Source organism: Eptesicus fuscus, chromosome 4 (genome assembly GCF_027574615.1).
Source record: "Eptesicus fuscus isolate TK198812 chromosome 4, DD_ASM_mEF_20220401, whole genome shotgun sequence".
Taxonomy (NCBI): Eukaryota; Metazoa; Chordata; class Mammalia; order Chiroptera; family Vespertilionidae; genus Eptesicus; species Eptesicus fuscus.
The window spans coordinates 8,429,444-8,490,472 of record NC_072476.1 but is presented as its reverse complement, the minus strand read 5'-3'; the positions used below and the strand labels follow the sequence as shown (position 1 = coordinate 8,490,472).

Here is a 61,029-nt window from a genome sequence, read left to right as displayed (position 1 = left end):
CCCATTCCCATCCCACACCCCTCCCCACGGATGCCCCAACCCCCTGTTGAACTTAACCGTTGGATAGCCTCATATGCATGCACACAAGTCCTTTGGTTGAACTCTCCCCCCTCCCCCCAACCTCCCCTATCCTCCCTCTGAGGCCCGATAGTCCGATCGATGCCTCCTTGTTTCTGGTTCTGTTCTTGTTCATCAGTCTATGTTGTTCATCATTTCCCCTAGATGAGCGAGATCATATGTCACTAGATATATACTTATAAGAACTGAATGTGAGACGAGCAATAATAGTTATGTTGACAGGCAAATGAATCAGTCTGTAGTGAGTTTCTTTCTGGACCAACAGTTCTTTTGAGACCCAATTTCCATGTCCACCAGTTCCTTATGTGTACATGTCGGCACTGACCCCTCAGCTCTGGATGGTGGACAAATGGTGGTAACGGAGGTCCGACTCCCTCTAGTTTGGTCTCGGCCGGATCCAGGGGCACGGCTTCACCCGGACTAAGGGGCACGTGGCCTCACCCAGACCCAAGGGGCGCGTGGCCTCACCTGGGCCTGGGACCCAGCCTCACCCGGATGGATCCAGGGGCACACGGCCTCACCCGGACCCAGGATTCGGCTCTCTTTACTCTTGTTAGTCTCTCTGCCCCACAACTCCAATCTATATTTTCCCAATAGGTTTTATAATTTTTGAATCGGTTTTCCTGTTGTTGTTTCTATTTGTGACACTTAACAGAAACCACACCAAATCGTTTTTGAAAGGAGACAGAGTAAGAATTTGTTTAAATCAGAGAATGAAAGAATCATTTGAAGAGAATTTCCCGAGAGAACCCACGCCTGACCTTTGACCCTGAGGATGTCATTTATGCCTCATTTTGTTCTTGGGGTATCTACTGACAGCCAAACAGAAGTCTGGGTGGACCCTTGACTCCTAAGCGATCTGGAGGCCCCAGGATGTCAATGGCCCAGCTCCTCATCACAAATAGTGTCCAACATCGGGTGTGCCTTGCAAGCAAAATGAGCCCATTCCCACTGCTTTGTTGCTCCAGGTCAGGCCGTTTGCAGGTTTTATTTAATGGCTGCCCTACCAAGTTCCACAGGAAAAACTCTTGTTTATTCTTCAAACTCCTCATAGATAATAGTCCCAAACTGGCAATAACCCTAATGCCCACCAACAATAGGATGGAAAAACAAATTGTGATTGATACACAGAATGGAATATTATACAGCAGGTGAAAAGAACAAACTTCTCATCCATGCAACAAGAAGGAGAGCATTCACAGAGAATATGTTGAGTGAAAGAAGCCAGACACAAAGTATTACATGTTGTATGATTCCACTTATATGAAGATCAAAAAGAGGCAAAATTAACCTATGGAGATGGAGGGCAGAAGAATGATTGTTAACTTATGGAGTGTGGACAAGGGCATGAGGTGGCATGAGCACTTCTGGAGTTATGTCTTGATAAAGTGGTGGCTGCATGGGTGTCTGTCATAGATTGAATGCTGTGTCTTTCCCAATTCATGTGTTGAAGCCCTAACCTCCATGTGATGGTATTTGGAGGTGGGCCCTACGATGGGATTAGTGCCCTTATAAGAAGAGAAAGAGGCTTCAGAGCTCACTCTCTCCACCACAGGAGGACACAGCAAGGAGGCAGCTGTCTGTAAATCAGAAAGAGACACATCCTGATCACGCTCCTCGCCTCCAGACCTGTGAGACCTGTTGTGTAAGCATCCCAATCCATGGTATTTTGTTATAGCAGTCCAAACTGGGTAATACAGGGTCTAACATAGGTAAATTATTTGCAAGCTGTAGACTTAATAGTACTCTATGCACTTTACTTTTAATCTGTGCTATACTTCAAATAAAAAAAGAAGGCCTGGCCAGTGTGGCTCAGTGGTTGAGCATCAACCCATGAACCAGGAGGTCATAGTTCAATTCCTGGTCAGGGCACAAGCCCAGGTTGGCTCGATCCCTAGTAGGGGACATGCAGGAGGCAGCTGATCGATATTTTTCTCTCTCTGGATAAATATGTACACTCCTAATGGCCAGGGTTCCAGAAATGAGCTCAAGGTGTTCAATATCCAAGCTGTGTCTGACATGTTCCATATTAGGTCTGAGGCTTGCAGGCCTGTCCACAGGCTGAGAAAAGAGAGGAAACACACGTACATCTACAACAGTGCACGTCGGGGTGAACGGAGCATGAGTGTGTATGCATGTGAAGGTAGGGGCAGGTATGCGTGCTCAGGTGAGTGTGTTTGCATACTTTGTCGGAGTGTGTTTAAGGAGAAGCTGGCAGAGGAAAGAGCGTTCTAGTCCCATATTCTGTTTCAAGAAGGGCAGGGTATTCAGAAGGTGTGACCCCAGCTGACATGACTAAGCCGATAATCGGGTTTCATTCTCAGAATGTAGTATAGTTTTTGACATGTGGTAACCACCCAGGAAATTTTAGTCACAAAAGACATCTAAGTGGTTATTCTAACAAGTAGCCTTGCTAAGTTCAAGTTCAGCTGAGTAGACTTTTGGTTCTCTTTTCTCGAAGCATCACAATGGCCCAAGCTAGTTTCCTTTCTCTTTTTGGGCCAGAATAAAAGGTATTAGGCCCATCTTAAAGTAACCATGCTTTAGGCTAGACGTGAAGAACGTCCTCGTGGAGGAAATCACCGTAATACGTGTCCCTTCCTAAAGGTGATTTATACTTTCAGTGCAGTAAGGAAACTAGGTCATAGCCTATTAGGAACAAGTTTGGGGGGTGGGGTGAGAATTAATATCTTAGTTACATTTAAGTGATTTATCTTCCATAGTTTCAAAACTGCATTTTACTATAGCTCTCCTACTAAATTATTTCTATTAATAAAAGGAACCTGGTAAGCAGCATGATGGGGCTGATGGAAGCAGATGTGCTCCTAGGAGGGAGAGCAGGCACTGGGACCATCGCTTTGAGGAGTTTTAGCTGGGAGTTGGGGCGGGGGTGGGGGGGTTGGGGGGGTGGAGGAAAGGTGTCTTAGGGAGATTCTCAATAGAATATTCATTAGCTCTATGCTGATGTGCCAAAATGAGATTTATTTCCTTAACTTCATCTGTCCTTGGGTGTGGTTGGCAAATGGCACTAATCGTTTTGTTTTTAAATATATTTTTATTGATTTCAGAGAGGAAGTGAGAAGGAGATAGAAACATCAATGGTGAGAGAGTCATTGACCAGCTGCCTCCTGGACGCCCCCTACTGGGGATCGAGTCTGGAACCCGGGCATGTGTCCTTGGTCAGAATCAAACCCAGGACCCTTCAGTCCACAGGCTGCCGCTGGGAGCCAAACCGGCTAGGACACAAATGGCACTCCCTGGATTTCTGCTCCCTATCTCCCTGAGTTGGGGGGACTTAAGCTACTTACCCTCTGGCTGGGGAGAAGTGGAAGTTAAGTGTCCTTGCTCACAGAAGACGAGGTTTGCGAGATGGCTGTGAACTGCTTGGCAGTTCAACTATCCGCCCCAGCGTCCCAGTTGAGCGACGGCACCGCCCTCTCTTCCATCTGGAGGCGATGGCTCTTCTCCATCCTTCTCTTTTCTTAAGAGGATTGTTTTCCGAGTTCTCTTTTCAGTTCCTTACTTTACCTGCTCCGTGCGTGCTAGATTCCAGCCCCGTAGGGGGCTCGCTGGGAGCCCTGTTCGGGTCCCTGGGATCACCGCTCAGCAGAGGTTCTGTGCAGGAGAGAAGCTGGGGGTGGGGGCTGAGGGGAGGGGGTGGGGGTGGAGAAAGGCATTGTAGCTTTCCCCTGGCGTGTCACCTTTGCCCCTCCTTCTCCTAAGCTCCAGGGGACCCCCTTTCTTTGCGTCTGTAACTTATTTCCCCAGCCTAGGCAGCCCAACCAGCTCATTTCTACCACCCCTGTAACTTTCTAAATAAACTTTCTCTTATAATTTGAGTTCTTGGCTCTGAAATCTTTCTTTGCCAGCTCCGCGGGTAGCACTCGGTGCAGTCCGGCGGGCTGGCCACCCGGGTCAGGTTTTGTTTGTAAAGAGACGAAGACCCGTCTGGTGACCGCACAGCCCAGATTAAAGCCTCCGCGCACCCTCCGCGGGTCCCGGGCAGCGGCCAGGGGTTGCGGGCGGGGGGTTTCGCTGCAGGAGGGAAAGGGCAGGGCGTGGATGTAGAGGCGGGAGGTCTATGCTGACTCGGGCTTGAAGCATCCGCTCGTGATCGCAGGAGGCGGTCGCAGGTGAATTCCGCGTGGTCGCCGCTGGGTGTGGCACCGGGAACCAGTCACGGAACCGGCTGCGGCCCGGGGCGCCCTGGTGCTCGCGATCTCCGTGGGGCCGGGCTAGACAGCGGGCGCTCTGGACACCGGCGGAGCGTGCCCCCTGCACGACGTGTGGAGCGGCAGGACCGAGGGTGCTGGGACCGAATAGGTCGCGGGGTCTGAGACGTGGTCAGTCCGCTGCCCTCGCCAGGAGCATGGGCGCGGCCGGTGGTCTTTCCAAATTCCGGGCCTACTTACCGCCTGCGTGTCCTATCGCCCGGCCGCCTCCCCGCCTCCCGCCTCGACAGGCCGCGGGAGAGCCTTCGCGTCGCCTCATTTCTTGACTGAACGTGGCTTCTGCGCGTCTAGAGGAACGGGCACAGCTGCGCTTGTGGAAACGTTCCCGCGCCCGGAGGCTCTGACTCACCGAGCCGCGTCGCTGAACCACGTCCGCCGCCGGGCGTCTGACTTCTGTGCTTTGATGTCCCCCGCCCAGCACCACCGGTTTTCACCGTCCGTGGGAACCGGAGTCACCTGCCAGCGGGAGACCTGGGGGGACGGTGGGCGGGCCGTGGGCACACCCGCAGGGAGCCCCCTCGGTCAGGTGTCCCGCCGAGGCGGAGAGGTGGCGCGGGCGCTCGGCCGTCGGGGAGGGGACGCGGCGCCGCAGCCCCCGCCTCTGCAACAGGAGGGCGCGCGCCTCGCCAGAAGCGACTGGTGCCCGACGAGGGTGGACCGCCACCTGCCGCCACGCCGCTGCCCCTCGGCTCCGGGCTGAGCGCGTCCTCTCCGGGGCCTGGGGCTGTGCGGCGCGGCAGAGAGGCCCGGTGACCCGCGCGCGGGGAGGCCTGTGGGATGTCAGAGGCGGAGGTCAGCCTCAGGGCATCACCCTTCACCGCGTGACACACATCCAGCAACTGCAAAACGCGACCCAGGGACAGTCTGACCCTGGCCCTCGCGCAGCGGCTGATGCCCTCAAGCACCCGCACACCCGGCGGCCGGGTTTCCTGGGACCAGGAGGGTAAACCCCTTGGATCAAGGCTTTTTTCATCTTAGAAATTCCCAACTCGGAGACACCTAGCCTGGCGGAAGCCCCCTCATTCCATAAAGGGGTGGGGGTGGGCTCCAAAGCAGCTGGCAGCTCCATTCCGCAGCCTCGGCCTGTATTCGTTTCGCCTCCTCTCCCACCCGTCAGCCCTCTCCTGCCCCGACCCCTCCGACCCCTCCGTAGTGCTGGGGTGCCACCCTCCGGCGCGCGCACAGCAAGTGAACTGGTGGAAGGTGGGGCCAGGTGAACTGCGGAGACCCGGCTGGTTCTCCCCAGCAGGCCTTCCCCCTCTAATCCCCCCAAACTGGCAGCAGGCCTACGCGCCCTAAACGCCAAGCAGAGGGGCGGCTGCTGGGGTGGGGTGGGGTGGGGAAGGCATTGGCACCTTTGTGCACCTTCCACCTGAAGGTGGAACCCACCACCTTCATTCAGTTAACAGCAAGGGACCCCAGTGCCCCCCTCCCCAGGTGTATTCTGACAAACACTGGAAGGCAGCAAGCAGAAGGAAGGGAAGATGCAGGCCAGTGATTTTGGGGGCGCTGCATTGGGTGTGTTTTATTTCATTTCCCACGTTTAGATGTCAGTGAAATTTTTATTTCCAGAAAAAAACAAAAACAACAACTACCAAAAATAATAGGTTGTTCTAAAATCAACAAGGATCAACAGAGGGACTGGTCTCCCATAACCAGCTACACACTATGCTCCTCCATTAAAAAAAAAAGTATTTTTATTGATTTCAGAGAGGAAGGGAGAGAGAGAAAAAAAGAGAGATCAATAATGAAAGAGAATCATTGATTGGCTGCTTCCTGCATCCCCTCCCCACCCTCCACTGGATATTGAGCTCACTACCTGGGCATGTGCCCCAACTGGGAATTGAGTCATGACCTCCTGGTTCATAGGTTGACGCTCAAACACTGAGCCACGCTGGCCGAGCATCTTCCATTTTTAACGTCTTCAGTCAGCCATAAATTTCTTTCACTCACCCAATTACAGTTCCCCCAAGTTTTCATGTTTTACGTTCATGGTTTTAAACACATCAATCACTTAACCAGCCGCACCTTTGCCCTCATGGGAGTGGTCATCCCTGGGCTACACGAAGGCCGTGAAGAACAGTTCCTTTGCAGCAGCCAAAATTCCATTTCAGGTGTTCAGTGGGGAGGTGGCGTGGGGGAAGATTGTAAATTTTAATAATAGTCCGACATTCCTCTTCCTTTCGGATGCGCTCTATTACACCCGTAATTTCTAATGAAAACCCCCATCCTTTACGCACTGTGGTTAAGCACCATCAAAGCAGTACTGAAAAGACTGATCATATTTGCAAGAGGCACTGTGATGAACTTTCACCGTCCAAGATTTCAAAGTCTGTAATTAATACTCTTGACCAATCCCTGGCTAATCTGTCACCTCTCAAAGTCTTTAACCACGAAGTTCAAGACCATCAGTCACCTTTCCTTCCATCACTGTTTATTTCCCCTTAACCCTCTTCTACCTCCCCCCACACCCTTTGCCTCTGGTAATCACCACTCTGTTGTGTGCCTGAGTTTCTTTTCTTTTCTTTTTTTTTAAACCCTTCACATTTTTCTCCCAGTTCCCCTTTGGCAGCTAGCTGTCAGTCTGTTCTCTGTATAGATGAGTCATTTTATTTTGTTTGTTAGTTTATTTGTTCATTAGAATCTACATATATGTGAGATCATATGGTGTTTGTCTTTCTCTGACTGGCTTATTTCACTTAGCACAATACTCTCCAGGTCCAACCATGCTGTCACAAAAGGTAAGATTTTCTTCTTTTTTACTGCCCAGTAGTATGCCCTTGTGTAAATGTACCACAGCTTTTTTATCCACTCATCTACTGGTGGCACTTGGGCTGCTTCCAAATTCTGGTGAACATAGGGTGCATATATTCTTTCAAATCAGTGTTTCAGGCTTCTTCAGGTATATTCCCTGAAGTGGAATCGCTGGGTCATACGGCAGTTATATTTTTAATTTTTTTAGAAAACTCCATACTGTTTTCCACAGTGGCTGCTCCAGTCTGCATTCCCACCAGCAGTGCACAAGGGTTCCATTTCATCCACATCCTAGCCAGCACTTGTTGTATGTTGATTTATTGATGACAGCCATTCTGACAGGTGTGAGGTGCTATCTCATTGTGGTTTTAATATGCATTTCTCTGATGATTAGTGATGTTGAGCATCTTTTCATATGACTTAACTATATGTCTTTGGAGAAATGTCTGTTTAGGTCCTTTGACTATTTTTAAATTAGATTGGTTGTTTTGGGGGGTGTTGAATTGAATTAGTTCTTTATAAATTTTGGATACTAACCTGTTATCAGATGTATCATTGGTGAATATCTTCTCCCATTCAGTGGGTTGTCTTTTCATTCTGTTGATAGTTTCCTCTGAGATGCAAACACTTCTTAGTTTGACATGGTCCCATTTGTTTATTGTTTTTTTGTTTCCCTTGCCTGAGGTAACATATCAAAAGAATATTGTGCCCTGGCTGGGCAGCATGGGTGGTTGGAGCATCATCTCATGCACCAAGATGGTTGTGGGTTCCATTCCTGGTCAGGTTACATACTAGTTTGAGAGTTTGATCCCTGTTCAGGGTATATACAAGAGGCAATGTTTCACTCTCACAATGATGTTTTATTCTCTTTCTCCCTTTCACTTCCCCTCTCTCTAAAATCAGTAAAAACATATCCTCAGGTGAAGATATGTATAATATATATTATACTAGAGGCCCAGTGCATGAGATTCGTCCCTTAGCTCGGCCTGCGCCTTTTCGCAGTCTGAGACATCTCGGGGGATGTCCGCCTGATAGATCCTCCCTTCCCCCAACTGGTGGGCGGAGTATGATGTAACCTGCACCTGTGGCCTGGACGTACCTGAGTACCTAACCAGGCACCTTATATGGACTATACATTGAACCACCAATCAACACCTGCCAAATACCCTAAGCCCTTGTCCCTATATGACCATACATTAAGCCACCAATCAGCGCGTGCCAAGTACACTAAGCCCCCATTCCTTCCCATTCCTCCCCTCAAAAGGTGTGTTCACCTCTGCACGTGTTGCTGCCCTCCCCTTGCGAGACAGCTCGGCAGGTCCTTCTCCTCTAATAAAGCCTGTAGTCCTGGTTTTCTGCCTCTGTCTGATCTTTCATTTGGTGCCAAAACCCGGGAGAGGTGCACAGGAGCGTGGACAACCCTCAAACCTAGCCCCGAGCTCTGACTCCTGCTCTGGCTCTGCTCGTTGGTATGGTTCTGAGTTGATTAGCCCACTCCGGACACCTCTCAAACTCTGCTGTACCAGGACACGTGGGGATCTCATCGCTTTCTCACCGGTAGGCTTCAGGGACTCCCCCACGCCCCCCCCCCAACCCCCTGCCCCATCATTCCCTTGACCTGGAAGGGCCTCAGAGTTTTCCCATCTACTCGGCTACACGTTCTACGTTCTACGAAAGCCCAGGTACCTGGCTGGGAAACTCTGCTCTACTCCACGGGAAAGGTCTCGGGTGACGACCTTGGAACCTTTTCTCGTCTCTCTCTCTCTACAGGTTGGCTGAGGGAAAAGGAGGATGCTCCTTGTTCCTTCCCCAACTTTTCGGTGGCCCTTCCCTCCAGTCATGGGGTCCTCTCAGTCCAAACCCCCTCGAAACACACCCTTAGGGTGTATCCTCATCAATCTCTCGACCCTTGGTCTTTCTGGCTACATCAAACCAAAGAAGCTCTACCTGGCCACAGTAAACTCGACAATGGCTCTCAGTGGCCCGAAAATGGCACTTTCAATTCCAATATCCTTCAAGACCTAGATAATTTTTGCAACCAGACAGGGAGGCCTCAGAGATCCCTATGAAGAGGCTTTCTTCCCTCCCCCCACCCTGCTCATGCCCCTCGCTTTGCTCCTCATGTTCCATTCATCAGATCCTCCTTCCAAAGTCCTCTTCACCCCCTCAAACCGGTCCTCAGCCCCTTTCTCTGTCTTCTGACTCTTTCGACCCAGCCGATCATTCATCTCCACCTCTCCTGCTCCTGCCGCCCCCTTACAACCCTACCGCAGAATCCGCTTCTCATGCTCTACCCTCTGAGAATTCTAACCGCCTGCCTTCCCCTGCTCTCCACCAAATCTCCGCCCCGTGACCGCCAGCAACCGAATTCACAGGTGGCTGGCCATTCCCTTCTCACTCTCTGATCTTTCTCAAATTGAAAAACGCCTAGGCTCTTTCTCTTCAGACCCTCTTAACCAGCAGCCGCCTTCTCCCCAGTCCCTGAGAGCCCAAATCCTGAGAACGTGTGTTCCAAAACAGCCTTTCCCATCTAACACTCATTCTCAGGCCACCCAGAGACTGCCTTCCTCAACAGCCTCTTCTATTCCCGCGTCCATTCTACCCCTGAGGGAGGCAGCAGGAACTGAGGGCATAGTCTGAGTCCATGTCCCATTCTCTATGTCCAGCCTCACAGATTGAGAGGCATCTCAGGTTTCTTTTTCCACTGACCTGACCACCTTTACTCCCCTGACATATGCCACAAACTTCAAAAAATAGATGCAGGTCCACAAACCCCTCAAAAGGACCTCGTTAACCTGACCTTTAAGGTCTTTAATAATAGAGACGAGGAGACCCAAATCCAAAATCAAAAGTGAGATGGGGCCAGGGCTGAGGCCCAGAAGGAGGCCTTCCAGCTCCTAGCCACGGCTTTCATGAACCCCAAACGAAGTGCCGGTCCTCCAACCGCGGGTAAGTCAGGGGCTAAGCCTCCTCCGGGCCCATGCCTCAACTGCAGCAAGGAAAGACACTGAGCCAAGTCCTGCTCAAACCCGAGACCCCCACCTGGGCCCTGCCCAAGGTGCGGAAGGGAAGGCCACTGGAAATCAGACTGTAGTCTGGCTCCTCCGGTCTGGCCTCAGCCAGTCCAGCATGGCCACCCTCTGGATCCGGTTTGGAGCTCCCAGACCTCCTGGGACTGGCCACTGAAGAAGCTGCCCAGGCCCTGACAGGGCCCCACAGACTTACATCACCAGGACAGAGCCTCGGGTAATGACTGTGGTGGCAGGTAAGCCAATCTCCTTTTAATTGACACTGGGGACACTTATTCTGCCCTCTGAATTCGCTGGGACCCTTGTCCACTCCTCAGTCTCTATTATGGGGGTTGACAGATCAGTCTCACAGCCATTAGCCATCTCACCTCTACACTGCATCTTACTAAATTCCCCCATTCACTCTTTTCTCATTCTACCTCGGTGCCCGGCCAGGGCTACCATGCATCCCCACATAAAACCCAGTTGTCCCAAACCACAGTCACCTACCTCAGTTTCACTCTCTCACCCCACAAGGCCGAGCCATTCCTTGGACTGTAAACACCTTATCTCCTCTATGACTGTCCCCTCCTCTGAACAAGAAATTTTCTCCTTTCTCAGGCTCACTGGGTACTCTCGCCTCCAGGTTCACAACTTTAGTCTTCTTGCAAAGCTCCCCTATGACATGACATGGTGAAGGGACCCCCTCACTGAGCCTTTAGATCCCAAGACCAACATTCTCACCCCTTTAATGCTTTGAAAACTGCTTTGACCTCAGCGCCTTCTCCCCCCTCCCTCCTCCCCCACTCCACCCTTCCCAAAGAACTACTTCCTTGACTGCACAGGCTTACTTAACAGTCCGGCTATTATCAGAAACTGAGATCATTATCTCTAGGAAAAATGTGGCAGTTTTAAAATCCAAGCCGCTAGAGGCCTGGGAACAGGCTGCAGGGCCTACTCCCTCCTCCCCCTGCCTTTTCTCCAGCCTCATCTTCCACTGCTCCTTTCCTTTCCCCTTTCTCTTTTCCCTACGGTAACAGCCCATTCTCACATTCCCTCCCACTTTCACTGCAATACAATCTCAATCACTCATCTGTCACCCCTTATTGGTAGCGCCATGGTGACTACCCTCTCAGCTTGGAGCATGGAACTGGGAAAGGGAATCTCATACCCTTTAGTCCACCTCTTCTCCTTACACCTTTCAGCTTGTCTCCATGATCAGGGATTCTTCTTCCTCTGTGGGGAAAACACATACATTTGTCTCTCCATCAGCTGGACAGGAACCTGTACTCTCATCTATCTCTCACCCAAGGTAGATGCAGCCCCAATAATCAGTCTTTACCTGTCCCGTAACCCATCATATCTGACACAAAAGGGCAGTCCAGATCATCCCTCTCCTCCTAACCCTCAGCATCACAGCAGGGGTTGGAACTGCCATAGGGAGCTTAACCACTGCTCTACCTATTTTGAAACCCTGAATCAGGACGTACAAGAAAAATGTGGATGCCCAGCAAGGGGCAAAACTGGGAAAACAAGAACCTCACCCCAGGGTAACCTATTCTCCCCTTTCATATCACTAGTGAGGCAACTGAGACCCCTACTCTTTCCCCCTCTAAAAATAACATCTAGGTCTCAGTTGTCTTTCAGCTCCAGGCCCAGAAAAGCAGCAAAACCAGACAAGTGACACTGTAGCAGCCTCAGGACCAGCTTTTACCTCCCGAGTCACTCAACTGGATCGCCTCTGAGACTTCACCAACCAGTATCTTGGGGAAATAATGCTGCTGCGCCCCTCGTCCAGCACGGAAAACACTACCTGTTTAACAAATACCTCTCAAACCACTACCTCAACTACTCCTACACCTTACTACTATGCACAATCTATGAATTTACCCCCTCCCTTAGCCTGCCCTCCACCGGGTATTTTTCTCCTCTGTGGGACTACAGCCTACACCTGTGTCCCCCAGGACCTGTCACACTCACTCTGTCTTTATGTCTTCCTAACCCCCAATCTTTCTATCAGAACAGAGGGAGAACTCGAATCTTCTCTTGTTCTTCTCAGGCCTTGCCACAAAAGGGCAGCCCTTGTTCCCCTCTTAGTGGGTATGGGAGTCCTCACTGCAGTAGGGACAGGAGTAGGAGGCATTTCCTCCTCTGTTCATTTCTACCACAAATTGTCTGCTGAATTTTCAGAAGATATCTCCATCATTAGCAATTCCCTTGAATCCCTTCAAAGGCAGGTAGCCCTATAGAACCTGGCGCACTTTAGATCTCTTGACAGCAGAAAAAGGGGGTACCTGTGTCTTTCTTGGGGAAGAATGCTGCTACTTTGTAAATGAATCAGGAATTGTCAAAGATCACATTAAATCCCTCTGGGACAGGATTGACCAAAGACGACGTAACCAGCTAGAAGTGAGGTATGCCATTTTGGCTCACTTACCCTAGGCTTCTCCCACTATTAGGTGCTCTGGTATTTATTCTTTTAATTTTGGTCTTTGGCCCCTGTCTCATGTGTTGTTTCGCTAGTTTTTTTGCAGAACAGAATGCAGGCGTTTGCCAACCAGAAGTTGGGAGAGATCTATCTGGCCTTGAATTCAGAGCCTAGAGACACCTATGTCACCAGAATCCTTGAGACCCCTCGTAGATGCCCCTGACGACATCCCCTCTCAGCAGGAAGTAGCTACGGAAGATGGCCCTTTGCCCCCTGACCTTGCCCCGACTCTCAATTTTTTTTTAACTATTACCAAAAGCCTGAAATGATAGATCCTCCCTTCCCCCAACTGGTGGGCGGAGTATAACGTAACCTGCACCTGTGGCCTGGACGTACCTGAGTACCTAACCAGGCACCTTATATGGACTATACATTGAACCACCAATCAACACCTGCCAAATACCCTAAGCCCTGTCCCTATATGACCATACAATAAGCCACCAATCAGCACGTGCCGAGTCCACTAAGCCCCCATTCCTTCCCATTCCTCCCCTCAAAAGGCGTGTTCCCCTCTGCACGTGTTGCTGTTCTCCCCTTGAGAGACAGCCCGGCAGGTCCTTCTCCTCTAATAAAGCCTGTAGTCCTGGTTTTCGGCCTCCATCTGATCTTTCACCACCTAAGCCGGCAGTCAGACATTCCTCTTGCTGTCTGGGGCTCTCCTTGCAGTCTGGGACCCCTCGCTCCTTACAGCCCACCTGCAGCGGAGGCGGAAGAGGCTCCCGCCACCGACACTGCGCTTGCCAGCTGTGATCCCGGCTTCTAGCTGAGCAGAGCTCCCCCTGTGGGAGCGCACTGACCACCAGGGGGCAGCTCCTGTGTTTAGCATCTGCCCCCTGGTGGTCAATGCATGTCATAGCAACCAGTCATTCCACTGTTCAGTTGATTTGCATATTACACCTTTATTATATAGGATTTTATATATATTATAAACATATATATATTTTATACATGTTATATATAGACATTTCATATATATACATTTATACTGCCTATGTTTTCATCTAGGATTTTTTTCTTCTAGAATTTTTATGGTTTTGAGTCTTACACTTAAGTCTTTAATCTATTATTAATTTATTCTTGTGCGTGGTATAAGAAGGTGGTCTAATTTCATTTTTTTTGCAAGTTATCTATCCAGTTTTTCTTACACTACTTATTAAATAGACTATCTTTACCCCATTGTATATTCTTGCCTCCTTTGTCAAATATTAATTGAACATAAAGGCATGGATTTATTTCTGAGCTCTCATTCTGTTCCATTGATCTATATGTCTGTTTTTACGCCACTATCATGCTGTATCACTATGGCCTTGTGGTATAGTTTGATATCAGGGAGTGTGATTCCTCCAACTTTTTCTTCTTTCTCAAGATTGCTGTGGTCTTTGGGGGTATTTTGTGGTTCCATATAAATTTTTGGAGTATTTGTTCTAGTTCTGTGACATATGCCGTTGGTAGCTTGGTAGGAATTGTGTTGAATATATAGATTGCATTAGGTAATATGGATATTTTAATGATAATTCTTCCTATCCATGAACATGGTATATGCTTCTACTTTTTAAAAATCTTCTTCAGTTTCTTTATTCATTGTTTCATAATTTTTCAAGTACAAGTCTTTTACATCCTTGGTTAAACTTATTCCTAGGTTTTTGGGTGTTTTTTTTTTTTTTAAATGACATTGTAAATGGGGTTGTTTTCTTAGTTTCCTTTCTGATAGTTCATTAATGGTGTATATAAATCCATCTGACTTCTGGATATTCATTTTGTATCCTGCTACTTTACTGAATTCTTTTATCAGTTCCAGTAGTCTCTTGGTGGAATCTTTAGGCTTCTTTATATACAGTATCACGTCATCTGCACATACTAGTATTGACAGTTTACTTCTTGCTTTCCAATTTGGATGCTTTTATTTCTTCTTATTATCTAATTGCTGTGGCTAGGATTTCCTGTACTATGTTGAATAAGAGTGGTGAAAGTGAACATCCCTGACTTGTTCCTGATCTTAAGGTAAACACTTTTAGTTTTTGCCCACTGAGTATGATGTTGGCTGTGGGTTTGTCATAATTGGTCTTCACATTGAGGTATGTTCTCTCTATTCCCACTTTGCTGAGGGTTTTTAAAAATCACAAATGGGCCCTAACCGGTTTGGCTCAGTGGATAGAGCATTGGCCTGTGGACTGAAGGGTCCCAGGTTCGATTCCGGTCAAGGGCATGTACCTTGGTTGTGGGCACATCCCCAGTAGGAGGTGTACAGGAGGCAGCTGATCGATGTTTCTAACTCTCTATCCCTCTCCCTTCCTCTCTGTAAAAATTCAATAAAATATATTTAAAAAAATAAATAAAAATCATAAATGGGTGTTGGATTTTATCAAATGTTTTTTTCTGCACCTATTGATATGATTATATGACTTTTACCCTTTATTTTGCTTATGTGGTATATCACATTTATTGATTTGTGAATATTGTCCCAGGCTTAGACCGCCCAGAATAAATCTTAGTTGATCATAGTGCATTATATTTTTAATGTATTGCTTTATCTGGTTTGCTAACATTTTGTTGAGGATTTTAGCATCTATGTTTATCTGGGATATTGGCCTACAATGTTCATTTCTTGTAGTGTCTTTATCTGGTTTTGCAATTAGGATAATGCTAGCCTCATAACATGAGGTTGGGAGTCTTCTCTCTTCTTGAATTTTTTGGAATAGTTTGAGAAGGATAGATGTTAGTTTTTTGAATGTTTGGTAAAATTCACCTGTGAAGCCATCCAGTCCAGGACTTGTTTCTTGGGAGGCTTTTTTTACCTCTTCAATTTCTTTAAAAAAAATATATGTTTTTATTAATTTCAAAGAGGAAGGGAGAGGGAGAGGGGGAGAGAGAGAGAGAGAGAGAGATCAATTAGGAAAGAGAATCATTGATCGGCTGCCTCCTGCTCGACCCTCCTCCCCATGGCCCATTGGGGATCGAGCCAGCATACACCCTGACCAAGAATCGAACCATGACCTCCTAGTTCATAGGTTAATGCTCAACCACTGAGCCACACCAGCCGGGCTTCTGATTCATTTTCATTAGTTGTAATCTGTCTATTCAGATTTTCTGATTATCCCTTGACAGTTTTGGAAGATTGTATGTTTCTGAGAATTTATCCATTTTTTCCAGATTGTCCAATTTGTTAGCATATAGCAGATTCAGAGGAGCTCTACATTCCCTCACAAAAGGTCAGATTTCACCTGGGATAAGGTGAGGTCTTGGTCCCGGCAGGAGAGAGAAATGCACACGTGGGAGCTGGAGGACCAGGGGAAGTCTGCAGCTAGAAAAGTTCATCGCTGTTGGGGCTGGCGTGATCCGTGAATGTGGAAGGGGGTCTGCAGAGCTGCTAACAGAAGGGAACTCTAAAAAGCAACCCATTTTGATCTGGGCGCAAAAGAACAGCCTAAAAATTTTAAAAGTGTGCCAGCTGCTTAGACTCAAGGGGAAAAGAGATTGCATAGACTTGCGCACAGCCCTGGAGTTCGCACACTTACTCTGGCTCTTTTTTTATTTTTATTTTTTTCCTCTTTAAATCATTGCTTCTGATTACTAAGCCCAATACATAGGATCACCCAATTGGGGACACTCTAAGAGACTGTAGGGGAAAGTTGTTTTTCGGGAACCTGCGGATCAGAGCGGTGAATAACCATCAGAGAACCAGCTCTGAGGCAACCCACTCCCCCAAACGGGTATTAAGTGCTACAGGGAAAAGGAAACCTAAACACTAGCTAGAGAGGACCTATAGACCTGGAGGTCAATCCAGAAACACTGCCACCCAGGGGTTGAATCACAAATTGACTCTTGTGTAAACACAAATAAAGGAATAGAAGAAATAAGGACGTACTGCCTGCTTAAAAATCAGGACTGGCTTACAACACTGAGGAGCAGTGGAATGCAGGGAACTTCAATACTGTCCTGACTAGGAAACAGGTGTGCCAAACAAAACGGAAGAGGAAGTGAATGACCTTCACTACTGCACATTTTTATTTTTATTTTCATCTTTTACTTAAGAAACTAATTTTTTTCTTTTTTCCTCACTTGATTTTACCTTTTTAATTATAACATTTTTATTTTCAATCAGTATTATTACTACTACTATTTAACCTTTTTTTTTTAAAGTGTTATTTTATTTTCTCTTTATTTTACTTTGGGATTAGTGTTCTACATTCTATTTTCATCTTTCCTTTAGCATCATTTTACTCTATCTCAACTTTATCTTTATGCCATCACTTTCTTCATCACTTTTCCCCTTTTGTTGCCTTGTTTCTCTTACCCTATTCCTGCTTTAGATTTTCCCTATTCCTTCTTTTTACCCTGTTAAAATTTCACCCTACTGATATTTCTAATTTCCAATCCCCTGCTCCAAGTCCACACACACCTCTCTTTTCTCTTTCTTCACTATCCAAAATTTTTCTCTCTGTCCTTTTGTTGTTGTTTGCTTGATTGTTGATTATATAAATTTTTTATGCTTGTTTGTGACATTGTTTTGCTTTTTCTTTTTGTTTTGTTTTGTTTTTGTTTGTTTTTTTGCTTTTGTTTTCCCTAGCCTCACTCGATATTAGTTGTTGTTTGTAGTTTGCATTCATCTCCAGGTACTTGTTGCTGGCATGTGTTGGGATTAGTGGCTGTTCTATTGGAGTTTTCTCCCCATATATATAGTTTTTTCCCCTCTTCTTTCTTATTCTCTCTCTTTTCTCTATTACTTTTTTTTTCCTCTACCCAATTTCATTTTTACACTCCTTTTTTTTCTTTTGCTCTTCTCCTTTCTCTTCTATCCTCTAAATCGCCTTTCTCTGGTGGTCACCTTTATTTGGGGTTATTAATATCGTGAATACATTTGTGTTCAGTGTCTTGTGCATTGTAACTTGTTGTGTTGTATTTTGTGCCTTTAAATCAATGCAGGAGAGAGAAAACTACATAACCAGACACACAGAGAAGAGAGATCATGGGGAGACAAAGAAACAGCCCGTATATGAAAGACAAGCAGGCATCAGGAAGTAAACGAAATGGAGGCAAGCAACCTGTCAGAGAAAGAATTCAGAGAAATAGCCATAATGTGGATGCAAAGAATGGAAGACAAATTCAACAATATGTGTAAGAACCAAGAGGAAATGAAGAAGAACCAAGAAGAAATGAAAAATGACATCGCTGCTGTAAAGAACTCAATAGAAAGCATCAAGACTAGACTAGAAGAAGCAGAGGACCACATCAGTGAGCTAGAAGACAAGGTAGGAAAAAATACCCAAGTAGAGCAGCTTCTAGGAAAAAAAAATTAAAAAGCAGGGGCAGAGCCTAAGGCAGTGATGGTGAACCTATGACACATGTGTCAGCACTGACATGTGTAGCCATTTCTGATGACATGCGGCCACTGAGGCGGCCGCATGCCGAGGATGAAACATTTGTGAAATAATGTTTTTTCCTCAAAGTGACACACTACCCGAGTTATGCTCAGTTTTTTGGCGAAGTTTGACACACCAAGCTCAAAAGGTTGCCCATCACTGGCCTAAGGGAACTTTGGGACAACATGAAACAAAACAACATCCGCATAATAGGGGTACCAGAAGGAGAGGAAACTGAGCAAGGAATAGAAAACCTGTTTGAAGAAATAATGACAAAATCTTCCCTGATATAGGGAAGAAAAAACCCACACAAATCCAAGAAGCTCACAGAGTCCCAAGCAAAATGAACCCCAAAAGACCGATGCCAAGGCACATTATAATTAAATTGGCAAACACAAATGACAAAGTAAGAATCTTAAAAGTGGCCAGAGAGAGACAGAAAGTTACCTACAAAGGATCCCCTATCAGACTAGCGACTGATTTCTCAACAGAAAGACATCAGGCCAGAAGGGAATAGAATGAAATATACAAAGTCATGCAAAGGAAGGGTCTGAATCCAAGAATACTGTACCCAGCAAGACTATCAATCAAAATTGAAGGTGAAATCAGGAGCTTCACAGACAAAAAAGGAATAAGGGAGTTTATTACCACCAAACCAGCAATGCAAGATGCTAAAGGGTCTGCTGTAAAAAAAAGAAATAGGAAGTGAAGAAGGAACACAGGGGTAAAGAATAAAAATGGTGACAAACAAGTACCTATCAATAATAACTTTAAATGTAAATGGATTAAATGTCCCAATCAAAAGACATAAGGTAACGGATTGGATAAGAAAACATGACCCATATATGTGCTGTCTACAAGAAACCCACCTCAGAAAAAAAGACACACACAGACTGAGGGTGAAGGGATGGAAAAAACTTTCAGGTGAATGGAAATGAAAAAAAAGCTGAGGTAGCAATACTTATATCTGACAAATTAGATCTTGAAGTGAAGGACATAAAAAGAGATAAGGAACGCAACTTCATACTAAAGGGAGCAATCCAACAAGAAGAAATAACTCTGTTAAACATTTACGCACCCAATACAGGAGCACCCAAATACATAAAAAAACTCCTGGAGGATATCAAGGGAGAGATTGACAGCAATACAATCATAGTAGGAGACTTTAATACCCCACTATCACCATTGGACAAATCCTCTAAACAAAAAATCAGCAAAGAAACATCAACCCTAAATGACTCACTAGACCAGATGTCATCTTCAGAACATTTCACCTCAAAGCCACAGAATATACATTCTTCTCAAGTGCACATGGGTCATTTTCAAAGATAGACCATATACTAGGTCACAGGCAAAGTCTCTTCAAATTCAAGAAGATAGAAATCCTATCAAGCATCTTCTCAGATCACAGTGGCATAAAACTGGAAATCAACTACAATAAAAACAATCCAAAAATATCAAACACATGGAGAATAAATAACATGCTATTAAACAATGACTGGGTTACCAGAGAGATCAAAGAAGAAATAAAAAACATCATGGCAACAAACGACAATGAAAACACAACAATCCAAAATCTATGGGACACAGTGAAAGCAGTCTTGAGAGGGAAGTTCATAGCTCTACAAGCCTACTGCAAAAATCAAGAAACAATGGTAATAAATTACCTAGCCCTACAATTCAAAGAGTTAGAAAGAGAGCAACAAGAAAAGCCCAGTGTAAGCAGAAGGAAGGAAATAATGAAGATCAGAGTGGAGATAAACGACACAGAGACCAAAAAAACAATACAAAAGATCAACAAAACCAAGAGCTGGTTCTTTGAAAGGATAAACAAGATTGATGAACCTCTAGCCAGGCTCACCAAGAAGCAAAGAGAGAGGACCCAAATAAACAAAATCGGAATTGAAAGAGGAGAAATAACAACAGACCCCACCGAAATACAAAGGATTGTTAAAAAATACTATGAACAACTATTCCAACAAACTGGACAACGGGAGGAAATGGACATATTCCTAGAAAAATACAACCTTCCAAAACTCAATCAGGAAGAATCTAAACATCTCAATAGGCCAATAACTATGGAAGAAATTGAAGCAGTCATCAAAAAGCTTCCAGCAAACAAAAGCCCGGGGCCAGACAGCTCCACAGGGGAGTTTTACCAAACATTCAAGGAAGAACTAAAACCTATCCTCCTCAGACTATTCCAAAAAATTCAAGAGGAACACTTCCAAGCTCCTTCTATGAAGCCAGCATCACCCTAATACCAAAACCAGATAAAGATAACACAATGAAAGAGAATTACAGGCCAACATCCCTCATGAACATACATGCCAAAATCCTCAACAAAATTCTAGCAAATCAGATCCAGCAGTACATCAGAAAGATCATACACCATGACCAAGTAGGATTTATCCCAGGGATGCAAGGATGGTACAATATCCACAAATCAATAAACGTGATACATCACATAAACAAACTGAGAGATAAAAATCACATAGTCATATCAATTGATGCAGAAAAAGCATTTGACAAAATCCAACACCCTTTCTTGATAAAAACTCTCAGCAAAGTGGGAATAGAAGGATCATACCTCAACATAATAAAAGCCATATATGACAAACCCACAGCCAACATCATACTCAATGGGCAAAAATTAAAACCATTTCCCCTAAGAACAGGAACAAGACAGGGATGCCCACTCTCACCACTCCTGTTTGACATAGTACTGGAAGTATTAGCCATTGCAATTAGACAAGAAGAAGAAATAGAAGGCATCCAAATTGGAAAAGAAGAAGTAAAGCTGTCCTTACTTATTTGCAGATGACATGATATTGTACATAAAAAAACCCTAAAAACTCCATCAAAAAACTATTAGACTTAATAAATGAATCCAGCAAGGTAGCAGGATACAAAATTAATGCCAAGAAATCTATGGCATTTCTATACACCAATAGTGAACTAACAGAAAGAGAGACTAAAAAAGCAATCCCATTTACCATCGCACCAAAAACATTAAGATACCTAGGAATAAACTTAACTAAGGAGGTAAAAGACCTATACGCGGAAAACTACAGGACACTGAAAAAAGAGATAGAGGAAGACGTAAATAGATGGAAGAACATACCATGTTCATGGATTGGTAGAATCAACATTATTAAAATGTCCATACTACTCAAAGCAATCTATAGATTCAATGCACTCCCCACTAAAATACCAAAGGCATATTTCACAAACCTAGAAAGAACTCTCCAAAACTTCATCTGGAATAAAAAAGGACTCCGAATAGCCACAGTAATCCTGAGAAATAAGAATAAAGTAGATGGGATCTCAATACCAGATTTCAAACTGTATTACAAAGCCACTGTTCTCAAAACAGACTGGTACTGGCTCAAGAACAGACATATAGACCAATGGAATAGAACAGAGAACCCAGATATCAACACAAACCACTATGCTCAATTAATATTTGACAAAGGAGGCATGACCATACAATGGAGTCAAGACAGTCTCTTCAATAAATGGTGTTGGGAAAATTGGACAGATACATGCAAAAAAATGAAACTATATCACCAACTTACACCATACACAAAAATAAACTCAAAATGGATAAAGGACTTAAATATAAGATAGGAAACCATAAAAATACTAGAGGAATCCACAGGCAGAGAAAGCTCAGACATATGCTGAAGCAATTTCTTCACCGATACCGCTCCTAGGGCAATGGAAACTAAAGAGAAAATAAACAAATGGGACTACATCAAAATAAAAAGCTTTTGCACAGCAAAAGAAACCATCAATGAAAAAACAAGAAAGCCCACTGTATGGGAGAATATATTTGCAAATGTTATCACTGATAAAGGTTTAATCTCCATCTACAGGGAACTTATACAACTTAATAAAAAGAAGATAAATGATCCAATAAAAATGGGCTATGGATGTAAATAGAATCTTTTTGAAAGGAGACAGAAGGAAGGCCAAGAGACAAATGAAAACATGCTCAATGTCACTAATTATCTGAGAGATGCAAATAAAAACGACAATTGGGTATCATCTCACACCTGTCAGAATGGCAATTATCAACAAATGCTGGCGAGGATGCGGAGAAAAAGGAACCCTCCTGCAGTGCTGGTGGGAATGCAGACTGGTGCAGCCACTGTGGAGAACAGTATAGAGTTTCCTTAAAAACTTAAAAATGGAACTCCCATTTGACCCAGTAATCCCACTTCTAGGAATATATCCCATGAAACTAGAAACACCAATCAGAAAGGATATATGCACCTCTATGTTCATAGCAGCACAATTCACCATAGCTAAGATTTGGAAACAGCCTAAATGCCCATCAGCAGATGAGTGGATTAGAAAACTATGGTACATCTACACAATGAAATACTACGTTGGTATAAAAAAGAAGGAATTCTTACCATTTGCAGCAGCATGGATGGACCTAGAGAGCATTATGTGAAGTGAAATAAGCCAGGCAATGAAAGAAAAATACCACATGATCTCACTCATTTATGGAAAATAAAGAACACTATAACCTGATGAACAAAAAGATAGATACAGAGGCAGTAAAGCACCAAACAGACTGTCAAATTACAGCGGGAAGGCTGGGGAGTGTTGTGGGGTGGGGGGGAAAGAGATCAACCAAAGGACTTGTATGCATGCATATAAGCACATCAATGGACACAAGACACTGGGGAGGTGGGATGAGGGCATGCGATAGGGGGTGGGCTGGGGGAAGGTCAATGGGGGAAAAAAAAGGAGATATATGTACTACTATGTGTAATACTTTAAACAATAAAAAAAATGAAAAAAAAAGAAAACAAAAACACATCAATGATGAGAGAGAATCATTGATCAGCTGCCTCCTGCACGTCCCCTACTGGGGAATGAACCTGAAACCTGGGCATGTGCCCTGACCAGAAATCGAATGCTGACTTCCTGGTTCCTGGGTTGATGCTCAACCACTGAGCCACACCAGCCGGGCAGTACCTTAATTCTTAATGTGTTGAATCAATATGACTCAGTATTTCGGAAGTGTTTGTTTTGCATGTTTGTGTGTGAATTTGCTGCCCCTTTGGATGTTCCTGATTGTATCTGTGTGTGTGTGTTCCTTTTTATGTCTGTGTTCTGTTTCCAAGTATTATGTCTGTACTGGTGTGTGTGTGTGTGTGTGTGTGTGTGTGTGTGTGTGTGTGTGTGTGTGTGTGCGCCCTCTGCGGCTGTCTCAGGTGGCCCTGAGTGATTGTATCTTGGTGTGTGTGTGAGTGTGTGATCTCCTCAAGGTGTTGTTGCCCATGTTTACAATGTGAGTCTGTGTGAGCCTGGCCATGATCCCTGCACCTGAGTGCCCAGGTGAGCCTTGGGGTGTCTGTGCCTGTCTGTCTCTGTCTTGTGGTGTCTGTACATTTCCCTGTGTGTTTGTGTGTCTGTGCCCCTTGGCAAACGGCTTTAGAGGCAATCTCCCTAAGAGTGACTCCCAGCAGTGAGGGAGGAGACAATATGTGCTTCTTCCTCACCCCCAGGCTGAGCCCCTTCTGCCCCTGCTTCTCCCAGCCTGTGATGAGCCCCTGGGGTCCCATCCCAAGGATGGATGAAGTGAAGGGTCAGTTCATAGAACCCCATGCCCAGGTTGGGGGAGGGGTTGGAGAAGACTCTGATGGCAGAAAGATCTTAAAGAGTGTGGAGGGGGAGTTTTTAGGGAGGACTCTGGGCCCGGGAGAAGGGCAGGAAGACCCTGGATCCCTGGGAAGGAATGTGTGGGTGGGTGCACATGGGGGAAAGCTGAGGGGTAAGACTCCTAGGCCCCTGACCCCTCCTGGGAATGAGGGTCTGGCCACCTCTGGAGAAGGCTGGGAGAGTCCTGTGGAACTCTGGTCTCTGGAGAGCAGGTCACTCACTTGCCCACACCGGGCCTAGGCTGGGACCTAGCTGAGGCAGGTGCCTGGGCTGCTTGGAGCATCACTTCCTGAACTCTGAGTCCTGAACATCTACTGGACGTGCAGGGCCACATGGGAACACTGGGGTGTGTGCGGGAGACAACAGGAGCGAGAACCAGGCCCTGTGCTCTCTCTAAGGGGAGGGGAGAGGGCAAGGAGGGACCGCATGTACCACAGGTTCATGTACATGATGAATGCACAACGCAGGATCACCCTTGATGTCGATGTCAGCACTTTATTATCTTCAGCCCCAATTTGAGTGCCCACCTGGGCAATCCAAAGGAACAAGAGCCTTGGAGGCAGGGTAGTGACTGATGTGAACTTAAAAGAACAGAAATGTGGGAATGCTGGCAGTCCTGGGCCTTTCCCAATCAGCCCTCAGCACCCCCAACTCGCCCCCGCCATGTGGGGGCACCACGGCAGCCAGGCATGTGCCCAAGGTCACACTCAGAAGGATGCTGAATTTACTGCGGTTGCATCTGACCGAACTCCTTTTCCCGAAGTTCACTCCGTTTGATCTTGCCAGTGACGGTTTTGGGCAGCTCAGAGACAAACTCCACCTGGGTGAGGAGAAAGCGAACCATCCTGAGTCCTGCTGTCACTTCCTACCCGTCCCCACTCCTCTCTTCACCCTGCACGTCCCCAAACAGGCTGCAGCAGGTGGTGGCCTCAGTGGTGGGGGCCAAGTACGTCAGGTCCTCCTCCTGACCCCCTGGAGCTGCTGCAGCCTGTGACGTGCTCTGACCAATGAAATGTGGTGGAGGGAAGCATGGCACCTCTCACAGGAGAGTCGGAACCTCTGAGCCTGGCCACCCTCTCTGTCCATCTCTGACAGCACCTGGCAGGTGCCTACGTGGGGGCTGCTTCTCTATCCTGGTCCCAGGAGACCAGGGTGGGCATGTGGCATGAGCATAGGAGATGCCTTCCTTAGAATGAGCCACGCGGCTGTGGGGCTGATTGTTACTCACAGTAACATCTAGCCCGTCCTAACTGGTAGGCATCCCCTAGTCTACTCTCCAGGAGGCAGCAGAGACTAACATTAAAGCACGAACGCTGCTGCTGTTAGAGACACGTGGGTTGAGGTCCAGCTCTGCCTGGATTAACTCTATTCTCTGAGCCTCAATTTCAACTCCGTAAAAGACATGGTTAGACCCTCTCAGGCTGCAGAGAGGATTAAATGAAATAAGAATGCACGTGAAGCATTGAATCCGGGGCCTGGCACATGAAGTAAATATTCAGTAACTGTTAGCTACACAGCTTTACAACATGCACTGACTATAAACATTCAGACAATGTAGGAAATTTTCACTTGTTGGCATATGTATCCTTTCAAGCTTTGTTTTTAAACAGATACAATAATATTGTGTATATTCTCTCATAGCCTGCTTTTTGTCTGAATAATATATTGTGGTACCTTTATATTAAAAATAAAAAAATCTACATCATTTTAAATTACAAGATAATATTACATTTCACAAATAATTTTATAATTTCTCTATTGGACAAATGCAGCCCTGGCCAGTGTTTCTCAGTGGTTAGAGCGTGGGCCCACACAGCGAAGGGTCTCAGCTTTGATTCCAGATCAGGTGTATGTACCTGGATTGCAGTTTCCATCCCCGGCCCTAGTTAGGGTGCGTACAGGAGGCAACCAATTGATGTGTCTCTCTACATCAATGTCTCTCTCTCTCTCTCTCTCTCTCTCTCTCTTCTCTCTCTCTCTCTCTTTCTCCTTCCCTTTCTCCCTTCATTCCACTCTCTCTAAAAATTAATGGGGGAAAAATCCTCAGGTAAAGATTGACAATAAATAAATCTGTAAACAGAAAAACAAATGAAGTAGAATAAAAAGTATAAGAATGAACTGCATGGCCGAAACCGGTTTGGCTCAGTGGATAGAGCGTCGGCCTGTGGACTGAAAGGTCCCTGGTTCGATTCCGGTCAAGGGCATGTACCTTGGTTGCAGGCACATCTCCAGTAGGGGGTGTGCAGGAGGCAGCTGATCGATGTTTCTCTCTCATCAATGTTTCTAACTTTCTATCCCTCTCTTCCTCTCTGTAAAAAATCATTAAAATATATTAAAAAAAACCCACAAAAAACAAACAAACAAACAAACAAAAAAACAAACAAGAATGAACTGCATGTTTTAAGGATAAAAATAATTTTGTTAACATTCGTTTGTTGTGTACATAAGTAAGTATTGAAAGCAGTGTCGAATGTATTTCTTAGCATGAATAACGCTTAAGAATAGATAGAAAGTGGCTGACTTGGATGTCTTTTGCAAATTTTGAAAGATGTTAAATACCCTCCTTGGGTAGCTTTGGGCACTGGTCTGATTTTTTTGCCCTCAGGGTAATGTGCAGCATGTTTTGGGGATTCGGACCCAGAACAGAGGTTCCATCCCATTCAGTTGGCTGCATCCACCCCTAAGCCCAATTGCTTCTTCTGCAGAGAAAATGCTCGTTCTATGTTCGGTTCCAGCCTCTCCCGGCCACCCGACCAGACTTGGGGCAGCGGAGCTCAGAAGGGCACGAGCATGGGCCCCACTCACCTTCCTCGGGTACTTGTACGGGGCGGTCACTGACTTCACGTGCTCCTGCAGCTCCTGGGTGAGCTGGTCTGGGTCATGGGACAGAAACTGTGGGGTCAGGACAATGAAGGCCTTCACCACCTGCAACGCAGAACCAGAGCGGGGGCGCAGGGTCAGTGCCACCCAGTTGCCTGGTTTAAAAAGTAAGTGTTTATGCAATGAATGGCAAAACAGCTGACACCCGAGCCTTTGGAAACGGACAAGACCAGGTTCAAATCCAAATACTTCAATTTCTACTCTTTCCCTTGCAAAATCACTGAACCTCAAATTCCTTCTCTGTGACGTGCATAGAGTACAGGTTCATCCCATGGAGCTGAACATGGAGGCCTTATGTTCAGAATCCATGAGCTAGTACACATAAAATATGCACCTAGTTTAACTTTATTATTATCCCCAGCATCATTATTTTCATCACCATTTTTACCACTAATGTATGTACAGTTCTGTGCCTGGAACCTGTGGGCATTTAATAATTGTTGGTAACCTACTGAACTTACTGTTTTTATTTTTTAAGTAGTTGTTGATTCTTTTTAAAAAATATGTTTTTATTGATTTCAGAGAGAAAAGAAGGGGGAAAGATAGAAACATCAATGATGAGAGAGAATCATCACTTTGCTGCCTCCTGTAGGCCCCCTTCTGGGGATCTAGCCCACAATCTGGCATGCGCCGTGACTGGGAATCAACCCTGGTTCTTGGGTCGACACTCAGCCACTGAGCTACACAAGCTGGGCTGAACGTATTGCTTTTATATTGTTATGTCTATTAAAAGGATATAATAAGTAAGAGTCTCTAACTCATTAGGTTGTTGTGAGGGTTAAATGAGCCAGCACACCCAGTATCTAGTCAGGATTGTTACGGATGATGCCACAGTGCCTCCTTCTGCCAACATGGTGTAAGTATGCCCTGCATACCCACTGCTCTGGAAGATTCCCCTGCACCAGCCTTCCAGTGCCCACAGGCAGACCCCATGACCTCCTGTCCTTCTCCTCACCTGCCCTCGGATCGGGTCCGGGCTGCTCACCACAGCTGACTCAGCCACCGCCGGATGCTCAGCCAGGGCGTTCTCCACCTCTGCCGGCCCAATGCGGTACCTGCGGGACCAACGGTTCCTGCTCTGCTTCTGAGCAGATGCCAGGGCTGGAGTGACCCAGGCCCTCCAATCTCATGTGTGGGAGTCACACTTCCCTGGGCACAGAGGGCAACCTTCACGAGAGCCAGGGGACTGTGAAAAGGCTCTGTGTGGACCAGGATGTGAAGACCTGGGCATTCCAAGCGCAGATGCTCCCAGGGCCTCCCCTCACTGCCTCCGGTGGGCGGTGGGGGTGGGAGGCTGTCCTCCAGGGCTGAGTGTGTGGCACAAGGATCTTCCCATCAGGACTCTTACTGTAGTCTTGGGAGCCTCAAACTTTGTCTTAAACCTTTAGGGAAATTCTGTCTCACTACATCAGCATCTCATAAAGAAATTTAAAAATTAAAACAAACCTAATTTCCCTGATGCTTCCAAGGGAAGTTGTTACTTGTGTCACTTTTTCTCCCCACATCACCTAAGCAGTAGGGACAGCAGATCAGGAGCCACACTACCTCGGTTCAAATCTGGGCCTCTCCCTGCACTATCTTGGAAACTTTTAGCAACTTAGTTCACTGGTCAGTGAAACAATGTTCTCATCTGTAAAACAGGCACAATAATGGCATCTACTGGGTGAAGCAAAGCACAGAGGAGTGTACGTTCACACAGTAAGTACTCTATGAGCTTAGCTGCTATTGCTGTTGTTGTTCTGTGACATGTGTCCCACTAGAGGAACACAGAGAATAATTTCCTGCACCCAATGGGGACAAATGGGGGCGCAAACAAGGTCTCCCTTCCCAATCCTATATCCCCTCTTTAAATTGTGTGATGTCTACTGTGGTTGCACTTCCAGGCCTTCTTGAACTTTATTTTGATGTTGGGGGAGATGCACAGATACCCCAGGCCAGGGCCCTGTAACATGGCTGCATTCAGGAACAGGCTGCGGGTCCCATCTCCAATGCACAAAGGAATGGTGAAGCAAGCTAGAGCCTTCCAGGCCCAGGTCAGCCACACCTACCCAGAGGCGTTGATGATGTCATCGTCCCTCCCCAGGAACCAGATGTAGCCCTCTTCGTCAATAGATGCTTTGTCCCCAGTGTTGTAAAAGTCCCCACACTCCACTTTGGCTGTCTTCACTGGGTCATTCTGCAGAGAGAATGGCACTCTTGTTGAAGGCAGTGAGATTAGAGATATTGAGCTGCAACCTGGGGCTCAGATCTAGATTTGAATGCTGCTTCTCACTCCACCAGGCACCTGTGCAACTTCTGTAATCTCTCTGAGTCTAATTGCTTTACATGCAAACACTCAATGCATGCTAATGGTCAATTAATGTACAAAATACACTGACAATTGAAATTAATATAGCAGAGTGGCTGAACATATGGAAGGTGTCAATAAACATTTGCTAAATGAATTTTCTTCCCCAAGTACCATCTCATCTCATCCTCAAAGGAAGCTTGTGGCCCTGGCAAGTGTGGCTCAGTTGATTGAGTGTCATCCCATGTACCAAAAGGTAGCCAGTTCACTTCCTGATCATGGCACATGCCCAGGTTGCGGGCTCAATCCCTAGTAGGGTGCGTGGAGGAGCCAGCTGGTCAATGTTTGATGAAATAATAGCAGAAAACTTCTCTAACCTGGTGAAAGAAAAAGTCATACAAGTTCAGAAGGCACAGAGAGCTCCAAGCATGAAGAGCCCAAACAAGCCCATGCCCCAATACATCATCATGAAAATGCCAAAAATTAAAGACTAAGAGAGAATCTTAAAGGCAATAAGAGGAAAGCAAATTGTTACCTACAAAGGAGCTCCCATAAGGCTGACACCTGACTTCTCATCAGAAACTCTATAGACCAGAAGGGAATAGCATGAAGTACTCAAAGTAATGAAAAGCAAGGATCTAAGACCAAGATCACTGTATCCAGCAAGGCTATCATTCAAAATAGACAGTCAAATAAAGAGCTTCCCAGACAAGAAAAAAAGGCCAAAGGAGTACATCACCACCAAGCCAGCATTACCAGAAATGCTATAGGGACTGCTGTAATGAGAAGGAGAAACAGAGAGAGAAACCTACACATACAGAATTAAAATGGCAATAAATAAGTACCTATCAATAATAACCCTAAATGTAAATGAAATTAATGGTCCAATCAAAAGGCACAGGATAGCTGAATGGATACAAAAACATGAGCCAACTATATGCTGTGTATAAGAGACCCACCTCAGAACAAAGGACATACACAGAATGAGAGTGAAGGAATGGAAAAAAAGTTTTCCATGCAAATGGAAAGGAAAAAAAGCTGGAGTAGCAATACTCATATCCGACAAAATAGACTTCAAAATGAAGGCCATCACAAAAGACAACAAAGATCACTTTAGTACATAATACAAAAGGGATGGATCCAAAAAGAGGATAGAGCCCTGGTAAACATATACACACCCAATATAGGAGCACCTAAGTATATTTAAAAAACTGCTAGACTTTAACTGCTAGAGGAGAGATGGACAACAATACAGTCATAGCAGGGGACTTTCGCACCCTGCTGGTTTCACTGGATAGATCTTCCAGACAAAACATGACAAAGAAACAGTGACTCTAAAGGACACACTGGATCAGATGGATTTAATTGACATTTATAGAAATTTCACCCCAAAGCAGCCAAATATAGTACATTTTTCTCAAGTGCACATGGATCATTCACAAAGATAGACCACATGTTAGGACACAAAACAAGTTTCTACAAGTTCAAGATTGAAATCCTGGAGAAACCAAGATGGCGACATAGGTAAACACCTAACCTGCTGCCTCACACAACAGTTTCAAAACTACAACTAAAAGACAAAACAGACATCATCCAGAACCACAGAAAGGCTGGCTGAGTGGAAATTCTACAACTAGAAGGAAAGAGAAAAGCACACTGAGACTCAGAGGAGGTGCGGAAGGCAGAGGTACGGAGGCGCACACGCGGAGAGGGCTGGCAACTGAGTATGCAGCTGGCTTTCACAATCAGGAGGGAGACAAAAGCGCCCAACTGCTTTGAACTCCAGTTCCAGGCGAGACTCTGGGAACCCAGACTCATTTGGGGAGAAACTGAACTGTCTGGCAGCGGGCGAAACTCGAGGGCGGCTTTCTCTCAGAGGTGCTTGCAGCGATTACCGCAGGACACTGAGAAGACCCAGGGGCCTCTTAGGGCAGGGCTGACGGAAAGCCATCGCTGTTGGCTCTGCCCTGAGACTCTGCCTCATCCAAACTGAGTGCAGAGGCTTTTGAAAGTCTTGTCTCATAAGGGTATCTCCAGTACAGAAGTTCTCCCAGCGTATACATACCTGATCCTCACAGCCATTTGGCCTGGAAGTCAATTCCTCCCAGTGATACCAACAACAATCAAGGCTTAACTACAACAAGACTGTGCACACAGACCACAAAGGGGTGCACAAAGAGTGTCCACCTCAGGTAACTGGGTAGGCTGAGCCACTGGGCCCTATAGGACACCTAGCACACAAAGCCACTCTACCAACTCAGGGAAGCAGCCAAAATGTGGAGACAAAGAAACAGGTAACAAATGAAAGAAATGGAGAAAAGCAAATGACTGGATATAGAGTTCAAAACCATGGTTATAAGGTTTTTCAAGAATTTCCTAGAAAAGGCTGATAAATTTAGCGAGACCCTCGAGGATATGAAAAAGGACCAACTAGAAATTAAGCATATACTGACTGAAATAAAAAATAATATACAGAGATCCAACAGCAGACTAGAGGATCCCAAGAATCAAGTCAAAGATTTAAAATACAAAGAAGCAAAAAACACCCAACTGGAAAAGCAAAAAGAAAAAAAGAATCCAAAAGTATGAAGATAGTGTAAGGAGCCTCTGGGACAACTTCAAGCCTGCCAACATCTGAATTATTGGGGTGCCAGAAGAAGAGGGAGAGCAAGATAATGAAAATCTATTTGAAGAAATAATGACAGAAAACTTCTCTCACCTGGTGAAAGAAATAGACTTAAAAGTCCAGGAAGTGCACAGAACCCCAAACAAAAGGAATCCAAAGAGGACCATACCAAGACACATCATAATTAAAATGCCAAGAGCAAAAGACAAAGAGAGAATATTAAAAGCAGCAAGAGAAAAACAGTTAGTTACCTAAAAGGGAGCACCCATATGACTGTCAGCTGATTTCTCAACAGAAACTATGCAGGCCAGATGGGAGTGGCAAGAAATATTCAAAGTGATGAATAGCAAGAACCTACAACCAAGATTACTCTACCCAGCAAAGCTATCATTCAGAATTGAAGGTCAGAATCACAGAGAAGAAAAAGCTAAAAGAGTTCATCACTGCCAAACCAGTATTATATGAAATGCTGAAAGGTATTCTTTAAGAAGAGGAAGGAGAAGAAAAAGGTAAAGATAAAAATTATGAACAACAAATACATATCTATCAACAAGTGAATCTAAAAATCAAGTGAATAAAAAAATCTGAGGAACAGAATAAACTGATGAATATAATAGAATTAGGGGCATAGAAAGGGAGTGGACTGACAATTCTCGGGGGGAAAGTGGTGTGGGGGGGTACGGGAAGAGACTGGACAAAAATTGTACACCGATGGATGAGGACAGTTGGGGTCGGGGTAAGGACCGAGGGTGGCGTGGGAACTGGGTGGAGGGGAGCTATGGGGGGAAAAAAGAGGAACAATTGTAATAATCTGAACAATAAAGATTTATTAAAAAACCCCACAAAAAACACAAACAAACAAATGAGAACACACACACACACACACACACACACACACACACACACACAGATTGAAATCCTATCAAGCAACTTCTCATATCACAGTGGAATGAAATTAGAAATCAACTACAGTAAAAACACCCCCAAACATTCAAACACATGGAGGCTAAGTGGCATGTTATTAAATAAAGAATGGGTTACCAACGACATCAAGAAATAAATAAAAGAACCTTCCTGGAATCAAATGAAAATAAGCACACAACAACGCAAAATCTCGGGGACACAGCAAAAGCAGTCCTGAGAGGAAAGTTCAAAGCACGACAGGCCTACCTCAAAACAAGAAAAATTAACAATCAACTATTTACCCTTCAACTTAAAGAACTAGAAAGAGGACAACAAGAAAAGCCCAGAGAATCAGAAGGAAGGAAATAATTAAGGTTAGAGCAGAAATAAATGACATAGACTAAAAAAACAATACAAAACAATCAATGAAACCAAGAGCTGGATCTTTGAAAAGATAAACAAAATTGATGAATGATTTAGCCAGCAGTTTTTACTGTGGGTAGATAGGATCACATGAGGAGCAGCGCCCCCTCGAGGCCAGAGTTATGACAACAGTGACAATAAGAGAGAACCTCTGATAGCTGTTCTTTTGGAGAAAGGAGATGGAATCTGAGATCCATTTCAGGTGTGTCCACCCTTCCATGGCCCATCTTGGAAGCTGAGAATTTCCTCTTAGTGGCCTTTACTACCCTGGGAGGGCTAGGGTTTATCTGGTCGGGAGTCTCAGCAGGTTTCCTTAGAGCCCATCACAGGTTTCTGTGATCTCTGGATTTCCCATTAGGCTCTGGGGCTGAAAGACATGGGTTTGAACCGTAGCTGTGCCATGTATGTGACACGGGGAAACACATGACCCCTATGGTCTGCAGGTGGTTTTCTCTGAGGAGTGGGGTAGGGAGGCCTCAGAAGGCTCAGGTGGTTTTCTCTGAGGAGTGGGGTAGGGAGGCCTCAGGAGGCTCAGGTGGTTTTCTCTGAGGAGTGGGGTAGGGAGGCCTCAGGAGGCTCAGGTGGTTTTCTCTGAGGAGTGGGGTAGGGAGGCCTCAGGAGGCTCAGGTGGTTTTCTCTGAGGAGTGGGGTAGGGGAGGCCTCAGGAGGCTCAGGGCAGTTACCAGGTTTGTGCACACCCCGTTGGTAAACTGGAGGTAGGATGTGAACCCAGCCGAAGCCTGCATTCTTAACCATCAGCCCCAAGTCCGATGATTCCGAAGCCCGGCTTCTCTACCGCACCAGTGCCACATGGGTCAGGAGAGGAAAGGCTGTGAGCTTTGCGTGAACTAGACCTGGCTTCACTGAACTGGAGCACTTAACGGGAGATGGGAGGAGTCTCAGGATGCAGAGTTGAGTCCGCTCCCTTATCGCTGCAGGGGTGCTCGGGCCAGGGAGCGGCTAGCAGGGCGCCCTCACCTCATACAACATGAAGAGGCCGATGGGCTTGGTGGGCTTGATCCTGATGCCAAGGTTGCCTTCAGTGTTGGGCGGCAGGATGTTGCCCTTGTCGTCGATGATCTGGAGCAAGAGGTCTGTGAGGCCCCCTGCAGGGCTCCCAGCCCTCCTGTCCCCCACCCCCACCCCAAGCTCTGCCTGGCTTATGCGTGTGACACCAGTGGGGACCATGGGGAGATCCCTGTCAGAAAACAGAATGAAGCTGTCAAGTCTTTGAAATCAGCTAGTCATGGGCGTGTTTGTTTCCTGGTGTGGACACCGCATGTGTCTTCAAGCTAGAAAACAGGGTCAGGACAAGCTAAGAGCCCAGAGGGTGGACAGAGCTGCCGGCGCGCCTCCAGGTCCTGTGCGCCACGGCTGTGTGCGCGGCCTCGGCGGGCACGGTGAGCTGCACTGATGCCCGCAATACTGACCCTCCCAGGAAACCAGAGGGGACCTAGGAGAGGAGGAGGGACAACTCGGGCAGGGGGCGTGGCTCTTCTGCCGCCTGGTGTCACAGGGGGCCGATCCCAGCTGAGCCCTCAGTGCTCCCTGGCCACGCCTTTAGGACCAAACCTGGACGTCGAAGGGTGGGATGGCTTTCCCCATGGAACCGGGCTTGACCTGTGACCCCCGGGCAGTGCCGCAAGTCAATCCCTGTGCACAAAAGGAAGAGAAGACCAGTTGTCAAAGGCTCCAGGCGGGTCACAGAGCAGCAAGAATGGTTCACGGCACCCCTGCTCCCAGGGCCATGGGGCGCTGCTCATAGAGCCTGTGGGGGAGCTGGAAGCTCTGCGTCCTGGGCTCAGGGCATTGGCCCAGCTCTTCAGCAGACATTCACTGCGCCCGACATGGGACATGTGCTGGGCCAGTGCCGGCTGCCGGGGCCACAGGGTCCCGTGGGGGAGGCCAAGAAAGGAGCACAGGGCTGAGCTCGGGCTGTGGGGTGTGGTGGGTGGGGGAGTGCCCACTGCATGCCAGGCATGTGTCCATTTGACCAACACTTACTCAACACTGATCCTGACAGGAACCCTGCCTCATCTGCCCTCGGGGCTGCGCTGGAATCACTTAGGCTGTGCCTCTGCCACCACTCCCACCCCCATTTGCCCTCCTGGTGAACTACGCCTCCTTCCTGGTTCTCTGAAGCTCACATCTGTCCTAAAGCTCAGCCTGCACAGTCACACAGATGAGTTAATGCCCTGGGTCTCCCCTGTCAAAGGGGCTCGGTGGGCACCCCCTCTCAGAGCCTGCGGGGCGGGAAGCTGCTCAGGCTCCCACCAGTGAGCTCACCTGGCTCCTTAGGGCAACCAGCCCAGACTCAGGCCCCACGAGAAGTCCTGGGCGATCGTCCTCCGGTGGCATTTCCCTGCATTTCTGTTGTCGCCAACAGGCCTTATACTGACTTTTGGGGGTGTTTCCCTCTGTAGATAACAAGTGTCTGAGCTTAGAGAGGCCCCTTTGGCTCTGCACCCCTGACACCTGGCACACGACCCCCCACATAAGTGAGGACAGCGGGCTGGCCCTGGGGGATGTGCAGGCTGGGCATCGCCGGGGCTTGCACACTCCCTTCCACTCCCCTCGCCACCTCCCGCAGGGTCGGCATTCTATTCCCATTTTGGAGACAGGGAGGTCGAGCTTCTGGCAGGTTCCACGGTCTGCCTATGGGCTTGACGCTGCCATTGGCGATGCTGAGAGGAACTGAGACCGGAGCTCCTGGCAGAGGAAGGTCTGCCTCTCCAAGCTGCTGCTCACTCTTCAGGACACGGCAACACCCACAGGGGAGGGTGCAAGAGCTTTGAGCATTGAGGCTCCCTGCGGCCTGGAGGAGTATCTGTGGCTCAAGCAGTGGACGCCAAGGGGCGGGGTTATGGGTATAGCGTGTGCTTCTCCTCGTCCAACAGTGAACTGTGAGCCAAGCAAGGTCAGGCCAAGAGCCCTCACATTCCTCAGGCCTGGAAGCAGACCACTTCACTGACCAAAATAAAATTTTTCTCAAAAACAACACACCGTCAGACAAACATGTGAATTAGGACCAAGAGAACCCGCCTTACAGGTCCTGAGAGAGGTGACTCTGTGAGCTGACGGGATGGTGGGAGGCGGGCGAGTGGCTGTGTCAGCATCAGGGGGTTGAGGATGCTTCTGGAGAGAGGCAGCCCCTCCTCCTACCACTGAAGCCCTTGAGGGTCCAGACAGCACAGCAGGCTGTACGGCCTGCCCACTGCGTGCTCACTGACACCCTTGGGGGTCACACTGCGTGTGTGTGTGTGTGTGTGTGTGTGTGTGTGTGTGTGTGATGGCCTTGCTCCCTCCTCCGCTCCTGCTTGTGCCCCACAATCACATGTATGTGCTGCCCCCATACACACCCAGAGATGAGCTTCGGGGCCAGCTCCTGCCTGGCCCTGTGGCTGCTGCTCTAGGGAGGGAGGATGATGTGGGCAACACTCGCAGGCAGGTGGGGCCTCCGTGAGGCAGGAGGCGCCTCCATTGCCATTGCTCCTCCCAGCTCCCTGGTCTCAGGGACGTAGCCCTGTCCTCAGACCCCTATGGAAGGTTTTATCCAACAGCCGTCAGCACACTGGGGTCTTGACAAGTCGAAGACTGTGTGTGAATTCTCTCTCTGCAAACTGATTTGGGGCCAATCAGCATGGAACTCCAGAGCCGCCCTCTGCTGGCTGCGTGCCCAGTGGGGCCTGTGCACACAGTGGGGTCTATGCACACAGTGGGGCCTGTGCACACACTCTGGCAGATTCAGCTCCTCTGCTGGGCTGGGTGGCCCTGCGGGGCCCGTCCACCTACCGTTTCCGACTGTCCATAGATTTGGTGGAGCAGAAGGCCCGTCTGTTCTCTCCACTTCTCTTGCTCCTCGGGCAGCAGGGCCTCCCCGCCGGTAGTGCAATGCTCCAGAGTGGGGAACCTGAGGCTTGGGGGAGACAAGGTGTCCACAGAGCTTCAGAGCAGGCCCTGGACCTCCTACTCAGGCCCAGGAGTGAGGAGCCCATCCACCTTTCTGCTTCCTCACTTGCTTACTTGCCTTCCGGTTGGATGTCATTCACATCCGGGTTCACTCCTTATAAATTGTTCTTCAGTGGTGATGAGGCTAAGGGGCTCATTTAGGGATCCTTCAGGTGAGGGGAGGGGTGGTGGTGATGAGACTAAGGGGTTCAGTTAGGGATCCAACTAAATTTGGACATTGGAACCTCGTCTGAGGGAAGTTTCTATGTGGAAAGAGCGATGTTTTATAAACCGTGAGGGGGTGAAGGCTAGGACTCCGGGGACACACTGGGGGTTATCGGACTGCACTTCCTGCCTCGGGGGAGATGGGTTATGTGAACTGAAGGGCTTTGTGTTCCCGAGTGGAGAATGCAAGTTAGGGGTTGTCAGTGAATTGCTCTGGTCATCAAGGAAGATTGGGCTGGGTGTTGGAAAACAGGACAGGGGTCACAGGTAGCAGCCCTTTAAGAAGGAATTTTGGAGAGAACAGATAATCTGCTGTGAGCGTGTAGCAGGTATATCCTGTACTAGGCACTCCATTTGCTGTACATTATTTCTCCTCCATTTTCCCAAGGAAAATTCCCAGAAATAATACAAAAACAATCACACAATCATAATGGACTCCCTAAAGGAAATGAGGAGAAGTGACTGAGGTCTGAGCATCATCAGCAGGCTGAGCCGAACCAATTCTTGGAGATGAGGGAAGTGGCAGACCTCTGGCTCCCATTCCCACGCACCCCACCCCAACCGTCACCTCTCCTGGTACACAGAGTCGGGAGTGGTGGACAAGGGGGCTGGTTTCATTACGGGTGTCTTCCTCATTTGTCTGAAGTTTTCCCCAAAGTAGGTAAAATTAGCAGAGTCTCCAGTGGAGTCATTAGTGATGCCCTGATTGGATTTTTAAGGGGTTTGGTCCAAGTTCATCATCTGAGGAATGTTGCAAAATGTGGCTGTCATATGAGCTTTGAAATACAGACAGAGGCAGACTCCAAGGGCATGCTGGGATGGAGGCTTCATGAATAAAAGCAAGTTGTATTTCAGAGTTAGCTTCGGAAGGGTTGTTGTTCAACTCCTTTACATTTTAACTCTGTGTCTAAAAGTTATTAGGTCTGATTTTTGAAGTAGCCATTTCCATTTTAGAGTCTCTAAAATATATATAAGGGCCCATTAGGTTCAAAGACAAGAGTAGCTCAAAATTAATATACAAACATAGGGAAATAAAAAAATAAAGTTATAGCAAAATACACTACATCCATCAGATTGGTAAAAATTAAAGACTCTGATAAGAACAAATGTTGCCAAAGATGTGGAACAAGGGAACCCTGCCTCCCTGCTAGTGGGCACACACAGCGATTGGATACTTTGGAAAATAGGGCTTAGGATGCGGTGTCAGTGTGACTCAGCAATTTCTCCTGAAAGACCTCACATAGTGAGTGCTAATGTGCACAGGGTGAATGTGCAAGAACAGTGGTAGTCATCAATAGCCCTCAAATTACACCACCTAAATGTCCATTCGTGGTAGAACGGATGGAAAAATATGGACTTTTCATAAAATGGGATATTATACGGCAATAAAAGTTAGCTACAAGCAATATAATGCAACATGGCCACATCTCAGTAATATGATTTTGTAAGAAGAAGCCAGACATTACAGAATAATATGATTACAAAGTTCACAAGCAAGTAAAAGAGACTGATTGGTTTCAGAATATTTCCTTAGGAGGGAAACTACAAGGGGAAAAAAAGAAGAAAAACACAAATGAGTGAACATCATAAAAGTCAAGATAGTGAGTTCCTTTCAGGGAGTTGGAGAGGTCTGAGTAGGTCACTGGCACTGGCAATGTTCTCTTATTATGACTTGAATGAGTGGTTACATGTTGGTTTAATTTTCAACAATTTCTTAATCTACAAATTTATGTCTTATATATTTTTCTGTGGGTTTGATATTTCAAAATAAAAAAGTATAAAAAAGGAAAAAAACTCACAATGATGCAAGGCTCACTGTTTATTTGGATCTGAGTCCTGCTTAATAAATGAATTCGACTGGCTGGTAATTATCACTACCAACATTTCACACACACACACACACACACACACACACACACACACACACACACACACACACACTAGCTCTCAATGCCCTCAAAGAACCAGAGTTGAAACAGTCAGACCATCACCATCCTTGGCTGGTTATTGAAAGAAACAGCCAGGGGAGAGGCTGACAATGTTGAGCACAGTCAGCTGGGAAGCAGAGGCCTGTTTGCTTCACCAGGAAGCTCCAGTTTCACCCCTAAGAAATGGCAGCATAGTCCCCCCAAGGGGATTAACATCCCTCTCTCCCCTCTGGTTCAGGAATGTGTGTGGGAGTGGACACAGGGGAGATCAGGAGCTGCCCAGTAAATTCAAAATGGCACAGGGGAAGGTGTTGGACCACAGAGGCTGTCAGTCTAACCTGGGAAAAGATCGTTGACTAGGGGTGGACCCATGCATGCCCCTGGAATCTTGGGAAGTTAACTGGTTGTTTTGAAAAAGCTCCAGGTTGAGACCCAGGGGGTAATGCTGGCTCTCTCTCTTGCCTGGGACCCCACTGGCCCAATTTGTTCCTGTCCCTCCCGCCCAGGAGCAAAGGACCATGCAGTTCTACAGCCACCTGGGCCTGGGGGAGACTTCCAGGCCCGAAGGATCATGAAGCAGAAACTCGGGGCATTGGCCTCTGCGTTGGCCTGTTGAAGACGAGATTGGACTTTCCAGGGCAGGGCCAAGAGATGGGCCTTGGGAAGCCCAGAGGAGAACTCTATTGATGTTACGTAACAAATAAACCACATTGAACACATCGCAATCTCCTGTGCGTGAATCCTTTCATCCCAACCCCGTGAAAGAGCCTGTTTCCCACCAACAACAAGACCACAGTGAAACAGACTTCTTAAAATCCTACCCAAAGATTGTGATTACAACAAGCCACTTCTACATACCTGCTAAAATTCTGCTGCAGAATCATTCGAAATACAGAGGGTGCAGTAAGGTACTGGGTGATGGGGTATTTAAAGAGTGTCTACAAGGTGAACAGAGAAAAATTTTATATTTATAGTTAAGATGAAAAATACTGGCCAAAAACAACAACAAAATACTGGCCATTATTACCATTTTTTTCCTGATATCCCTTCTAAAAGAGCCCGTTTATTCATTTTTTAATTCTTCCAGTATCTGTATATTGAACATGAATGTGTTTATGGACTGAGGGAGTAGAGCTGATGAAAAGTGAGAGACTGATAATATAGAAGAAAGGGTATAATGGATTAAAGATGAGTAGTGAGGGGCTCCAATGGGAGGCCTGGAGAAGAAGAGGCCCCACGGTGGTGAGGGGAGGGGCCTGGGCTTGAGAGGTGGAGAGGCAGGTCTGCGAAGGAAAGCCAGGGTGCAGTGAGTGCAGACACAAACAGCATGTTCAGGTGCAGGGAAGTCACTTGAAAGGGTTTATGGAGGCAACTTCAATCATCACCATGATGTACGCGTAACCATAACAGCAACTGCTGCCAGTTCCTGAGTGTTTTCAGGTGCAGGCCTGAGGGCTAAGCACTTTACACACTTTGCCTGTATCATCTCAATATTCCCAACAATCTGATGAGGTCATAATTATTAAAACTCTGGTCTTACAGGTGAGGAGACTGAGCTCAGAGAGGTGAGGTTACCACTAACAAATGTTAAAAGTGTGAAAAGGAACTAGAACCATTGTATTCTAAGGGCTCTGTTTTTAAACACTTCAATCAATTCACACACACACACCAGCCACCTGGCCCTGGAGGAGCCAGGAGACCTGAGATTGTGCTGGTTGCTTTAATTTCTCAAAATGTGCATTCTGGGTGGTTCACTGACTGATTCAGCGCCTCACATTTGAGACACCCAGAGCCCAGGTTACATCACCCTAATGGGCTGCTTTGTTCTATACACTATTCTCCGCAGGGGCCAGCTTTTGAGCCTGAAACATGAGTTTCTCCTGGAGTTTGTTGACACTGACACATTAGTCCTCTTACCTCTACAATGACCTTAGGGTCAAACTGGGGCAGATGATGGATGAAGACTGTAGACCCTGCTGTCCATGGTTCAAACAGGGTCCCAATGATAGACACAATCCAGGCTGGATCTGACATGCACCAGAAGACATCAGCGGCCTTCAGCTGCAGTAATTTCCTGCTGACTCCAAAATACAGTGACTTCAGCTTTGTAACCACAGTTGCATTCCTGGTCAAGGCACATGCCTGGGTTGTGGGCACGATCTCTAATCATTGATGTTTTATCTTTTTTTCCTTCTCCCTTCCTCTCTGAAAGCAATTAAGTATAATTTTAAAAAGTGCAGTTTTGATTCCTGCACTGTCTTAAAAAAAATGGGGGAAAAATATCCTCTGGTGAGGATTACCAAAAATAAATAAAAAAATAACATAAACATCTGGTCGATAAAAAATTGAACCAGTGGCTACTCAGCCAAGTCTGAAGCATTTCTCCACATCCTCTTACTGTTTCTGAGGGACCTCTGTGTCCATTACTACTTGAGAAAAATCAGCTCACCCATGAGGAGAGATGACTTTGAAGAGCTCTTCTATTAGTAGGGAGGGGCCTGGAGAGCCATTCACACTCCCTCTTCCCATCTCTTAGGGCTGTGGCACACCCACAGGAAATCACAAGCTAGGGACCTCTGTTCTGAGCTTCAGACCCAACTGCCCACTGAGCATCTCTTCTGGGTTGTCTCTCAAGCATCTCAAACCCAGAGCATCCTAATCTCTCCTGCCTCCCTGGACTAATTCTTCTCCAGTGTTCTCTGTGTTTCAGTGAATGTCATTATTGTCCAAGCTCAAAACCTGGGAGTCGCCGAAACCGGTGTGGCTCAGTGGATAGAGCGTCGGCCTGCGGACTCAAAGGTCCCAGGTTCGATTCCGGTCAAGGGCATGTACCTTGGTTGTGGGCACATCCCCGGTAGGGGGTGTGCAAGAGGCAGCTGGTCGATGTTTCTCTCTCATCGATGTTTCTGACTCTCTATCCCTCTCCCTTCATCTCTGTAAAAAATCAATAAAATATATTAAAAAAAAATCCTTAAAAAAAAAAAAACAGAAAAAGAAAAAAGAAAAAAACACACAAACAAACCGGGGAGTCCACCTTTACTCTCCAGCCCCTCCTGCCTCCCACGTCTAGCCAGCACACCCTCCCATTCTATTTCCTAAAATCTCAGACTTCTTAACATCCTTCGTGTCCCCACCACCTTGTCCAAACCACCACCATATTGCACCTAAATTATTCTAAGACCCTCTAACAGGTCTTTCTAAATCTATTCTTTTTCCCAGCCATTCTCCACCCTTGTAGCTACAGTGATCTTTTCAAAATTCACATTTGATTAGCTCTCTCCCTTGTTACCAAACTTTCAATCACCGCCCACTGTTTTCCCAATAAGCTCAATCTCTACACCAAAGTCCACACGACCCTGTGGGCTCTGGGCCCCACTCACTTTCTCAGCTGCTCCCATCTGTGCCTGCCTGACACCCTGAGCAGCAGCTCCTCTCAGATCTCTGTAGTTCTATGAGTGCTACTTTTTAAAATATATTTTTATTGATTTCAGAGAGGAAGGATAGGGAAAGAGAGATAGAAACATCAATGGTGAAGAGAATCATTGATTGCCTCCTGCATGCCCCACATCAGGGATGGAGCCTAAAACCTGGGTATGTTCCCTGATCTGACTTTGAGCCATGACCTCCTGGTTCATAGGTCGATGCTCAATCACTGAGCCATGCCAGCTGGGCTATGAATGCTACCTTTTATATCTTTGTGTCTTTGTTTGTGTTATTCTGACTACACATAAACTCTCCCCTTCTTTCCACACCCATCCCTCCAGGTTTTGCTGATCAAGTGATATCATTAGCACAGATGCCCAGTGTCCACAAGACACCTTCTCTGCCCTCTGGTCTGCTTAATAAGGTACAAAACACAAAGAACTTTCCCAGGACTGAACAGCAGACCCTGAGAGCGGGATGAACAGATTACTTTGACACACATTTCTGTGAAAAAAAAAAAAAAAAGGGGGGGGGGATTGTTTGGCTTTAGGAACCAAAACTGCTCCGGATGCCTGCCCTGTTAGCCTTTTATTGTAACAACAGCTTGAAGTAAATTTCACCTCTAGATACAGTCAGCAGGGTAAATATCCTTGAGAAAGCACAGGCTTCTTCAAGGTCGGGTCTTAAAGACTAAACATATAGATTCCAGCAAAACATCCAGGGGATCAGACTTGTTTGGAAAAGTCACGGTAGGGGTTGCTGCCTTTGGCAAGGTCCCCCAGAGGCCCCCGACCTTTTGGAAAATCCTCCTTACAAACTTTCCCATACTTCCCCACAGAACTTGGTCTGGTCTGGTCTGCATATTACTAGTTGGGGAGGAGGAAGTAGGAGGGAAAAGATGTTTGGTTTAAAATTGATTACATGGTTAACCCAAGGCTATGTCTTAAGCCTCTACAATTATTTATTTTAGGTTAAAGGCAGTTGCTTGGTTCCAGGTATTACTTCCTCCTAATGGCTCATGATTGGGAAACTCAACCTCCGTATCTGTACAGACCACATAGCTAGAACTTTCTGTCCTCCTCCCACCAAACCTGGAACCAGTGACAAAGACACATGGCTTGCCATGTGTGCAGCTTGCAGAATGCCTGCTGCCTCCACCCATGTCCCCTCCACACCTGTGAAGGTGCTCAGGCAGGACCCCCTGGTCATTGGGAGGCTTCTGTCAACACACACTTAGAAGTCCAGACCTTCGCCTCTGAGACCCTCAGTGGTCTGAACCAAAGAGAGCAGAAGGGAGAAGCAGGATGGACTTGGTTCTACTTAGAGCACCTTTCCCAACACACACACACACACACACACACACACACACACACACACACACACACTAAGTTGGTGCCCTCTTTCCTACCATGAAGGGAAGGAGTGTCGCAAGGAAAGTCCATGGCTGTGTTTTGCCATCTTGGGGAAGCCGGTGGTGCCACTGGTGAAGAAGATGACCATTGGGTCCGTGGTCTTTGACTTAATGCAGGTGTGATCTGGGGATGCTGACCTACAAAGGGATTGAACAGAAAAGGAGAGAAGTCAAGTCTCCTGGCTCCACCCTCAGGGTAAGCCAAAGAAACAACATGAGGCTCAAAGGAAGAAACCTGACTTGTTTGCTTATATAGATTTGATAGAGAGGAAAGGAGAGAGAGGGAGAGAGAGAGAGAGAGAGAGAGAGAGAGAGAGAGAGAGAGAGAGAGAAACTTGGATTCGCTCTTTCACTTATTTATGCATTCATTGGTTGATTCTTGTATGTGCCCTGACCAGGGATCAAACCCACAACCTTGGCACTCTAACCAACTGAGCTATCGGGCCAGTGCAGAAAACTGGGGTTTTGCAACACTGGAGGGAAAGCTGGTCTCCAGGTCTGAAGCATCAAACAGAGTTTATGGGTGACTTGGGTAAGAGCACTGACATTTCTTCATTTAAAAAATGGGGAAAACACAGCCGAGTATTTTATAATTTAACAAACATTGAAATAGAACTTACTGTTTTCGAAAATGCTCTACTAGTAAATGACTTACAAAGAAGAACTCATTCAATCTTCAGAGCAATCCCAAGAGGTGACTATGCCCAATTTGTTATGCTCCCTTGTGGATGAGGAAACTGAAGCTCAGAGAGGTTGCCAGCAACTGGCAGAGCCAGTGTTCAAACCCTGTTTGGTGCGTAGACTGTCCTCTTACTCACACTGCTAAGCTTGCTTTCATACAAACTAACTTTACAGGAATTTCACTCCATAACCTTGGTGATAAGGGGTGGGGAAGAGAGAGTGAGGGAGAGGGAGAGTGAAAGAAATATATGAGTAGTCTGGTGTAAGCCTGAGCCTGCAGAGGAAAACTGCAGTCCCCTCAGAAGGCCTTGATTCCTGGAAGTTTCTACACTCAGTCTCCTGGGCCTTCGAAGATTGGACGCCTGCCATGATTGGACGTGACATATGAGCTTCCTGTGTTGTTCAGATAAACTGCAGATCATCCAAATGCTGGAGGGAACACTGGCTCTTGTGGAGATATGGTACCATCGTGACCTGGGCAATTTTTAAACAGTATTATTTATTTAGGTTTTTATCAACTCTCTAACTTTATTTGCTTATTCAAAATATAAAAGGAAGTTTATCTAGAAGCCACAGAGGTAGTAGAGGTGAGCCAGCGGGGCTGCATTGGCTCAGGAAACAAGTTCGGGCAGAAGAAGGGTCCTTAGCGTGAGGAGAGAGAGGCTAAGGTAGTGCAAGGGGAAGGCGAGGGCGTGCTTCCTGGAGCGAGAGCCCCCACTCTCCACCTTGGAGTCCAACACAAGGTGTGACGTCACTGTGTTTGCCTTTTGGGGTTGAATAACATTTTACTTTAAAAACAGAAGGGTTGCTTCAAGAAAACAATCCCAATGCAACTTATACGTTATAAACCAGTGTTACCTCAGAAAAAGAAAAGAGACAAAGAAAAGACACCCAGCAAGGTTTGAGCTGCGGGTGGAACAGGGGCTCTGTGAACTAAGCTCCCAGATGATCTGATCATAAATCCCTGCCCGGGCAGGGCATGGCGGGAGGCAGGCCCCTGACACAGAGCTTCTCTGGTGAAAGGTTTATCTTTGCCTTAAGCAAGCCTGTCCATTGCTCTTGTGCATCTAGGTTAACACGCACTTGAAATACGGAAAGTAATATCCCTTGAAGGGGGTCTGACCCCACAAGAGAGCAGAGAATCTTAACTATCCTGTAATCCCATCCCCACCTGGCTTTCTCCCACCTTCCTGTAACCTTTCTTGCATCCCCTCCTGAATTTCAAATGCATGAGAGAAGCTACAAAACTCTTTTCCTCCGGAGCATTTGAGGTCTTGCTCCCCAGTATATGTTGTCAGTTTGGCTCAAATAAACTCATAAAAATTTTCTACAGGAGTCCAATTTTCTTAAGTCAAGAATATAAAAAACACCTGAAGGCTCACAGAATTAAAGGATTGGAGGTGGAGGGTCTCTCTGACCTCCTGGCATTTCCCTAACTTTCGAAGGGCACCCCATACCCTGGGAGATGTTTGCCCCCAAAACCCTCTGCCAGTCACAGCCTCAATTTTTCTTGCAGTCACCTTAAGGATCCATTTTAACCTCTCATTCAACTTATTCCCATATATGTATTTATATTTATATGTGAATAGTCTTTTAGACTCCCACCTACAAGAAGCTTGAAACACAGTCATCCTCTGATGGTACACCTGCTTCCACATCCCAGGGGTGATCAAACTTCAGGGAGAGAAGCATAGAAGTGCAATGTCCTGATATTACAGATGAAGCAACCTTGGCTAAGAGAGGGGAAGGAAGTAGCCCAGGGTCACACAGCAGGTCAGGGACATAGCTGGGAAGAGGTTTCTGGAGCCAGGCCTGGTGAGCTTCCTACCACCGGCTGTCTGTCTACAGCGCTTGGGTGTGCATGGCCTTCTCCCACCGTTCCTCAGAGAGCACCTCCATCACACCCGAAACTCACTTAATCAGAGAGCGGAAGTCCAGCCACCCTTCACGGCTGTGGTCAGACACCAGGAGCTTGATTTTCAGAGCGGGACACTTAGAAGCCACAGAGTCCACCTCCGGGGCAAGGGCATCTGTGGTCACGATGCTCTTGGCGTTAGACTCCTTCAGTCGGTAGAGAATGTCCTTGGCCTTCATCTGGGTTGTCCCTGGCATGAAGATAATCCCTGGGGATGGGAAAGAAATTATTTGTTTCACTTCCTCTTTCACAACCATGGCCTTCAGGCCTGGCTGATCTGCATAGAAATCCTCTAACCTCTTGCTACACAAAGACCCGCAGTGTCAGCACCACCAAGCCTCACCCAAACCTACTGAATTAGAGCCTGAATTTTAAAATTTTGTCTAAAATACATTTTCATTGATTGTAGAGAGGAAGGGAGAGGGAGAGAGAGATAGGAACATCAGTGATGAGAGAGAATCATTGATTGGCTGCCTCCTGCACACCTCCACGCTGGGGACCTAGTCTGCAATCCAGGCATGTGCCCAACTGGGGATTGAACCACGACCTCCTGCTTCATAGGTCAATGCACAACCACTGACACAAGGCAGCAGGGTCAGAACCTGCCTTTTAACAGGACCTCCAAGTGATTCTCTCGCACATTAACATTTGAAACGCTTGCCCTAAACCTTTCTACTCTAGATGGGTGCAGCCAGTAGACAGGTGGATCCTACTTTGCAAGAGTTTACATGGGACCTGGGACCACAGATGCAAGGAGGACAGAGTCTCTGACATCAGGAATAGCTGCATCCCAGCCCCCACTTTTCTCCTCACACCCCCTTCTCTCATCCCTGTGTCATTGGGAATCCCTTCTTTCCTTCATCCCTCACGTCCAAATTAACCACATTGTCCCTTGAACTTTTCTATCCTCCCTGCCGTCTGCTGTTGCCAACAATTAGTTCAAGTATTTGTGTGCACCTATTGGATTGTAACCTCTCCAGCAGATGCCTTGCCCTGGAGCTTTCATTTTATTATCTGTAAATTCCACAGAGCATAGACTTTCCCCCCACATTTCCTGTTGTTAGGACTAGAAGGCAGTACAATCCTTGACAGCCATTTGTAAGCTTCTGGCCACAGGAGAAAAAAGCCCAAGAAATGCTTGCTGGGAATCAGACCATATAAGGAAGTGAAACTGTCCTGAAGACACCCAATGGCACACCTGCATTCCATCCCCATTCCAGGCCCACCAGCCCAAACCCACTGACGACAATAGATTCCCACTATGACAACATATAAGGATGAAACTCCTGCTCCTGGGCGCACCATCATCCCCTTGGCTCGGTGCTGTGCAGCCCTTCCCTTTGGGTATCCCACCCCCATCCCGTTTTCCTTAAATAAACTCAATTTTCTTTAATCACTTCTGAGATGGCCATTTAGCTTGCCTCCCCTTCATGTTCACCTTCACTTCTTTTCATTAACAGCAATGTCCTCTCTCCAGAAAACTCCATGCTCCCCATTCTGACACTGAAGACGCTGTCCACGCTCCACCTTTCTCTCCCACACCTCTATTCTCTATTTCAAACTGGCCGTTCACATAGGCAACTCCTGACTCTAAGCCTTTGCATGTGCCGAGCCTGTTCTTGAAATTCCCTTTCTCTGCTTCTGCTCCTCTTTAGTTATGCTGTTCCCAGAGGGCTCAGCTCACGTCTTGGGTTTCTCATGGGGATGTCTTAGCTCTACAGGTCACATGGCTTCTTTATGCTCTCTCTGCTGTTGCTATTAACATCTGATTAGACAGGAACTGGATGGATTAATCAACTATTTTATGAGGAAAGGGAGAGAGTGAATATATAAGCAAGATCATGAATAGACTGTTGTGTGAACATGTGATTCAACTGAAATGATTAAAAAAATCCATGAATCCCATACTGATTCTAAATTAAATAGATAGATAAGTAGACAGATAGGTAGGTAGATAGGTAGGTAGACAGATAGATAGATAGATAGATAGATAGATAGATAGATAGGTAGATAGACAGATAGATAAGCAATTAAAAGGGCAAGGAAAATCTCTACGGAAAATACTAACTAATGAATCTAGAGGGGGTGATATAAACAGAAAATCCTCATGTAAATCACCATAATAATATTCAACTCAGTCAAGAATCACCAGTGGACACTCAAACCATGGGGTGAAAGTCAGTGGGAGCAGGATAGTCACTAGACTCATAAGTGTTGCCCCACAGACTTCTTACTGGTCAGGAAGAGAAAAGGTGCCTTGACACAGTTGACTACCACCCTTCTAGCGAGATAAACAGTGTCACTGATGGAAGACAAAACAACTGCATAGGCCCCTCATGTGATGCACCGACAAAGACACAGCACTGTCCTCCCAGCACTGCTGCTAAGATGTTTTAAGATGAATATAATCATGAAGCAAGAGTCAGAAATAAACATTTGGGTGCACTGCCTACAAAGCAACTGGCTTAGACACTTCAAAATGTCATTGCCATGCGGAAAAGGCTAGAGAACCCTTCTAGGCTAAAGGAGACGGAGAAGACATGACAACTAAATGCAATGCATGAACCTCAATTGGATTTTGGACTTAAAGAAAGAAATGGCTGTCAAGGACATTATTAAGGCAATTGGGGAATGTGGACTATGGATAGCTATCAGGTAACATATATTGTACCAATGTCAGACTTCTTGTTTGATAAGCCTGCTGTGGTGATGTGAAGGAAATGTCTGGGATCCAGGGTTTATGGGTATTTACATGGTATTTAGGGGTGTCACAATGTCTGCAACTGATTCTTTACTAACTCAGTTGGAGGCTCCAATATGGCAAAAGGTTAACAATTTATGAGTTTCAAAAAAGGAATAATGTCTGAGACTGTGCAAGAGAAAGTGTGTGGCATCAAGACAGTCTCTTCAATAGATGGTGTTGAGAAAATTGGACAGATACATGCAAAAAATGAAACTAGATCACCAACTTCCACCATACACAAAAATAAACTCAAAATTGATAAAGGACTTAAACGTAAGACAGGAAACCATAAAAATCTTGGAAAAATTCATAGGCAGCAAAATATCAGACCTATGTCGTAGTACTATCTTTACCGATAGAGCTCCTAGGGCAATGGACACTAAGGAGAAAATAAACAAATGGGACTACATCAAAATAAAAAGCTTTGCACAGCAAAATAAACCATCAACAAAACAACAAGAATCCCACTGCTTCAGAGAACACATTTGCCAATGTTATATCCGATAAGTTTAATCTCCAACATTTACAGGGCACACATACAACTTAACAAAAGGAAGATAAACAATCCAATAAAGAAATGGGCAAAGGACCTAAATAGACACTTTTCAAAGGAGGACATACAGAAGGCCAGGAGACACATGAAAACATGCTCAAAGTCACTAATCATCCAAGAGATGCAAATCAAAACGACAATGAGGTACTGTCACACACCTGTTAGAATGGCTATCATCAACAAATCAACAAATGACAAGTGCTGATGAGGATGCTGAGAAAATGGAACCCTCCTGCATTGCTGATGGCAATGAAGACTGGTGTAGCCACTATGGAGAACAGTATGGAGTTTCCTCAAAAAATTAAAAATGGAACTCCATTTGACCCAGTGATCCCACTTCTAGGATTATATCCCAAGAAACTAGAAACAGCAATCAGAAAGGATATATGCACCCCTATGTTCATAGCAGCACAATTTACAATAGCTAAGATTTGGAAACAGCCTAAGTGCCCATCAGCAGATGAGTGGATTAGAAAATGGTGGTACATATACACTATGGGATATTATGCTGCTGTAAACAGGAAGGAACTCTTATCATTTGCAACAGCATGGATGGACCTGGAGAGCATCATGCTAAGTGAAATAAGCCAGTCAGAGAAAGTAAATATCACACGATCGCACTCATTTGTGGAATATAATGAACAATATAAACTGATGAACAAAAATAGATCCAGAGACAGAGAAGCATAGATCAGACCATCAAACCTCAGAGGGAAGGTAGGGGAGTGTGCGGGTAAGGGGGAGAGATCAACCAAAGGAATTGTATGAATGTATATAAGCATAGCCAATGGACATAGACACCAGGGGGGTGAAGGCATGAGCTGGAGGGTTGTGTGTGTGTGTGTGCGTGGGGGGGGGGGGGCAAGAGTTGGATAAGAACACATGTAATGTCTTCATCAATAAGGGGAAAAAAAGAGAAAGTTGTGTGTGTGTGTGTGTGTATGACATTGCGTTTGAGTGTATGTGAGGGTGAGGGAGAGAGTGAGGGATAAGGGGTACAAATATGTGAGGGAGTCTGAGAAAGGGAAAGACTGTGAAGAAGACAGAATGTGGGGGAGGAGAAAACACCTGGTGTTCCTGGACCAGTTGGCTCTAGGACATCCCTAAGCATCTCCCCTGTTGACCCTAGGACATCTCTACGGGTCTCTCTGAGTCACTGACCTGTTCGGATGCAGCCCATGGTCACCAGCCACCACTCAGGCACTCGAGGCAGAATCAAGGCGAGACGGTCTCCCTGCTGCAGGCCACAGGTCTGCGTGAAGACGTTGGCTGCGCGGCAGGTGAAGTCTGTCAGCTCTCTGAAACTCCACTTCACTTCATCTCCTTGGCTGTTCACCCACCACAGGGCTGGGTTGGGGCCTCTTTTGCCTTCCTGGTCAAGATCATACACCATGTGTTACTTCCTGCTTCAGAGGAAAAGGGCACTTATTTCCCCAATCCACTGTCATAGGCACATTCCAGTGTGAGCATAGCTCAGGACCTAAGACCCCATTTTAAATCATTTAAAGAGTCAAGAAAAGTTAGGGGCATGCTGTGATCCAGCCAACTTCTTTTGGTCTACTATAGCCACCTCCTCCCAAGTCACATAAAACCATGAATAGCTTCATGTCTCCAACTGAAGACTTAAAGCTTCATCCCCACGTGTCTTAGTTCCATGTAGACAGTGGATTCCTCTTTGTGCCCCAGCATTCTCATCTATGAAGTGGGGACAATAATATTACCTAGCAGGTCATAAAGTCCTAAGGAGTTATTTAATGAGTGAAGTGTACATAACAGTGTCTGGCACAGTAGGTGCTCAAGAAATATGACTATTTACATAATTGCTACACAATAAAAGAGGCTAATTTAGGCTCTGAATATTTGGGGAATTTAATTTTTAAAATTAAGTTACCTCTAATGGTGAAATTTGTAAGAAGCAGACTGGGAAGGTCCAGGCCCCTATTCCTTCAGAGAAACATCAAGTAAACAGACTGAAATGGCTTTGTTGGTCCTTTTCAAACAGTCAAAGATCTGCAGCAACCAGCAAATGGCCACACAGCTAAAGCTACACTCAGAACGGTGGGGCATGTTGTGATGCTCTGCTCACTTTTGCACCCCCTTCTCTGATGTGGTGTCCCAGGGTTGCAAGGAGGTGTGTATTTTTGTCTGCCAAGAGCATCTCCTCCTGTTGAAAAAGGGCCCCCTCCATTTAAGCAATACTATCCTATATAACCTAACTATATTAATAAAAGGGTAATATGCTAATTAGACCAAGTTGACCAGCCATCTTTCAGATGTCTGACTTTCTTCTGGACAAAGCCATGGTGGTGGGGGCCAAGGCAGAGGCAGTTAGAGGCAATCAGGCCTGCAGGGGAGAGCAGTTAGGGGCAATCAGGCCACAGGGGAGAGCAGTTGGGGGCACCAGGCCAGCAGGGGAGCAGTTAGGAATGATCAGCAGGCAGGCAGAGGTGGTTAGGGGCAATCAGTAAGGCAGGCAGAGTGGTTAGGGGTGATTAGGTTGGCAGGCAGGTGAATGGTTAGGAGCCAGGGTGTCAGATCACGAGAGGGATGTCCAATTGGAGAGGGTGCAGACTGGGTTGAGGGAATTACCCCCCCCATGCATAAATTTTGTGCACCGTGCCTTTGGTCTATACTAATATGCAAATTGGTCATGATGCCCTCACAGTAACGACCAAAAAGCAGGCTGCATGGGGCGACCAGGCCAGCAGGGGGGGGTTAGTGAGGGACGACCAAATGACTGAACAGCAGGCTGTGTGGGATGACCAGGCTGGCAGGGGAGCAATGAGGGGCGACCAGGCCAGCATGGGGGTCCATGAGGGGTGTCTAGGCTGGCAGTAGGGGCAGGTGGGAGTGACCAGGCCAGCAGGAGGCTCACTTGGGAGCCACAAGGCTGGCAGGAGGAGCAGTTGAAGGCAACCAGGCCAGCATGAGGGGCAGTGAGGGGTGACCAGGCTGGCAGGCAGAGGTGATTAGGGGTGATCAGGCCAGCAGGGGAGGCAGTTAGGGATGATCAGGCAGGCAGGTGAGCAGTTAGGAGCCAGCAGTCCCGGATTGTGAGAGGGATGTCTGACTGCTGGTTTAGGCCCAATCCCGTCAGTCGGACATCCCCCAAGAGGTCCCAGATTGGAGAGAGTGCAGGCTGGGCAGAGAGACTCCCCTCCCATGCACAAATTTTGTGCACTGGGCCTCTAGTCCTATATAATAAGAGGCTAATATGCAAATCGACCGGATGGTGGAACAACTGGTTCCTATGGCATGCACTGACCACCAGAGGGCAGACACTCAGTGCATTAACTGCCCCTTAGTGTTCAGTGCACTTCCACAGAGGGAGCGCCACTCAGCCAGAAGCCAGGCTCATGGCTGGCCAGCACAGCAGGGGTGACGGGAGCTTCTCTCACTTCCGCTGCAGGCGGACAGTAAGGAGCAAGGTGGCAAAGACTGTGAGAGCCCTGGACTGTGAGAGGGTGCAGGCCGGGCTGAGGGACCCCCTGCCAGTGCATGAATCTTGTGCATCAGGTCTCTAGTAGAATAAATAAATAAATTTAAACATTCAGATCATTTACAATAAAATGCTAACAATATAATATCAATTTATATAAGCAAAACCATACTTACATTATAATTCCATTATAATTCAAATTTAATAATAATTACTTATTCATTCAATATTAGATCTTAATATTTCTTAGGCACTGTTCTTGGACCTCAAGGACACCATGGCAAACAAGGCACACATATGTGCCCATATGTAAATGTTTTAAATATTTATGGCCAATTTTTTTTGTTTAACTCAACTGTCTTCTTTCCCCAAGTATTTTATCATGAACATGGTTTTTTAAAATATATTTTTTATTCAAACAAAACATGTTCAGAGTAGAAATTCAGGCAATACAGAAACTTATGAGCAGAAAAGGTTCTTATAAACAAAATAATTTTTCAAATTTCTCATCACATTCTTACTCCCTGAATGTTAGCACTGAAAATGGTTTAGTGTATACTTTTCCAGCAATTTCCCCCCTGCATAGATGCACAAACATGATCTTTTGACTCAGATGATTGGAACCAAAGAATGTATCTCATCTGAGATAAGATTAATATATGTGCATATACATGTGTGTCTCTACAGCTTTAAAAAAATCAGTGAGGTGAAAAATTTCTTGCCCAACAGGATAAACAGTATTAACAAGTATTGATGACAAGTTGTGCTCTGCTTATATTTAGGGAGCCTAGTACAGTACAGAAGATTTCTGCAGGATTCTAAAAATGATGGAAAAGCTGGTATATTAAGGTAGAAAACAATTGTTGCTCAGAATTCAGACTGTGTTAGCTCCTAACTCCTGCACCTTGAAGAAGTTATCACTTCAGTAGTTATGTATTTCTGTGCTAAGGATTAATTTGATAATGTGATATTGACATGAAGCTCTTTTTGAGAAGATAAGATGCAATCTTTAAACTAGATTTGAAATTTAAAGTTTTATGGGGTGAGATCTGAAACCAAAGGATATTGAGAAATCATTTTAAAACACTGAGTAAGTAACTGAGCAGTAGAAAGAAATGAACAGCCCTGGCCAGTGTGGTTAGAGTGTCTGCCCTTGCACCAAAGGGTTTCGGGTTTGATTCCTGGTTAAGGGCAAGAACCAGGATTGCAGGTTCGATCCCAGCTGGATACCAACTAACGGATGTGTCTCTCACATGTCCATGTTCTCTCTTTCTTTTTCTCCTTCTCCTTTCTCCCTCCACCCTCCCTCTCTCTCTCTTCTCTCTCTAAAAACAAAAAAAAAAACAAAAAAAACCACAAAGCAAAACAAAAACCAATGAAAAAATATCCTCTGGTGAGGACTAACAAAAAAGAAAAAGAAAAAAAGACACAAACAGCCAATCCACACAAACATTACTGAGTAAAAGAAACCAGACACAAAAGGGTGCAAGAGCAGGTCAGTGGTTGCCTGGGGCCCAGGGTGGGGGTGGGAGGGGATTGGCTGAGAGAGGACAAAAGAAAGCTTTTGGGGTGTTAGGAATAGTCTAGAGCTCAGTTTCAGGTGTGCAACCTAATGATCAGACTTTATTTAACTTATGAATATAACATTGTATGTCAATTGTAATTGAAAAAAATTTTAAATTATTGAAAAAATAAAGATCTGGCTGGTTTGGCTCAGTGATTAGAGCACTGGCCCTTGGAAAAAAGGGTCACAAGTTTGATTCCCAGACAAGGGCACGTAGCTTGGTTGCAGGTTTATCACTGGCCCCTGTCAGGGCACCTGCAGGAGGCCACCAACCAAAGTGTCTCTCTCACATCCATGTTTCTCTCTCCCCTACTTCTTCAACCCTTCCCCTCCCTTTCTTTAAAAATTCAATGGAAAAATATCCTTGGGTGAGGATTAAAAAATAAAACATAAAAAAATAAATAAAGGCATCCAAGTCCCAATAAAACAAACAAAACTTTCACATACGTGAATATATTGGTTGTGGAAAAGGTTAGCTTCAGTATTTAAAAAAATTTTAAATTTATTGATTGGTTTAGAGAGAGAGGAAGTGACAGAGAGAAAAACAACAATTTTGTTGTTCCCATTATGTATGCATTCATTGGATTTGATTCCTGGAAATCAAACACACACACACACACACACACACACACACTCACATTGCTCAGTTGGCATGGCTCAGTGGTTGAGCATCAACCTATGAACCAGGGCACATGTCCAGGTTGCAGGCTCGATCCCCAGTCTGGGGTGTGCAGGAGGTAGAGGACCAGTGATTCTCCCTCATCATTGATGTTTCTATCTCTCTCTACCTCTCCCTTCCTCACTGAAATAATGAAAACATATCTATAATAATAAAAGGATACTATGCTAATTAGACTGGACTTCCTTCCGAACATCCTTCTAGACAAAGCCAGGGCCTGAGGGAAACCAGTCCAGGTTCCGGGTGCCTGCGTGGGGCTGGAGGGAAGCCAGCCCGGTTCCCCGGTGCCACAGGGAAGCTGGTGCCAGCAGCTAGGGGAAGGAAGGCCTACTCTTGCATGAATTTTGTGCATCGGGCCTCTAGTTTAAAATAAAAAGAAGAGGGCACATAGAAATGTGGGATTTCTAACTTAAGGGAGATTTGTTTTAAGGGAGGTTCAGGGAGCAGAGTGGACCCCAGTGGCGTGCCCTCTGCAGAGTGTTTAATAGGAGCAGCACCAAGATCTGTAGATTGTAAGGCAGGTTTCAAAATTAATTTACTCCACAAATGTTTGTTGAGAAACTTCTAGGTGTCAGACACCACACATCACTGGTTACAATGACACTGTAACCCTGGTTACAGCAATTGAAAAAGTGGAGACAGACAGATCAGAAGTGTTGTAAGGATGAAAATTAATGCAATGAGGGTGCTGGGGGGACATTGGGAGATATGGATGACTTGGCAGTAACTGATAACAATGATATAAAACCCAAAAAGAACAGGTATTTCATGGGAGAACCCTATTTACTTGGTGGTTATCTCCCTGGGTGGCTGCATGTACTAATAAATAAGAATTCTATGAAGATAAATGTGAGAATAAAGTGCTGGGCTCAATTCCTTCTCTCTACCTCCTCCCTCTCCAGTGCATCTCACGGTCCAAAAGGTCTTCATGAAGTCAAGAGATGTTTTGGTGTCATCTAATCAAGAGACCAGGTTAAAAAATGGATTTTACAATTAGAAAGCCTGGACCCAAATTCTGCTCCTCTACTTAGGTAACTAATTTCCGTAGGTTATTTAAAACTCTTGGAACCTCAGTTTTCTATTCTGGGAAATGGAGATCATAAAAGTGTCCATCTAATTTGAACACTAAATGTAAAGTTCTTGACATGGCGAATAAAAAATGCTCTTCATAACCAAGGCTCTATTTTCCTGGGAATTATTATGAAAACTCAGAGAAAGAAGGAAGAAGCCCCATGAAAGGCATATAGGCCTTGAACACTAGCACGTGAATGCATATGTTAAATTCATTGGAAACTTAAAAATTCCATCAACTCTCTGACTGCATTGCCGGTGAATTCTCTCTTTCTACAAAGATAATGTTGGGTAACTTTTCACACTGTGATCATCATCAGCTGGGATTTAGTAGCTGGAACACCACCTATTGTCCACCTCATCCCCTCGGGTACACATCACTGCTCCCCTTTCGGTTTCAAGCACTTGGTGTCTTCTGAAGAGACCTGTAAACTCTAGAGGCTGAGGGACTGGTTTCTCTGGACAGACCCCAATGCCACACCCCAGTCGTCTTTGGTAGCCAGGCCTGCAGCTGGCCTTCCTCTCCTCACAGGAGGACAGCTGACTGAGCTCTACCTGTCAGGTGCGCAGGTGCACCAGCAGGGGGCCTGTCCCTTCCCTCTGTGCAGCCTGAAGTTGAGCCCAAGTTTGATGAGATGAATTCCAGTGAGGCTCACAGTCCCCTTAGTGGAAGGTCAGAATTCAGATGAACATCAAGTTGCTGACCTTGTAGTTAGAACTTTGCATTTGGTCACTATTATCTGACTGTACCAGATACTTTTACCTGCTGTCATGTTTCTTAAGGGAGATTGTCCCCATTTCACAGATAAAACCACCGAGGCTCAGAGAAGTGCAGAAGTGGCCAGGATGAGAATTGAGAATTGAACCCTAAAACATAAACTTTTCCCATGACACTGGTAAGTTGAGGCAGACGCTGTATCGGGTCTGTGCCCTTAGCCTCCGAGGAGCAAGATAAGCCAGAGAGATCACGCCTATCCTCACCCCCCCCCCCCCCGTCACAGGCGCCTCCTCACCTTCTCCATTTGAGTCCAGTAGTCCAGGACATCACTTGCAAAGTTAAATTTCTCAGGTGTATCATGGTCATTCCATCGCGGGGTGCCAGTTGCTGATACAGACTGGGAGCTCAAGTGCCTAGGGGCAGGGTGGAAGGTATGGCAGGATTTGTGGGTGCCCCAAAGGACCCGGAGCCTCATCAGCCACTGCATGGCGGAGCAGTCCTCAGGAAGCAGGCACGGACTTCTCAGTCACCACCTGCTTCGGGAAGAGATGGCTAATAGGTCAGTCGTGGAGCAGGACTTTCCTCCACAAGACGAGGCACATTTCTGGTTCATGGCTGGAGTTTGGTTTCAGCTGACCAGTATTTGGAGGTACAACTTAGTGACTTAAGATTTAGGATTTCTCTTCCCAGCTCAGGAACCACAGGCAGAGAAGTATGGGGAGGGATTATAGCTACTGGATGAGGTTGGTACACCTTCTCCTTTTCTCTCACCCCCTGGGAGTTAAGCTCAGGTTGGCAGCCTTGGGACCATCCTCTTTGTGGGAAACTCACCATTTGAAAGTCCTGTTCTCCATGCTAGCCTGGCTCTAACACCTCTCTTCCTGCCGAGCACAACTGTGCCATTCTCATGGAACCTGTTATATTTATAGATGATTCCAACCCCTGTGCAAAGTTCATTGGTCCAGGGTTGAGCAATCATTCCTTACGATTTTTTTTAATCCAGACTGAGCTGCCCACAATCCCATTCTCAAATATGTGTGTGTGTGCTTGTTATCGAAGGGTGTACAGGCACTCTCTCTAATACTCTAACCACTGAGCACACCAGCCAGGGCTGGGGGAAGAATCTTTAAAGAGGTAATTAAGTTAAAATGAAGTCACTAGATGGACCCTAATCCAATATAACTGATGTCCTTATAAGAAGAGATCGGGACTCAGACACATAGAGGGAGAATGTGGTGTGAACATGAAGACGGACAACTTCAAGCCCAGAGCTAAGCCCAAGAAGAGACCCCCTGTTGACACCTTGATCTCAGACTTCTTGCCTCCTGAGCTGTGAGAAGTAAATTCCTGAGGTTTAAGGCCCCCAGGCTGTGGTTCTTTGTAACAGCAGACCTAGCTATCCAGTACACCTCTCTTAATCAAACAAAGAACTGAGGTTGGCATTACCTTATCCTGTAAATGTGTTTGAAATTCTGATTTAATCTTCATCACCTGAGAGGGCCAAGTGTCACAAGCACCCAGCTGGGAGGACTGTGGGAGCTGAGAGCGTGCCCTTAGGAGCCAAGAGACACAGGTTCCAATGCCAGCCCCTCTCTCCTCACCTACACAGCTTTGGGCAATTTTCTTAACCTCCCTCTAAAATATGGAAATATTAAAACACCTGGAGTAGTGAATGAATGACATCCTGTGTGAAGCATGTAAGTACATACTCAGCACAGAATTAGCGTCTAATGAGAAGGAACAGGGATACGTTGCTGAGCAGACACCACAGTGTCCATCACCTGCATTAGTATGTTAAGAAGGCTAAACATGGGGATATCTATACTGACATGTCCATCTCTATCTCCATGTATAACTGTCTTTATAGCTGTCAATATCTCTACCTCTAATTATGCCAATATGTGCTGTCACTATCTGTAGCTTTATCATATCTATACCTATAACTACATCGATAGCTGTATGTATATCTATATCCATGTTGATATTGATATGTCTCACCATGAATTACTATAGTGATATTTATTATTACGTTTGTATCTGTGAGTGGGTCCGTGACTAGACTACGCCTGGTGTTTAAGGCTAATTTGCTACATGTTTGTGCAAAGGCAATGGCAGCAGTTGTACTGTAAGCACTGCGCAGGTGCACCATTATCTTCTGTAACTAATGTCACTGTTTGGCAAGAGACCTCTTTTGTCTGAGTTGGTATGAGAATGTGTTGCTGACCAGCCAGTGTGCAGCTGCTTTGTGGGACTACTTTGAAGAACTGCTTTGTCTGATAGCTCCTGTGTTAGCAATGGCTACTTTGTCTGCAATAAAGTCTCTTATATGCCTGTGGTTGCTCATGTCTTCTTCCGATTCCCGCGTGCACAGAGGTCCAGCCCTCAGCAGAGGGGATGTGACTAGACACTGTGTCTATAACCACGTACTGTATTTTTCCGTGTAAAAGACGCTATTTTTTTTCTAAAATCATTAGACTGAACATCGAAGGGCGTCTCATACATGGAAGTCAGCCAAGGAGGGAGCTGCTGCCCAGGCTTCCTCCAATCACGAGCCTTATTGTTACTGACGTCAGCTGATGCCATAATTGGAGGTGGAGGTAGAGAGTGTGCAGATACAACCGGGATCAGAGTGTTCTGAGCTCATAAAGATGTCAAAAAATAAAAAGATAAATACCGGTAAGAGATTTTACTCTAAAATTCAAATGGAATGTAATCAGCTATGCAAAAGAGCATGGAAATAGAGTAGAAGAGAGACAGTTTGGACCTCCTCCCACTGAGTATGATCAGCAGGGTGTTGCAGAAGACCAAGAAGACCAAGGACGCTTCTGAGGAAGTAGGAGGGACACTGTTTAATAACGCCAGCGGACTCAGGGAACAGCCTTCCAAATCTGAGTGAAGGAACATGCATAGGGCCCTCCCTTATATCTCACTCCCTGTGATCTTTGTCCCACAAACATGGATTATGCTTCTGGTCCTTTTCTCGGGCCTTGCAAGAAGGCCCCCAGGTGTTGGGGGTCTCCAGGCCATATCTGGTGGTCTGGCCTGTCATCAGAGTTAGGAGCCCTCCCTCTGGGCAGTGTACTGTCCACATTCCAATGGCCTCTGTAACCGGTTCTGCAAAACCAGTATCTGGGAAAGAGGTAATGACTTAATTATAGGTTATCAGGAATGTACACTGAGCTTACTGGCTTGGATTCATATCACTAGCCCCAAATATCAGGGTTACATTGGAATTAGCCCTTTTAGCCTCCTCAAGGGGAGAAACAGGAAGAACAACTCCTTAAGATGCCAAAAAAAGAAAAGGCCTTAAGAGGAAAACCAGCAAAATGGGCAAACTTGGAGCAGAGGCTACTGACAACAAATAATCACTTTGAACCACGCTTTGATCATGAAACGACCAGAATGTTCCAGAAGACATGGCAAAGTAATTTTGCTTCTTGATGATGTACCATCACACACTTCAAAACCAGATAAAGACACCTTAAAATATCTTGCCTGGGAGGTTTTAACCCACCCGCAGTATTCACCATACTTGCTCCTTCAGATTACCACTTGTTCTGATTGATGGCACACGCACTTTCTGAGCAGCACTTCAAAACATACGAAGTGGAAAATTGGGTCTCTGAATGGTTTTCCTCAAAACAAGAAAAGTTCTCTTGGGACGTTATCCACAAATTACATGAAAAATTGGGAAATGTGTAGCTAGTGATGAACATTACTTTGAATAAAGCACTTTCGATGTTTCTCTTAAAATTATCATGTTTTCTTTGATTACAAAATCCAGCATTATTAACCGGTACACCTAGTAGAAATAAAATATGGAAAAATTGCCTTAATAATCAATAGAAGATTTTCCAGAGAGAACCCTGATAAAGGAGGACCAAAAGTGAAGACTGCATAGAGACTGGCAGGAGGGGCAGAGGTGGGAAAGGGCTGTCCGGGCATCCACAGACAGCAACCGAAGTTCCAGAGAGATGTCTCAGCTGTGGAGTTTGCCACTGAGAACTCTGAGG

At 46.1% G+C, this 61,029-nt stretch overlaps 1 protein-coding gene across 1 annotated transcript; it reads right to left on the bottom strand.

Moving 5' to 3' along the window:
* Positions 1 to 24,074: 24,074 nt before the first annotated feature.
* Positions 24,075 to 57,503, bottom strand: LOC114229717 (acyl-coenzyme A synthetase ACSM1, mitochondrial-like). The gene is made up of 13 exons (XM_054714207.1): positions 57,312 to 57,503; positions 50,707 to 50,917; positions 46,250 to 46,457; positions 43,651 to 43,791; positions 40,737 to 40,896; positions 39,678 to 39,757; positions 36,511 to 36,634; positions 34,291 to 34,371; positions 33,697 to 33,798; positions 28,528 to 28,655; positions 27,435 to 27,534; positions 26,405 to 26,524; positions 24,075 to 24,419 (listed from the first exon to the last, which is right to left on the bottom strand). The coding sequence occupies exons 1-13, from the start codon at positions 57,501 to 57,503 to the stop codon at positions 24,324 to 24,326; spliced, it is 1,743 nt and encodes a 580-aa protein (XP_054570182.1). The 3' UTR covers positions 24,075 to 24,323.
* Positions 57,504 to 61,029: the final 3,526 nt, after the last annotated feature.

What these genes read in the sequence shown, in the direction of transcription:
- LOC114229717 (XM_054714207.1), bottom strand. Translation starts at nt 57,503, where the DNA reads ATGCAGTGGCTGATGAGGCTCCGGGTCCTTTGGGGCACCCACAAATCC. An exon ending in TCTATGGACAGTCGGAAACG is followed by an intron (nt 34,372 to 36,510) that starts GTAGGTGGACGG and finishes TTTTGTGCACAG; the next exon opens with GGATTGACTTGCGGCACTGC. An exon ending in GCCTCTTCATGTTGTATGAG is followed by an intron (nt 28,656 to 33,696) that starts GTGAGGGCGCCC and finishes TTCTCTCTGCAG; the next exon opens with AATGACCCAGTGAAGACAGC.